The 72,089-nt window shown below is 43.8% G+C and overlaps 1 long non-coding RNA gene across 1 annotated transcript; it reads right to left on the bottom strand.

Annotated features, from left to right (window-relative positions):
• Window positions 1-17,592: 17,592 nt before the first annotated feature.
• LOC141123489 (uncharacterized) lies at window positions 17,593-19,929 on the bottom strand. The gene is made up of 2 exons (XR_012240749.1): window positions 19,762-19,929; window positions 17,593-17,958 (listed from the first exon to the last, which is right to left on the bottom strand). It is a non-coding gene; the product is annotated as an uncharacterized lncRNA (long non-coding RNA).
• Between the last annotated feature and the right edge of the window lie 52,160 nt (window positions 19,930-72,089).

Here is a 72,089-nt window from a genome sequence, read left to right as displayed (position 1 = left end):
ATGGGATTTGAATCTAGTTTTATCAGTGTTACAAAATCAGCCTTTTGAACCAATACATCATATTCCTTTGGTCCTTTTTACAAAGAAATAGTATTTTTGGTAGCTATCTCTTCAGCTAGAGGAGTATCAGAGTTGGCTGCCTTTTCTTGTAAGGAGCCATATTTGATTGTTCATAAGGACAGGGTAGTGTTGCGACCTCACCCATCCTTTCTTCCTAAGGTAGTATCAGGATTTCATCTGAATCAAGATGTTATCCTACCTTCCTTTTTTCCAGAACCTAGTTCTGCGCAGGAGAAATCTTTGCACTCACTTGATGTAGTGAGAGCAGTCAGAGTCTATCTGAAAGCAACAGCACAGATACGGAAAACTGATGTTTTGTTTGTGTTACCAGAAGGTCCCAGGAAGGGGCAAGCAGCATCGAAATCTACTATTTCTAAGTGGATTCAGCAAGTTATTATCCAGGCTTATGGCTTGAAAGGAAGGGTTCCACCCTTTCAAGTTAGAGCGCACTCTACCAGAGCCGTAAGTGCTTCTTGGGTAGTGCATCACCAAGCATTCATGACTCAGATCTGCAAGGCTGCAACTTGGTCTTCAGTCCATACATTCACCAAATTCTATCAGGTGGATGTAAAAGGGCATGAGGACGCCGCCTTCAGGCGCAGTGTTCTGCGGGCAGCAGTATAGATCCTTGTGTCTGATGGCAGCCTGTTTTTTTCTGTGTCTCCCCCCTCAGATTGCTTTGGGACATCCCATGTAGTAATTACTATGGCTCTGTGTCCCATGATGTATGATTAAGAAAATAGGATTTTTATTACAGCTTACCTGTAAAATCCTTTTCTTGAAGTACATCATGGGACACAGAGGTCCCTCCCCTCTTTTTGGGATATATGTATAATGCTTTGCTACAAAATTGAGGTACTCCCTATAATGGGAGGGGTTATATAGGAAGGGGTACTTCCTGTCTTGGGTGTGCCAGTGTCCATCACCTGAAGGTGGCCTATAACCCATGTAGTAATTACTATGACTCTGTGTTCCATGATGTACTGTACTGTTATAAAAATCCTATTTTTTTCCTAGTTCTGGGTTATTATCAGTAAAGGATTTTGTTTTTTTATACTTGTAAATCTTTCCTAAGAAAAGAGAAATGGTGCCTTACCTTTGTCACTTTTCTTGGAAAATAAAAGTCTATTATTAGTGCCTCAGTCTATGTTTGGGGTCATTAAAGTGGATGTAAACTTGATTCACGAAATTTGAGCTGAGCACATATATCTTCAGTGTTTTCTTATGTCTCTTCAAAGCACCGTGTCCCGTAGCTGTCTCCTGCTCCATTCTCCTGTTATCAGCCTGATAACTCCGGACAAGTTCTCTGTCACATATGATAAAAGCAGTTTTGTGTTGGGGAGGGTGCTATAAACGATTAGTAGAGCCCTGAACTATTCAACAAACAGATCTGAAAATCTCTACCTATGAGGAATTGGGGGTGTGTGCCTTTCCTCCAATTAGCTGTCTTGGTTGTATGCCCAGACTTTACTGCAGTTTTTAACAGGAAGAGAAAATCTTGATGTGCACTTTCTAAACAGTATATAAAGGTGAAGACAGCAGATATACAGTCAGGTCCATAAATATTGGGACATCGACACAATTCTAATATTTTTGGCTCTATACACCACCACAATGGATTTGAAATGAAACAAACACGATGTGCTTTAACTGCAGACTTTCAGCTTTAATTTGAGGCTATTTACATCCAAATCAGGTGAACGGTGTAGGAATTACAACAGTTTGTATATGTGCCTCTCACTTTTTAAGATACCAAAAGTAATGGGACAGATTAACAATCATCCATCAAACTTTCACTTTTTAATACTTGGTTGCAAAACCTTTGCAGTCAATTACAGCCTGAAGTCTGGAACGCATAGACATCACCAGACGCTGGGTTTCATCTCTGGTGATTCTCTGCCAGGCCTCTACTGCAACTGTCTTCAGTTCCTGCTTGTTCTTGGGGCATTTTCCCTTCAGTTTTGTCTTTAGCAAGTGAAATGCATGCTCAATTGGATTCAGGTCAGGTGACTGATTTGTCCATTGCATAACATTCCACTTCTTTCCCTAAAAAAACTCTTTGGTTGCTTTTGCAGTATGCTTCGGGTCATTGTCCATCTAAACTGTGAAGCACCGTCCAATGAGTTCTGAAGCATTTTGCTGAATATGAGCAGATAATATTGCCCGAAACACTTCAGAATTCATCCTGCTGCTTTTGTCAGCAGTCACATCATCAATAAATACAAGAGAACCAGGTCCATTGGCAGCCATACATGCCCACGCCATGACACTACCACCACCATGCTTCACTGATGAGGTGGTATGCTTTGGATCATGAGCAGTTCCTTTCCTTCTCCATATTCTTCTCTTCCCATCACTCTGGTACAAGTTGATATTGGTCTCATCTGTCCATAGGATGTTGTTCCAGAACTGTGAAGGCTTTTTTAGAGGTTGTTTGGCAAACTCTAATCTGGCCTTCCTGTTTTTGAGGCTCACCAATGGTTTACATCTTGTGGTGAACTCTCTGTATTCACTCTGGTGCAGTCTTCTCTTGATTGTTGACTTTGACACACATACACCTACCTCCTGGAGAGTGTTTTCTTGATCTGGCCAACTGTTGTGAAGGGTGCTTTCTTCACCAGCGAAATAATTCTTCGGTCACCCACCACAGTTGTTTTCCGTGGTCTTCCAGATCTTTTGGTGTTGCTGAACTCACCGGTGCATTCTTTCTTTTTAAGGATGTTCCAAACAGTTGATTTGGCCACACCTAATGTTTTTGCTATCTCTCTGATGGGTTTGTTTTGTTTTTTCAGCCTAATGATGGCTTGCTTCACTGATAGTGACAGCTCTTTGGATCTCATATTGAGAGTTGACAGGAACAGATTCCAAATGCAAATAGCACACTTGAAATGAACTCTGGACCTTTTATCTGCTCCTTGTAAATGGGATAATGAGGGAATAACACACACCTGGCCATGGAACAGCTGAGCAGCCAATTGTCTCATTACTTTTGGTCGCTTAAAAAAGTGGGAGGCACATATACAAACTGTTGTAATTCCTACACCGTTCACCTGATTTGGATGTAAATACCCTCAAATTAAAGTCTGCATTTAAAGCACATTTTGTTTGTTTAATTTCAAATCCATTGTGGTGGTGTATAGAGCCAAAAAGATTAGAATTGTGTCGATGTCCAAATATTTATGGACCTGATTGTACATCTAAAACTTATGTAGGGAGATTTCTGTCATGGTAACAAAAAGATAAAAACCACTGGAATCTACTTGTGTTTAAGTGTCAAAAATTATAATAATAATGATTGATCAGGAGACTTACTGATCGATTTATACATGGATACATTGTTATTGGACCATATCCCGCACTGGCCTGGCTTTCAGTGTTAGCCACATGCTTGTTATTATCACATACAATCCACGGTTCCACTGCCTATTGTGCACGCCTACTGACTCCTTCACCTTTCATTCATCAAGCCCGTGCCAGGGCATTAGTGTACAAGGTTTCATGAAGTCAGTTTTTTTGGGGGCCTGCTGATACCACTTTGTCAAACAAGGGACTCTTATCCTCATATGCTCAGGGTCTTTATCATACCCTGTTTCCCTGAAAATAAGACCTAGCGTGATTGTCGGTGATGGCTGCAATATAAGCCCTACCCCTCAAATAAGCCCTAGTTAAAGTCCTTGTAGGTCTTATTTTCAGGGTATAGGGCTTATTTTCGGGGAAACAAGGTAGGGCTTATTTGGGGGTAGGGCTTATATTGCAGCCATCACCGACAATCATGATAGGTTTTATTTTCGGGGAAACAGGGTATCATTTCAGGGAGACCACCGCTCAGAGACGATCTGCATATATGGGGGAGGGTGTGCCAGCATGCTTGTTTTTAATGTAACAATGTTGTTTATTATCACCCCTTTTTTTTTACAGTGTGCTATACATGTTAGTGTTGGTGTTTTTTGTGAGGAAACCCATCTCACTCATACGGCCTTGGTGCCACATCAGTGAGATTTATATGTTTTTATAGTACTGTGCAATAATCAATAAAGTTGTATTTTTAATTGATCAATACCGTTGTGATTCTCCCATTGATTGCAGTCCTGGGACTGCTCTGGTCCCAACCCCCCTTTTTTTCTTACTAGATTTCTTTCATGCCTGTGTATCATCTGAGGCTGTTCATTTCAGTGGGTACATGTAAAGGTTTACATCCACTTTAACTTCTTTGCGACCGTGCTATAGCCGAATGACGGCTACAGCACGGCCGCACTTTGCAAGGAGCCCTTCTAATGATATCCTCCCGTGCTTGCACTGCCTGAGCACCCCCTGCGGCTCGCATCGGCAGTGATCTGTGATCGATGCATCCTTCGGACGCAGCTGATACAGATCGGGGTAAAAAGCCGATCACTGCGGCTCTTTATCATGTGATCAGCTGTGTATAATCACAGCTGATCATGGATGTAAACAGGATTTGCTGGTTATTGGCAAAACTCCCCTCACGCTGACAGCGCATGAGGAGAGAAGAGCCAAAAACCAGCAAATCCACACAGGGACATCCTGATTAATAGTTCAGCCCCAACAGTGCCCACCAGTGCTGCCAATCAGTGCCCATCAGTGATGCCTATCCACTGATGGGCACTTTGTCACCATCTTTCCTTCACATATAATGCCATTTTAATATCTATATCCCACAAATCACCCATTCAGCTATGTAAAACAACTAACTAACTAACATCTAGGCAGGCTTCCAGACACCAACAAGGGAATCGCAGAACTAGAAAATAGAAATAGACATCTTTCACCCTCCTATCCTGCTATTGGATAATTAACATCTACACATTCCATGGTGGTTGAATTATGGTTCCCTAAGATGTGAATTGAAATGTTGGGGTGTCTTCCCAACACTCCAGGAACTGAAGAAGTTGCTTAGATAATCTACAAAATATCTTTAATGTTACAGAACAAGTCCAGTTGAATGTAGCCAGCTAGGGATGAGCTTCGAGTTCGAGTCCAACTCATGTTCGACTCGAACATTGGCTGTTCGCAAGTTCCCCGAACAGCGAACAATTTGGGGTGTTCGCAGCAAATTTGAATGCCGCGGAACACCCTTTAAAAGTCTATGGGAGAAATCAAAAGTGCTAATTTTAAAGGCTTATATGCAAGTTATTGTCATAAAAAGCGTTTGGGGACCTGGGTCCTGCCCCAGGGGACATGGATCAATGCAAAAAAAAGTTTTAAAAACGGCCATTTTTTCAGGAGCAGTGATTTTAATAATGCTTAAAGTCAAACAATAAAAGTGTAATATTCCTTTACATTTCGTAGCTGGGGGGTGTCTATAGTATGCCTGTAAAGGGGCGCATGTTTCCCGTGTTTAGAACAGTCTGACAGCAAAATGACATTTCGAAGGAAAAAACCCACTTAAAACTACTCGTGGCTATTGCATTGCCGGTCCGACAATACACATAGACGTTCATTGATAAAAACGGCATGGGAATTCCCCACAGGGGAACCCCAAACCAAAATTTAAAAAAAAAAATGACGTGGGGGTCCCCCTAAATTCCATACCAGGCCCTTCAGGTCTGGTATGGATATTAGGGGAACCCCGGCCAAAATGTAAAAAAAAATGATGTGGGGGTCCCCCTAAATTCCATACCAGACCCTTCAGGTCTGGTATGGATTTTAAGGGGAATCCCGCGCCCCCCCAAAAAAAATGGCATGGTCCCCCAAAAATCCATACCAGACCCTTATCCGAGCACGCAACCTGGCAGGCCACAGGAAAAGAGGGGGGGACGAGAGTGCGGCCCCCCCTGAACCGTACCAGGCCACATGCCCTCAACATTGGGAGGGTGCTTTGGGGTAGCCCCCCAAAACACCTTGTCCCCATGTTGATGAAGACAAGGGCCTCATCCCCACAACCCTGGCCGGTGGTTGTGGGGGTCTGCGGGCAGAGGGCTTATCGGAATCTGGAAGCTCCCTTTAACAAGGGGACCCCCAGATCCCGGCCCCCCCTGTGTGAAATGGTAAGGGGGTACTTTAACCCCTACCATTTCACTAAAAAACTGTCAAAAATGTTAAAAATGACAAGAGACAGTTTTTGACAATTCCTTTATTTAAATGCTTCTTCTTTCTGCTATCTTCCTTCATCTTCTTCTTCTTCTTCTGGTTATTCTGGCTCTTCTGGTTCTTCCTCCGGCGTTCTCGTCCAGCATCTCCCCTGCGGCGTCTTCTATCTTCTTCTCCTCGGGCCGCTCCGCACCCATGGCATGGGGGGAGGCTCCCGCTCTTCTCTTCATCTTTTTCTCTTTTTCATCTTCTTCTTCATCTTCTTCTCTTCTTCTCTTCTTCATTTTCTTCTCCGGGCCGCTCCACATCCATGCTGGCATGGAGGGAGGCTCCTGCTGTGTGACGGCATCTCCTCGTCTGACCGTTCTTAAATAACGGGGGACGGGGCCACCCGGTGACCCCGCCCCCCCTCTGACGCACGGGACATGACGGGACTTCCCTCTGGCATTCCCTGTGACATCACAGGGAAGTCCCATCAAGTCACCATGCGTCAGAGGGGGGCGAGGTCACCGGGTGGCCCCGCCCCCCATTATTTAAGAACCGTCAGACGAGGAGACGCCGTCACACAGCGGGAGCCTCCCTCCATGCCAGCATGGATGCGGAGCGGCCCGGAGAAGAAAATGAAGAAGAGAAGAAGAGAAGAAAAGAAGAAGAGAAGAAGATGAAGAAGACAAAGAGAAGAGCGGGAGCCTCCCCCCATGCCATGGGTGCGGAGCGGCCAGAGGAGAAGAAGATAGAAGACGCCGCGGAGGAGATGCTGGACGAGAAATGCCGGAGGAAGAACCAGAAGAGCCAGAAGAACCAGAAGAAGAAGATGAGGGAAGATAGAAGAAAGAAGAAGCATTTAAATAAAGGAATTGTCAAAAACTTGCTCTTGTCATTGTTAACATTTTTGACAGTTTTTTTAGTGAAATGGTAGGGGTAAGTACCCCCTTACCATTTCACACAGGAGGGAGGGCTGGGATCTGGGGGTCCCCTTGTTAAAGGGGCCTTCCAGATTCCGATAAGCCCCCCGCCCGCAGACCCCCACAACCACCGGCCAGGGTTGTGGGGATGAGGCCCTTGTCCTCATCAACATGGGGACAAGGTGTTTTGGGGGCTACCCCAAAGCACCCTCCCAATGTTGAGGGCATGTGGCCTGGTACGGTTCAGGAGGGGGGGCGCTCTCTGGTCCCCCCCTCTTTTCCTGCGGCCTGCCAGGTTGCGTGCTCGGATAAGGGTCTGGTATGGATTTTTGGGGAGACCCCACGCCATTTTTTTTTTTTTTGGCGCGGGGTTCCCCTTAAAATCTGTACCAGACCTGAAGGGCCTGGTATGGAATTTAGGGGGACCCCCACGTCATTTTTTTTTTTAATTTTGGTTCAGGGTTCCCCTGTGGGGAATTCCCATGCCGTTTTTATCAATGAACTTCTATGTGTATTGTCGGACTGGCAATGCAATAGCCGCGAATAGTTTTAAATGGGTTTTTTCCTTCGAAATGTCACTTTGCTGACAGACTGTTCTAAACACGGGAAACAGGCGCCCCTTTACAGGCATACTATAGACACCCCCCAGCTACGAAATTTAAAGGAATATTACACTTTTATTGTTTGAGTTTAAGCATTATTAAAATCACTGCTCCTGAAAAAACGGACATTTTAAAACTTTTTTTTGCATTGATCCATGTCCCCTGGGGCAGGACCCAGGTCCCCAAACACTTTTTATGACAATAACTTGCATATAAGCCTTTAAAATTAGCACTTTTGATTATTCATAAAATAAAAAATTACTGCGCTTCCCTACACCCCAAGCTGCAGTTCTCATTCATAGGTAAGAATCAAATAGTAAAACAGTCAACACTACCGCGCTAAAAATCTATAGTGAATAAATTCCCATCAACCAAATATCTCAAATATAGTGTTATAAACAAAACAACATATTATATTCTGAACCCAAATATCAACACAACATAATTGTGATTAATTATATAATTAATAAATATTGTGACTGTAGGCAGATAAATTGTAAGGAGTGATAAAAAAGATTAAGTCCGTGACTGATAGTGACTTCAAAGTAAAAACAGTCCTTATTGCAGATAATTCCACCTGTAGTGATTGAAGGTTTAATGAACAAAAACACCTCGTGAGAAGGATCCACCACCTATAAAGATGTATGCTTACCAAAGGTAAGCTTTAATAAAGCTTATGTTTGAATTCCACTCTGCGGGGACACCACCATCGGTCACAGCATAAAGGAAGGATCGCCCGGAACTCTCCGATATAAGGGCCAAAAACTCAGCAAGAGGAACCCAGGGAAATGAAAGACACATCCTCCATAGTGTGAATCCGTATAAACAATTTAATAAATAAAAATAAAAGTAGCACACTCACATAGAAGTATCGAATAACAGCATGTATTGTAAATCAGCCGGCCGGCCTGCATGCACCCGTTCACAGTGGGATAGAAACGATGACGTCAGCGCGTCTGCCTTCCGACGTACGTTTCGTCCTATTGGACGTGGTCATAGGAACGGGCGACGCACTGACTCATCGCTCCTTTAATACAAGTGTAAAGCCACACCTCGTTCTGACGCTCTGGTGGCCACATCCTATCTTTTAACCGCTTGCCGACCGGCGCACGCCGATGTACGTCGGCAGAGCGGCACGGCTGGGCAAATGGGCGTACCTGTACGTCCATTTGAATTTCCCGCCGTGCCCGTGCGTGCGCGCCGCCGGCGGCGCGCGTGCGCGCCGGCCGGGAGCTCCCTGGGTCGGGTCGCGGGTCCCGCAGACTCGATCGCCGCGGGGAGACCCGCGATCACCTCACGGAGCGGATGAACGGGGAGATGCCGTTGTAAACAGCATCTCCCCGTTCTGCCTAGTGACAAGTGTCACTCGATCTCTGCTCCCTGTCATCGGAGCAGAGATCAGTGACGTCACCCACACAGCCCATCCCCCTACAGTTAGTAATCACTCCCTAGGACACACTTAACCCCTCCCCGCCCCCTAGTGGTTAATCCATTCACTGCCAGTGTCATTTACACAGTAATCAGTGCATTTTTAATCGCACTGATCGCTGTATAAATGACAATGGTCCCAAAAATGTGTCAAAAATGTCCGACATGTCCGCCATAACGTCGCAGTCACAATAAAAATCGCTGATTGCCGCCATTACTATTAAAAAAAAAAAATTATTAATAAAAATGCCATAAAACTATTCCCTATTTAGTAAACACTATAACGTTTGCGCAAACCAATTAGTAAACGCTTATTGCGATTTTTTTTACCAAAAATATGTAGAAGAATACGATCGGCCTAAACTGAAGAAAAAAAATGTTTTTTTTATATATTTTTGGGGGATATTTATTATAGCAAAATGTAAAAAATAATGCGTTTTTTTTCAAAATTGTCGCTCTTATTTTGTTTATAGCGCAAAAAATAAAAATCGCAGAGGCGATCAAATACCACCAAAAGAAAGCTCTATTTGTGGGAAAAAAAGGACGTCAATTTTGTTTGGGAGCCACGTCGCACGACCGCGCAATTGTCAGTTAAAGCGACGCAGTGCCGAATCGCAAAAAACGCTCTGGTCAGGAAGGGGGTAAATCCTTCCGGGGCTGAAGTGGTTAAAAAACCAGGAAGTACTCTAAATAAAACCAAACCTCACTTCCATATTAGGATAGTGACGCCGATCAACCCTATCTCATAGGGAACAAGGGGATAAAACACATAGAACCAACCCTCACTGCAGCACTCAAACAATGAGATTTTACAATCGCTGGAGGGGCCGGAACCGCATGTATACATCCCTAAAAATATTAATAATGGACATACTAAATGAACCGCACAAAATAATGCTATTAAAAGAATTACCCATCCGATAAGCTAACTAATTTAGAATCATCCTTAAAAAATATATCCATGAGAAGTTGGAGAAATGCCATCTAGTGGGGAATGTTAGAATGCATGTGTCCCTAGATGGCATATATAATTTGCACAAATGTCAATGAAGGCAAATTTAATCATAACATTCCCAGGGTAATATACTACTCTGTATTGAAGTTCAATTGATGTCATATACTCCCCTATTAACGCAAAATATGTAAAAACTATAAAAAAAAAAAAAAAAAAAAAAAACAGGGGATGAAAAAGCCTCACACAAAAATATGCCTCCATGTAACTGACCAAACAACTAATATAAAATTATAAACTTATAATCGGGAGGACAGGAAGGCCTCGTACAAAAATTGAGTATACCAAATTATTAATAGACATACGTATTCACCATAATAGATAATAATTGGCGAGTAGGACCAAAAACTCAAAAATCTATCGCTGAAAAATAAGGTATAAAATATTAAATTAAAAACATAAAATTTTTTTTGCAATTATACATTGCTAAGAAAATCTTAAACAATCTAAGACTGGAAAAACATATGCCTCCATCCCAGGGGTGTACAACACCCTAATAGCCATAATGAGCAATCATGATACTAAAGGTTTACGCTAATGGAGGTTCTTAACCAAAAGGGGGGATAAAACCACTAGTGGCTACTTGACAATGGCTAATTGCCAATAAAACCAGGCCACCAGAGGTTCAAAGCGGGTTCACACCAAGGCAATAAATTCAAAATAAAACCGCTAATGGCCAATAATCACATAATATACTAAAATTCTTCTTTGTAATCATATAGCCCTCACATCCCAATGTATGTAATATGGAGAATGTAAATTCATGAATTATCCAAGAAGGCATTAAGGTCTACCTCAACGTTGAGCCCAAACGGGGTATAACACCTGAGTTTGTATATCCAGGCCATCTCAAGTCTAGAGATCCCCCTTAAAAGGGAGCCCCCTCTCCAGGGTGTGGAATATCTATCGATCCCCAAAAAGATAGTCTTTCTAGGGTCTCGATTGTGTGTCTCAAGATAATGTCTAGAGACCGGGTGCTTAGGAAAACCTGTCAGAATGTTGGTTACATGCTCATTGAGCCTTACAGAGAGAGGGCGTTTCGTCCTCCCCACGTATTGCAATCCACAAGGACATTGCAATAGATATACCACGCGCTCAGTAGAACACGTAATGAATGATTTGATTTCAAATTCGACAGAAGTACTGATAGAAGTGAACTTATGTGTTCTTCTATGCATACATCCACTTAGGGAACATACCCTACATTTCTTACACTGATAGAAACCCGTCATGTACTCAAAGAAACCCCTCTTAATCGGGGGAGGATCAAGGATGTTAGGGGCCACTCTCCCTCTAAGGGAAGGGGCACCTTTATATACCATTTGTGGTTTAACCGGAAGAATGGTACCCAATATATGGTCGTTTCTAAGCACATGCCAATATTTCTTAACCAGCCTAGCCACATTCCTATGTTGTAAGGAGTAAGTGGTAATGAATGGAATAGACGGTACCCTATCAATATTGGGAGCTTTATCCCTAAGTAAAATGCCCCTATCAAGGGTAGTAACCTCATCCAATGTGGTTTTGAGAGACGCCTCAGGGTAACCTTTCTCAAGGAAGCGTCTTATTAGGACATTAGCCTGAGCCAGAAATTCCTCATGATCTGAACAATTACGTTTCAAGCGTATGAGTTGGCTTTTCGGCACTGACTTTAGCCAGGCTCCATGATGGCAACTATCGGTGGATATATAAGAATTACGGTCGGTATTCTTAAAGAAAGTTGCCGTAATAAATTGTCCATCTCTAATTCCAAACTTGAGATTCAAGAAGTTAATCTCGGTTTGGCTTGCCTCATATGAGAGTCGTATACCCCGATTGTTGTCATTTAACTCACTCATAAAGGAGTCCAAATCGTGGCGATCTCCATCCCACAGGAGGAGGATGTCATCTATATATCTAGCCCACAAGACCACCTGGGGTCTCTGGTGGGCATAGATGACATCCTCCTCCCATAGGGCCATAAAGAGGTTTGCCAGGCTCGGGGCGTATTTAGCCCCCATGGCAACCCCTCTATCCTGTCTATAGAACTGACCCCCAAACCAATAGTAGTTCCGGGTGGCTACAAAATGAAGTAATTGCATGATGAAACAAATCTGTTCATCAAATAGTGTGGAATCGCGCCTCAAATAATATTCCACTGCAAATAGCCCCAACTTGTGCGGTATCACCGTGTATAATGAGGCGACATCAGCCGTCACCAGCCAGCACCCTGAATTAGGGGTAACATTGGAGAGTAAATTAATCACATGACGGGAGTCCTTCAAATGTGACGGCATCTTCAAGACCAACGGTTGCAAGAAAAAGTCGATATACCTGCCCACCCAGGATGAGATGGAATCAATGCCACTAACAATGGGGCGTCCCGGGGGGCAGGTAGGATTCTTATGAATTTTCGGCAAATAATAAATTACCGGGGTACGTGGAGCCCTGGGTACCAAATAGGATTTCTCCTTACCATTCAAAATACCTTGATCGAAACCATATTGGACAATTACTTCAAGCTCCCTTTTATATTGAGCCTTAGGATCCGATCTGAGGGGGGTGTATGTGTCTCGGTCCCCTAATATCTTGGACATCTCACCCAGATAGTCCTTCTTATCCAAGACAATAATACCCCAAAATTGAATTCCTTATGTGAAAATAAGACATTAGTAATTAGACCTGCTGATAAAGGGGGGGTATTATTGTCTTGGATAAGAAGGACTATCTGGCTGAGATGTCCAAGATATTAGGGGACCGAGACACATACACCCCCCTCAGATCGGATCCTAAGGCTCAATATAAAAGGGAGCTTGAAGTAATTGTCCAATATGGTTTCGATCAAGGTATTTTGAATGGTAAGGAGAAATCCTATTTGGTACCCAGGGCTCCACGTACCCCGGTAATTTATTATTTGCCAAAAATTCATAAGCATCCTACCTGCCCCCCGGGACGCCCCATTGTTAGTGGCATTGAGTCCATCTCATCCCGGGTGGGCAGGTATATCGACTTTTTCTTACAACCGTTGGTCTTGAAGACGCCATCACATTTGAAGGACTCCCGTCATGTGATTAATTTACTCTCCAATGTTACCCCTAATTCAGGGTGCTGGCTGGTGATGGCTGATGTCGCCTCATTATACACGGTGATACCGCACAAGTTGGGGCTATTTGCAGTGGAATATTATTTGAGGCGCGATTCCACACTATTTGATGAACAGATTTGTTTCATCATGCAATTACTTCATTTTGTAGCCACCCGGAACTACTTTTGGTTTGGGGGTCAGTTCTATAGACAGGATAGAGGGGTTGCCATGGGGGCTAAATACACCCCGAGCCTGGCAAACCTCTTTATGGCCCTATGGGAGGAGGATGTCATCTATGCCCACCAGAGACCCCAGGTGGTCTTGTGGGCTAGATATATAGATGACATCCTCCTCCTGTGGGATGGAGATCGCCACGATTTGGACTCCTTTATGAGTGAGTTAAATGACAACAATCGGGGTATACGACTCTCATATGAGGCAAGCCAAACCGAGATTAACTTCTTGAATCTCAAGTTTGGAATTAGAGATGGACAATTTACTACGGCAACTTTCTTTAAGAATACCGACCGTAATTCTTATATATCCACCGATAGTTGCCATCATGGAGCCTGGCTAAAGTCAGTGCCGAAAAGCCAACTCATACGCTTGAAACGTAATTGTTCAGATCATGAGGAATTTCTGGCTCAGGCTAATGTCCTATATAAGACGCTTCCTTGAGAAAGGTTACCCTGAGGCGTCTCTCAAAACCACATTGGATGAGGTTACTACCCTTGATAGGGGCATTTTACTTAGGGATAAAGCTCCCAATATTGATAGGGTACCGTCTATTCCATTCATTACCACTTACTCCTTACAACATAGGAATGTGGCTAGGCTGGTTAAGAAATATTGGCATGTGCTTAGAAACGACCATATATTGGGTACCATTCTTCCGGTTAAACCACAAATGGTATATAAAGGTGCCCCTTCCCTTAGAGGGAGAGTGGCCCCTAACATCCTTGATCCTCCCCCGATTAAGAGGGGTTTCTTTGAGTACATGACGGGTTTCTATCAGTGTAAGAAATGTAGGGTATGTTCCCTAAGTGGATGTATGCATAGAAGAACACATAAGTTCACTTCTACCAGTACTTCTGTCGAATTTGAAATCAAATCATTCGTTACGTGTTCTACTGAGCGCGTGGTATATCTATTGCAATGTCCTTGTGGATTGCAATACGTGGGGAGGACGAAACGCCCTCTCTCTGTAAGGCTCAATGAGCATGTAACCAACATTCTGACAGGTTTTCCTAAGCACCCGGTCTCTAGACATTATCTTGAGACACACAATCGAGACCCTAGAAAGACTATCTTTTTGGGGGTCGATAGATATTCCACACCCTGGAGAGGGGGCTCCCTTTTAAGGGGGATCTCTAGACTTGAGATGGCCTGGATATACAAACTCAGGTGTTATACCCCGTTTGGGCTCAACGTTGAGGTAGACCTTAATGCCTTCTTGGATAATTCATGAATTTACATTCTCCATATTACATACATTGGGATGTGAGGGCTATATGATTACAAAGAAGAATTTTAGTATATTATGTGATTATTGGCCATTAGCGGTTTTATTTTGAATTTATTGCCTTGGTGTGAACCCACTTTGAACCTCTGGTGGCCTGGTTTTATTGGCAATTAGCCATTGTCAAGTAGCCACTAGTGGTTTTATCCCCCCTTTTGGTTAAGAACCTCCATTAGCGTAAACCTTTAGTATCATGATTGCTCATTATGGCTATTAGGGTGTTGTACACCCCTGGGATGGAGGCATATGTTTTTCCAGTCTTAGATTGTTTAAGATTTTCTTAGCAATGTATAATTGCAAAAAATTTTTTATATTTTTAATTTAATATTTTATACTTTATTTTTCAGCGATAGATTTTTGAGTTTTTGGTCCTACTCGCCAATTATTATCTATTATGGTGAATACGTATGTCTATTAATAATTTGGTATACTCAATTTTTGTACGAGGCCTTCCTGTCCTCCCGATTATAAGTTTATAATTTTATATTAGTTGTTTGGTCAGTTACATGGAGGCATATTTTTGTGTGAGGCTTTTTCATCCCCTGTTTTTTTTTTTTTTTTTATAGTTTTTACATTTTTTGCGTTAATAGGGGAGTATATGACATCAATTGAACTTCAATACAGAGTAGTATATTACCCTGGGAATGTTATGATTAAATTTGCCTTCATTGACATATGTGCAAATTATATATGCCATCTAGGGACACATGCATTCTAACATTCCCCACTAGATGGCATTTCTCCAACTTCTCATGGATATATTTTTTAAGGATGATTCTAAATTAGTTAGTTTATCGGATGGGTAATTCTTTTAATAGCATTATTTTGTGCGGTTCATTTAGTATGTCCATTATTAATATTTTTAGGGATGTATACATGCGGTTCCGGCCCCTCCAGCGATTGTAAAATCTCATTGTTTGAGTGCTGCAGTGAGGGTTGGTTCTATGTGTTTTATCCCCTTGTTCCCTATGAGATAGGGTTGATCGGCGTCACTATCCTACAATGGAAGTGAGGCTTGGTTTTATTTAGAGTACTTCCTGGTTTTTTTAAAAGATAGGATGTGGCCACCAGAGCGTCAGAACGAGGTGTGGCTTTACACTTGTATTAAAGGAGCGATGAGTCAGTGCGTCGCCCGTTCCCATGACAACGTCCAATAGGACGAAACGTACGTCGGAAGGCAGACGCGCTGACATCATCGTTTCTATCCCACTGTGAACGGGTGCATGCAGGCCGGCCGGCTGATTTACAATACATGCTGTTATTTGATACTTCTATGTGAGTGTGCTACTTTTATTTTTATTTATTAAATTGTTTATACGGATTCACACTATGGAGGATGTGTCTTTCATTTCCCTGGGTTCCTCTTGCTGAGTTTTTGGCCCTTATATCGGAGAGTTCCGGGCGAACCTTCCTTTATGCTGTGACCGATAGTGGTGTCCCCGCAGAGTGGATTTCAAACATAAGCTTTATTAAAGCTTACCTTTGGTAAGTATGCATCTTTATAGGTGGTGGATCCTTCTCACGAGGTGTTTTTGTTCATTAAACCTTCAATCACTACAGGTGGAATTATCTGCAATAAGGACTGTTTTTACTTTGAAGTCACTATCAGTCACGGACTTAATCTTTTTTATCACTCCTTACAATTTATCTGCCTACAGTCACAATATTTATTAATTATATAATTAATCACAATTATGTTGTGTTGATATTTGGGTTCAGAATATAATATGTTGTTTTGTTTATAACACTATATTTGAGATATTTGGTTGATGGGAATTTATTCACTGTAGATTTTTAGCGCGGTTCTGTTGACTGTTTTACTTTTTGATTATTCATGTTCGTGTCCCATAGACTTTAACGGTGTTCGCGTGTTCGAACAAACTTTTTTCCTGTTCGCATGTTCTGGTGCGAACCGAACAGGGGGGTGTTCGGCTCATCCCTATAGCCAGCTACTACTAGATATACCATGACCTGGACAAGTGAGAACATACAGAGAAAGGTTTAATAACTTTGTATCCTTTATTTATTGTAACATTAGGAACTCTATTCAGCTACAACTAGGGTTGTTTAAACCCTTCAGATCTTCTATTGGTACATCCCAAATAGACTAGAGTAATTTTTACATTATGACCACAAGCCTGTTTATTTTGTGATACCCGTGTCATTACCTATCATATCAAAGTTACATTGTTTTGCAATAATTTATTATATTTTTTTTCCTTGTCAAAAAAGTTTATTGAACATAACAATAATATAAAGATACATGAAGTTCGTTTACAAGGATCTATAAAGTAAGCTCATTGTTATACATTAGAATTTGTATAAGTATTTAACTTGAAATTATCAGATAATAAAAATTAGGTACACAAAACCTAAAATAAAGGTGGAAAGTAATACATCAATTTCTTTTAGAGTTATTTAAGAAATCTATATTACCTATAGATATTAACTGTTGGTAATATGTGTACAGATCAGATGTATTCTAATAAAGAGCTTTGATCATGAGGTGGAGGAAAGGAAAGAAAAGGAAGAAAAAGGATAGAAAGATAAAGATATAGTCCACAAGGTCGACCCGCCCGTCATTTTATCATCCATTGGCTTCTTCCTGAAGCATTGAAATGGATGTTTCTACAAGTTACTTAATCTGCTACCATGGCAAAAGTTATTATTTTTTTTAACAAACAAAAAAGATGTAAAAAACATGCATTTTTTAATCTATTTTGACCAGCATTAGATTTTTTTTAAAAGGAGTTTAACTGTAAATAAAAGGCTTACATTTTATTCTATAATTATTTAAAATTACACAGACATTACATTATGTTAACTCTGCCACTCTTACTGGAAATATCAGTGGGGGAAGTAATTGCTTGTAATATCAGTGGGGGAAGGGGAAGCCGCAGCATGGGGAGAGGAGTCGGACATGGGAGATATGTCCTAAAAACATTCAACAAAACTTTCAGGATGTATCTCTTATGTTTAATGTCCTCAAAAGGTCATGAGGGAACAATGGAGGGTGTTATTGCTGAGCTTTTGAGAATAACTTGTGTTAGTTTGTCCTAATGGTTGTCTATAAAACTTTTTGGTCCTCATCGTATGTTATCCAAGTTGCAGACATTTTTATTCGTCCTTGCCTGTTATGTCTGAGACATTTCCCTTCTTGTTACACTTCTGAACACATTGTTGTATTATGTCTTGGATGTGCTCCAGGCTGCTCTCCACATTTTTCTTAGCGATGTCTAGCAGTTCATCCATCGAAGTTTCACTATAGGAACAAATAATTGTGGCATACTTCTGGCTCAAGTGCTCTATTATGTCGGCATCTGAAAGAAACATGTGTATCAAAATGTATAATTAAACAATAATAATGAATGAATGATCAATTGGATTAATTTTATAAAACAACTTCTTCAGTATCTTTCAAACATGTCTGTGTGTTTCCGAAAAGCTTATGGAACATTTAAAGTTTATTCACAAGAAAAAAAAAAAAAAATTTATATGCTTCAGTTCAGTTCTAGTCAAAGAGATCAAAATGGTCATGTTGCACTAGTAGTCATGACAACAACGCATCTCAGGGGCATTTCCCCCTTTATCAAGACTTGATAAAAGGGGGACATGCCCCCCCGAAACGTGTTGTCGTCATCGTTGATTATAGAAACTAAGCCTTTCTCGGTGGCGGCCAGCAGATCTGTGTTTGTTCTCGTAGTAGCCGCTTGCTTCCCCCTAGCCACCAGCAGAGCCAATCTATCTAATCCATCCCAAGGTGAGAGTTGCGCTGACACTGACAGGTGTGAGCAATGGCGGCCCGTCCATTAGGGGCTCATAGGCACCGCCCCCCTATCTATGCATTCGGCCCCCTGATCTACATGCAGGGCGCCAGACACATGGATTCCAATCGGGGTTGATATTTTTTTAAGCACATATATGCTATATGTATATAGGCTTCAAAAAAGGATGGGCTCAGGGCGCAGAGTTGTATTGTGTGATAATAGCAAATTAATATTTGCTATTGTCACACTGATTGTCCTCCTGGCCAATCAGGAAACCAAGACCCTTCACCCGATTGGCCGAAAGGAGATCCAATTGGATTGGCCACCAGGAGGAGGAGGGAGGAGATGCAGGGGAACTGCAAAAGCAGCCGCCTGCAGCCTGGAGAGAACACAAGGAGAGCTGCCCGCAAGATGGGGTAAGTGCGGGTCCCCAACTACTGACTGACCGACCAATGGGGTGCCGCCCCTGACCCCTGTGACTTGGCAGGGTGGGGGTGTTTCGACCTCAGTTATGGAAATAAACCTTGAGAATGAGAACTTTCTTTTCTTCCCATATAGGAATGTATTAAAGGTTTGCTCATGTTTTTAACCACTTGACCTCTGGAAGGTTTTACCCACCTTCATGACCAGGGCATTTTTTCCTATTCGGCACTGCGCTACTTTAGCTGCCAATTGTCATGCAACACTGTACACAATTATAGTAGCTATAGCAGTAGAGAGGCTCCCACCAACCTGCTGGATAAGTACACAAGGAGGTCACCCTGGCAGATGACGGACTCACCCAAGGTGTGGGATCTAGGCACTAAGTGGTATTCACCAAAGCTCCTGATGGCGGGGATGGGTTTTGCTGCATGTTAGTACTAGGTCACAGTCCTCAGGGTCTCTACACCAGGAGGTGAGCAAGCCTGGGTCCAGTAGCAGATATAGCAGGTAGGGATCAAGCAGAAGGGTAGTCAGTAAACAAGCCAAAGGTCAGTAACAAGTGGTTTCAGGTTGGGATCAAGTGGAAGAGGAGTCAAAGGACAAGCCAAAGGTCGGTAACATATCGTAGTGGAGATAAGGACATAAGGTACACAAATGCAGATCTGATATCACCTGGAGAGAGCACACTAATCTGGCAAACAGGAAGGTCAGAGACATGGCTTAAATAGGAAGGGCAAAGAGCTCAAGGTTCACCAGAAAAAAGACACAAGGCAAGATTGTTCTAAGGGATCAGAGAGGGAGCTGTTCAGCCTCTCAAGTGGTTCAGCAAGAAGAGCCATCACCAGGCCCAGCAGAGGTTGTGGATTCAGATCCCCGTCCTGACACTCAATGAACACACAAGCCATATTACAGGACTTTTCTCTGTAAACTCACCACCACAAGTCTGGATGTTGAAGAGAGGAAAGTGCATCACACTGGGCGTCTCATTTCCATCTCCTTCAAAGATGTAGCAACTTTTTGTTGGGGGGATCTCATAACTTTCTTCAGCGATTTTCGGAAAGGGAATCTGGTGATCCTTACAGTATTTAACTGTTTCTTTCACTGTCTAGTAAACAAAGAAAAAAAATATATTAAAATGTGCCCAATTCATGAAAAATATTACTAATTATGCTCAAAATTAAGTGAACCACACTAAATATTTTTCAGGGTGTGTGTTATGCGAGCAGGTTGGTAAGTAGGCTTGGGTTTTTTCCTGGGCATTCCCAAGGCTTTGTTGTTACCTGTTTTAGCCTTCCAATGCCGCTTACTGCAATAGCCAGCTATAGATGAGGGCGGTGGCAAGTTTTTTGTTATCACGTTGGTGTTTGTATTGCTCCAGCAATGCACCAACACCTTTACAATCATTGTGCTATTTGCTGGGTGTTTGGTGTGCTCCTGTACCTTTAAGAAGGGGTAGGCTCTCCTTCAGCCACCTGCTCTAATTCTTCCATCAGAATGCATGTGCCTCCACTGTGTGGACAGGACACTCATATGTTGGTGTTAGGACCACAGATACCAGGGTGCCATGACGAGGCTCTGTGGCTTACACATGCGTTTGCAAATGCGTGCGGACTAAACCCCTGTTTTTAACGCATTCTGTTAGATAGGTTAATTTGGTTGTCTGCGAGCTGGTTGGTAAGTAGGTTTGGGTTTTTTCCTGGGCATTCCCCAGGCTTTGTTGTTACCTGTTTTAGCCTTCCAATGCCGTTTACTGCGATAGCCAGCTATAGATGAGGGCGGTGGCAAGTTTTTTGTTATCACGTGTGTGTTATGATTGACATACAGTATATTATACTGTATATATTATAGTACAGGTCTGGTGATTTTCCAGACTTGCATATAAAATCTGTTTGTTTTAGGAGTAAACATCTTCTTGTGTGAACATTTCTCATACAAAGACCACTGGAACAATGCTTGCACATGCTGTCCTATAATACAATGGAAAAATAGACACTATTGTTGTGGATTGGGCAAATGTAAAAGATTTGACGGGCCATGTACACATTTTAGCTGCTCCCATTGTTTTAGTGGAGTTTTGGTCAAACATTGCACCCAGGCCACATCAATGAAAGTCAAAAGCTTGACCTTTTTATATATTTGAAATAATGCATGTCATGTATGATACTATAGTGCCATCTAGAGTTTGCATTAGAAAATGCTTTTCTCATAGAAACTGATGTAGAAAGGAAGAAGTAAAGGGACATGCTCATGTGGGAATGTCTACCCAAACTTTTAAAATAAAAGGTTAGCAGCATAATCTGAAGGGGGAGCTCCATAACAACAAAAAAAAAAAAAAAACTGAAGAAGGAACGTTTGTGCCAAAGAAGGAACATCACCTGGGGATGACACTAAATCTACACTAGGAGAGAGCCCAATCTCTGCAATTGCTTAACATAGCCCAGAGTCCTTGTTGACTACAGGGGTCATGAAGCTACTACTGTATAAGCCAAGCTAAGTGATTTGTTAGTGTATCCCATCACATACAGACCACTGTCAATGCTCATTTGTAGAAAGGTTAGATAGCATGTGCATGTGTGTGGTTTGCATATTTGTAGTACTCTGTATGCCTTGTATTTTTGTCTTATATATGCAGCATTCTTGTTTAGGAAAAGCATACAGTATTAATCTACTATGGTGAGTTCTACTTTCTCGAATTACTGCAAAGTAATTATTTTTTTTTTGTTTACAAAAGTTTTATTTGGAAGTTTAGGAAAATATACAAAAAGTCTAGTTATAAAAGATATATATATAACATTAACATACAGTGATATTTATATATGGGGTATGATAACAAGTCAAAAGCGTAAAGGTAACATTTGTCATACAGTTTTGCAGTTTCACCTGTAATTACACATTAATATCAGTTCAATTATATTCCAGTAAGACAATTTCTTTTTATGAATGTGTGTTGAATCATTGAGGGTGTGGTATATCCATTCAGAAATTTTAAGTGATTCCATTCTAGTGGTAACTTGTTGCCAAGGTAGATTGTTTGTATTCCGTTTGTACGCAATAATCCAATGGATAGAACTGCACAGTGAGTGGAAAAGTCTCATACATGGTGTGGGAATATTTGGTATTTTTGCATATAAGAGACACATTTGGGGGGTAGGTGTAATTTTTTGTTGGGAAGAGCATTCAATAAGGTCAATGGCTTTGAGCCAAATTTGTTTGAGATGTTTACATTCCCAGAATGTGTGCAAAAGGGTACCAGGCTCTAAACATCCCCTAAAACAATTTGGGGAAATAGAGGGGTAATATGTATGGAGTTTAGAAGGGGTTAGGTACTATCTGGAGAACAATTTAATTGGAGTCTCTCTAAATGAGATGGCTTTATTGCATTTACGGAGATTTTCAGACATGGAGGACCACTCCTCGACACTGAGTGAGGCCGCCATGTCCGACTTCCATTTGAGCATCGGTGTTGAGTTATCTGGAACTTCAAAATTATTGAGGTAATGGTAGATTCTTGAAATGAGACCTCTGTCATTAGATAATGAGATGCAGATTTGTTCAAATGTGGTGTTGGTGTGAGGTGTTGTGAGTGCAAAAAATTTTTCATAAAAGGATTTGATAAGATGGTAGTTATAGAGTTCAGAGGCAGGTAGGCCATGGGTAGATTGCAAAGATGAAAATGGGGAAAACTCCCATTTTAATTGAAGGGATCTGAGGGTGGTTAAATTCTTAGTGATCCAAAGGGAGAAGGAGAGCCTATTACTATAGGCGTTAGTGAATCTGGGGTCTCACAAAAAGGAGGCTAAGGGGGGAGTACTTGAGGAGAGTTTGAAAGTGTCTTTGTATTTGTTCCATAATTGGAAAAACTGAGCAACTATGATGTTATATTTAACAAGTCTTTTGTAGGATGTTATGTTGGACCATAATATCCCTTGTAGATGTAATGGGAGAATAGAGATGGATTAAAATTTTTTCCAAGGGGTTGCCTGGGAGGGGGTGAACCATTGAGTGAGCTGGGTTAATCTGGCTGCTGGGTAATATAGCCAGATGTTGGGGATTGAGGTCTGTGCATAAGAGCGTAGCTGCATCTGGGTTTTTTTCCCGCCCAAATAAATTTGTCTATAATTCTTTGAATGGATATTAATTTAGATTTTGGAACATTTATAGGAAGGGCTCGAAAGTAATATAGGAACTTAGGGAGGATTGTCATTTTGACAGCGCAAATTCTACCTAGAAAGGATATGTGGAAAGAGGACCAGGAAGTGAGGAGGGAGGTGATCTGAGAGAATATTTGGATGTAATTAGATTTATATAAAAGGTTATGTATAGGGGTTATGTTAACACAGAAATGATTTGGAACACCATATGAATGGAAAATTGTTTGATAATAGGTTTTGAGTGTTTTGGTTGTAGTTGATTGGTAAGGCTGAGCATTTATTGGTGTTAATTTCAAGGCCTGAGAGGGAATGAAAGGAGTTAAGTTCTTTAAGGAGAGAAGGAATTGATGTATGGGGTTCTGTGAGGAATATAAGAGCGTCATCTGCATATAAACTAATTTTGAATTCGCTATTTCCTTTAATGTATCCCTTTATATCAATGTTGTTTCTGATTTTTTGGGCTAATGGTTTGATAGCGAGGGCAAATAATAAAGGTGATAAGGGACAGCCTTGTCTGGTTCCTCTACTAAGGGGAAAGAAGTCTAAATTATGACTGGGAATTCTGATTCTAGTGTGGGGGGCATGGTATAATGCATTGAAACCCTGCAGAAATTTATCCGAAATCCCATATTTAGGCAGTAAGTAATTAAGATAGGACCAACTAACGCTGTCAAAAGCCTTATGGATATCTAAGCTGAGAAGGCATAGTTGTCGAGAGTGTAGATTTGCGTCTTGTACTATGTTCGTTACAAGTCTGATATTGTCAACAATCTGGCGATTAGGGATGAAGCCAGTTTGATCAATGTGGATTAAATTTGTGATAACTGTAGCCAGTCTATCAGCAAGAAGTCTTCCGAAAAATTTTAAAACATTATTGAGAACCGATATAGGGCGGTAATTTTGGGGAAGGGAGTGGTCTTTGAATAGTTTAGGAATAAGTGAGAGGTTGGCAAGAAGCATCTCGTCTGGGAAGTGACCGCCATTAAGAATATGGTTGAAGAGATTTGTTAGGTGAGGGGTTAAAAGAGGAGCAAATTTTTTATAATATGAAGATGAGAAGCCATCAGGGCCAGGGGCCATGGAAGTCTTGAGTGTTTTAATTATTTTTATTATTTCTGTTTCTGTACAGGGGGCATTAAAGTGTTCTATTTGTTGTGGATTAAGGTGGGGTAGGTGAATGTCATCTAGCCAAGGTTTAGAGGTATTGCAAAGTAAGTTAAAAGATACAAACAAAACAGGGGACTATTCTCAATTCTGGCCATTTGTAGGACTAATAACCACCTTATTGTCAAAGAACAACAGAGGGGGTGGAAATCTTGGTGGAAATGTGAGGGGTTACATCCTCAAAATCTTGACGCGTTTCGTCAGTAAGCCGACTCATCAGGAGCGGATATTAAATATCTGTAAATAATGGAGATGTTCTAAATCAAAAAATGGGGCCCATGATATGGAAAGTATTATATGTAAAAAGATATATATATAGAGCGAAGAGATGGTCAAATCCACAAACTTACATCCCATTGGAACACTGAACTCCGATTTAGACTCTTGATTCTTGATTCTTGATTTAGAACATCTCCATTATTTACAGATATTCAATATCCGCTCCTGATGAGTCGGCTTACCGATGAAACGCATCGAGCTTTTGAGGATGTAACCCCTCACATTTCCACCAAGTGTTTTATGAATTTTACTATGAATTTTACTGTATATTACAAGTTATACTCATGAAATATATATTATTGTCCCCCTGTTATGGTAATCATGTTTTACACTCTGTTTTTATGTATGCAATTTACTTCCTAAGATGTCTGCATATGCACTGAGCAATTTTTTGTTATATATAACGTTACGCAACTTGATACTCATGTACATTAAAAATATGTATTTTTACTCTCAAATTTGTGTTTGAACCTGCCTCATTTAAAGTCCCATACTCTTTTATTATTTTTTGAATTTATTGTCAAAGAACAGGCATGGGGAATTGACACTGACATGGGGGACATGTAATACCCTGTACACACGATAGGATTTTCCGATGGAAAATGTGTGATAGGACCTTGTTGTCAGAAATTCCAAACATGTGTAGGCTCCATCACACATTTTCCATAGGAATTTCCGACACACAAAGTTTGAGAGCTTGCTATAAAATTTTCTGACAACAAAATCCGTTGTCAGAAATTCCGATCGTGTGTACACAAATCCGACGCACAAAGTGCCACGCATGCTCAGACTAAATTAAGAGACGAAAGCTATTGGCTACTGCCCTGTTTATAGTCCCAACTTAGGTGTTTTACGTCACCGCGTTCTGAACGATCGGATTTTCCGTCAACTTTGTGTGACCGTGTGTATGCAAGACAAGTTTGAGCCAACATCCGTCGAAAAAAATCCATGGATTTTGTTCTCGGAATGTCCGATCAATGTCTGACTGTGTGTATGGGGCATAAGAGTTTCTCTATTCTGCTGAATATACCAAAATTCTTCCTGGCCCCTAAACCATATCCTCTGGGAGAATCAATGATGAAAAGTGATCTGGAGGGTGCCAATTAACACTTTTATTCCTAAGCTTATTTCTGACATTTGTTGCTTACAAGTTAAAATCCATATTTTTTGCTAGAAAATTACTTAGAACCCCCAAACATTATATATTTATTTTTAGCAGAGACACTAAAGAATAAAATGACGATTGTTGAAATTTTTTTATGTTACACAGTATTTGTGCAGCGGTCTTTCAAACGCAATTTTTTGGGAAAAAAGACACTTTCATTAATTAAAAAAAACAAAAAAACAGTACAGTTAGCCCAATTTTTTTGTTTAATGCGAAAGATGATGTTACGACAAGTAAATAGATACCTACCATGTCATGCTTTGAAATTGCACACTCATGGAATGGCGACAAACTACCGTACTTAAAAATCTCCATAGGCGACACTTTAAAAATGTCTACAGTTTACCAGTTTAGAGATACAGAGGAGAGTTTATACTATAATCATTGCTCTCACTCCAACGATCGCAGTGATACCTCACATATGTGGTTTGAGCACCATTTACATTTGGGGAGTGTGACCTACGTATGCGTTCATTTCTGTGTTTTTACACTGTTTAAAAGAATTAAAGAATTCATTTTTATTGCTGTCACAAGGAATGTAAACATCCCTTGTGACAGTAATATATGGTGACAGGTACTCTTTATGGAGGGATCGGGGGACCCCAAAGCCCTCCTTTGCACTTAAAAGTATTCAAAAATGCCCAAACCTGCATTTTGAAATACTAGGGTTTTTTTTCAATCGGCACCATTGGCAGCCGAGTAAACCGGAAGTGATGTCATGACATCGCTTCCAGCTTTCTAGATAGGAGACCCGATCGGAGCTGATTCCGGCTTCATTCGGGTCTGTGGCCAGCCAGCGGACGTGTCAGCTGGTCGCTCGGGCCTCCTGGTGGGACGGGAGAGCCGTGGAAGGTGAGACGGGAGGGGGGTGTAGGATAACAGCCGAGTGGTACAACCCTTTCAACCTGAGAATGCATATTTGTGTACGGTCGGCGTGAAGGGGTTAATGATGCAACCAATTAAGGTTCAGACTATTTTCCAGGTTTTCCCCATACAGACCTGGAATCTGGTGCCTGGTCACAAAGAGTGCGGGGGGCGGGGCCGAGTCCTGCTGTCTGTGTCAATGGACGCAGCAGCCAGACTTATGAGTGCGTCCGCACAGGTGCCCCCAAAGAAAGCGACTCTCTGAGGGCGCACTCGATGAGGAGGAAGAGCCAGGAGCTCCGCCGGGACACCCTAGAAGAGGAGGATCAGGGTTGCTCTGTGCAAAACCCTTGCACAGAGCAGGTAAGTATAACATGTTTGTTAAAAAAAAAAAAAAAACCTTTACAATCACTTTAATTAATGTAAGCTGGAATTACTGTATACTCAGAGGAGAAGTTGGCAGCTCTAGCTGTCAAAAAAGCAATCTGACAATCTTTATAAACAAAACCACAATTATACAAAGATACAAAGTAACATATTGTTTCTTTTGTATCATTCTGTTCATTCATTTTTAGATCAAAGGGATGAACTTAGATCTGCATATGATGCCAGGTAAAGCAACCTGACAAGCAAAACAAAACGATTAAATAAAATGCTCCTCTGTTTAATCCCTTATCAACCACTCAAGCTGGATACACACTAAACAATTTTCTGTAAATTTTTTCCTTTATATTTACCAAAACCATATAATATGAAGTTAAACCTAAACACTTTCAATTTGTATGCAATCAGGCAGACCTTGCACTACATAGTTGAAGGTAAATCTAAAGGAAATCCAACAACAAAAGTTGCATAGTGTGTATCCAGCTTTGGTCTCCTTCTCTCTTCAGCTATTATTTTCCTGCTGATTTTTTGTTTGTTTGTACTTTATTACCTATTAACATTTAACCATTTTATTTTTGTTTTGTTTGTTAATAATTTTACACGATTAACATATAATTTTTACATTTTCATTTAAAAAAACACAAAATTGAATAAAAAATAAAATAAAATAAAAAAACTTGACTGTGTTTGTAAATAACCAGAATCATTATTTAAATGTCATTTTAAACAGGGCAAACTATGGTATACAATGTGTACATTTTATGTGCAGTAACACTAATATTTAAATGAACACTGCTACAACAAAAAAGAAAAAGTGTGTTTTGTTTGGTTTTGCTGCGTGTTTGATTATCTGAGAATTGCAAAAAAAAAAATCATTGTTGCAAGACAATACCGTGAAAATAAAACCTTGTTGCCTTGTTTGTCCTTAAAAAACTAAAAATAATAATACATTTTATATATATATATATATATATATATATATATATATATATATATATATATATATATACATACACATTATCTCACACAAGTGAGTACACTCCTCACATTTTTGTAAATCTTTTCTTCTATCTTTTCATGTGACAAAACTGAAGAAATTACATTTTGCTACAATGTAAAGTAGTGAGTGTACAGCTTGTATAACAGTGTAAATTTGCTGTCCCCTCAAAATAACTCAACACACAGCCATTAATGTCTAAACTGCTGGCAACAAAAGAGAGTACACCCCTAAGTGAAAATGTCCAAATTGGGCCCAAAGTGTCAATATTTTGTGTGGCCACCATTATTTTCCAGCACTGCCTTAACCCTCTTGGGCGTGGAGTTCACCAGAGTTTTACAGGTTGTCACTGGAGTCCTCTTCCACTCCTCCATGATGACATCACGGAGCTGGTGGATGTTAGAGACATTGCTCTCCTCCACCTTAAATTTGAGGATGCCCCACAGATGCTCAATAGGGTTTAGGTCTGGAGACATGCTTGACCAGTCCATCACCTTTACCCTCAGCTTCTTTAGCAAGGCAGTGGTCATCAACACACAGCCATTAATGTCCAAACCACTGGCAACAAAAGTGAGTACATCCCTAAGTGAAAATGTACAAATTGGGCACAATTAGCCATTTTCCCTCCCAGATATCATGTGACTCATTAGTGCTACAAGATCTCAGGTGTGAATGGGGAGTAGGTGTGTTAAATTTGGTGTTATCGCTCTCACTCTCTCATACTGGTCACTGGAAGTTCAACATGGCACCTCATGGAAAAGAACTCTCTGAGGAGCTGAAAAAAAGAATTGTTGCTTTACATAAAGATGGCCTAGGCTATAAGAAGATTGCCAAGACCCTGAAACTGAGCTTCAGCACGGTGGCCAAGACCGTACAGCGGTTTAACAGGACAGATTCCACTCAGAACAGGTCTCACCATGGTCGACCAAAGAAATTGAGTGCACATGCTCAGCGTCATATCCAGAGGTTGTCTTTGGGAAATAGACGTATGACTCATCACTGCAGAAGTCAAAGTGGTGGGGGGTCAGCCTGTCAATGCTTAGACCATACGCCACACACTGCATCAAATTGGTCTGCATGGATGTCATCCCAGAAGGAAGCCTCTTCTAAAGATGATGCACAAGAAAGCCCGCAAACAGTTTGCTGAAGACAAGCAGACTGACATGGATTACTAAAATAATGTCTGATGAGACCAAGATAAACGTATTTGGTTAAGATGGTGTCAAGCGTGTGTGGCGGCAACCAGGTGAGGAGTAAAAAGACAAGTGAGTCTTGCCTACAGTCAAGCATGGTGGTGGAAGTGTCATGGTCTGGGGCTGCATGAGTGCTGCCGGCACTGGGGAGCTACAGTTCATTTAGGGAATCATGAATGCCAACATGTACTGTGACATACTGAAGCAGAGCATGATCCCCTCTCTTCGGAGGCTGGGCCGCAGAGCAATATTCCAACATGAGAAGGACCCCAAACAGCTGACGCGTTTCAACCTATATATCCAAGGTCTTCTTCAGCGGTCAGTCTGTTAGGGAATATACAATGAGGATACACATATAAGGGCTTAATTAGATATGATAGAAATAATATACCATATTCTATATAACATAGTTACCCAATGATGCGTGTCCTAAGAGCAAAGAGCTTCCTATAAGAGAGTCCCCTTTTAAAATCAAAATGCCTGCTCTCTTTCCCCAAGGGGTCACAAAACACCTCCACTGGCACAGCCACCGGTACCGGTAAAGATAAATCTGGTCCCAGTCAGAATCAAAGGATATCACCAAAGGGACGTGGAAAATTCAAAAGGAATCAGAACAATAGGGGTTCCCCTGAACAGGATAGGAAAACACGCACTGTTAACACATCTGTGGAGAATGTTTATAACGCTCCCACTTGTGAACAACCAATACCCCCCAGTTTTAGACTTGATACATCAACTATAGGGATGAGTGAAATGGACCTTTCATCCTCCAATACCTCAATGAACACTACTCATACAAGCCAAACAATAGGGCGTCTTAAACCTGAATCTCAGAGTCCTTTAAACCCGATACGGGGATCCCCCTCACCCCAAACAAACAGGGGAGTAGGGAATCTGGACGCTTATGTCACGAGGATTCAACATAATCCCTCAGTGTGATCAATCTGTCGTCCCATCCCCTATCCCCAGCAGAAATTGGTGTACTGTCACGTGGTCTGACCTTCTGTCCACAGGAAAACTTTGACGTCTTTGAAGTGATTACTGATTTGCAACCTTTTGCACGACGGCTACTACTCAAGAGCCTTCATGCAAAAACAGATTTGAATATTGATACAACTGACTGGGCGAGCTTTAGCATGAGAGAATTCAAAGCCCTATGGGACTTAACACTTCTTTTTCAGGAAAACAACACCTTAGACCTGATAGATCAAATTGATTTGGAGACTTTACTCTCAAATACCAACGAATCCACACAGAATCCTGTAACAAGCCTTAAGAAGCCCTCCGCTAAATTTCCTCCTCTTAACTTGAATCCAAGCATAGAAATTTTTGTTAAACAAACACTAAGAGACATTTCCAAGCTCCCATACAAAAAAAACATGTCCTCAAAATCTAACTGCAGAGGAATCTAAGGCTCTTGACTACTTATGCAACAATACCAAAATTACAATAAAACCATCAGATAAGGGAGGCAACGTAGTCCTGATGAACAATGAGGACTACGTACGCATGTGTCAAAACATTCTAGACAATGGGGAGTGGTATAAAACCATCCCCATTAGACTCATACAAGCCTCCTATACCAAATTTTATGATCTGATCCAATCGGCCTTTGAAAGAGGAATAATTACTAAGGACCAATACGAGTTCATCAGGATTAAACATCCATGGGTGGCAACGTTTTAAAGCCTACCCAAGATCCACAAATGCCAGGCAAAACCTCCCGGAAGACCAATTGTCTCCAGTAATGGAGGAATATCGGAAAACTTGAGTAAGGTCATTGATTCCTTTCTGCAGCCTTTTATTTTGAGTATGCCTTCTTTTTTGAATCACTCAATACATTTGCTGCAACTAATCGAGGGAACAACCCTCCCAGTGAATTCATTTTTGGTGGCTGTTGATGTCGAGGCCCTGTACAGCTCGATCCCCCATAACAAGGGGATCGCAGCTGTACGGGCACTCCTACATCAAAGCCAAAAATATGATGGAGCATTGAATGAGTTCATCATCGATGGACTTGATTATATTTTGCATCATAACTTTTTTGTTTCAACAACTTCCACTACCTCCAGGTACAGGGCGTGGCCATGGGCACCTGTTGTGCCCCGGCCTACGCCAATCTGTACCTGGGGGAGTGGGAGAAGGCCCTCCTAGATGATGGGGACCTCGCGGTGTACACGAGCCACATATGTTTGTGGTTGCGGTACATCGATGACGTCCTCATCATCTGGGAGGGCTCGGAGGAAATGCTACTTGAATTCCTTGAATGTATTAACCAAAATAAACATAATCTAAAGTTCACCATGACTTATGATCGCAATCAAATGACAAGCTAGGACGCACCCCGGAAAACAAAATTTCAAGCACCCTATTTCGGAAAAGTACCGCAGGGAATACGATGCTTCATGCGGACAGTTTCCATCCTACAGTACTGAAAAAGTCGATCCCGTATGGACAATACCTGTGTTTACACAGGAATTGTTCAGATGACACCCTTTTCAAACAAGAAGCTTACAATCTGCAAACCAGACTTATAGCACGGGGCTATAGCCGCTCTTGCCTTCGTAAAGCCTACAATAGAGCAGCCGCAAAATCCCGATGCGAACTACTATCCAAAAAGAGAGTGACGGATGACCCTGGTATGGATCCTACCAGGATCATTCTGCAATTCTCTAGACAGCATCAGGAAATTAGGAACATCATTCAAAAACACTGGCCTATACTCATGGATGATCCAAATGTTCGCGGCTTTATCTCAAATAACCCATCAATCACCTATAGACGCGCCACGTCGCTAAAAGACAAACTGGTTCAAAGCGAGTTTAAGGATGAACAAAAAAGACCTAAACACTGTTCAATCCTTGGATTATTTCCATGCGGACACTGTTCTATTTGTTAATATATAAGATGGGATAAAATATTCCGCCTTCCCAACGGGGTATTGTTCAAGCCTATGCACTTTACCAACTGTCAGACACGAGGGATAGTATACCTTATGTCATGTGAATGTGGCACATACTATGTTGGTAAAACAAAACAAGAATTCCATCGTTGGATGTCTAAGCACATCTACCACATGCAGATTGGTAATCACTATCTACCATTAGGATGACATGTAGTGATAGTACACAACTATAAGATGCCCAAGGTATCCTTCACCGCACTCGATCGGATACACATACCGAATCAAGGCGGTGATTGGAACAAAATTTTGTTACAACACGAACAGAGATGGATATTTAAATTGAATGCCACCTCGTTCCCGGGATTGAACGAGGCCATCTTGTTCGCCCCATTTATAAAAGGTTTTGTTTCTGGAAAACTCAGTAGAGCCCTTCTGGTCGTCTTTGAATAATAAAGAACCTCTTGTTCATTGCAGGCCCTTCTTTGTTCCCCTTCTTTTGATATTCATTCCCCTCCCCTTTCAGATATATTTATGATTTTGAGTTATTTTGATTGTATTTTGTATATATTAATTGATATATTTTTTCATCTCTCCCCTCCCCCGTTTTTAGTATTTTATCTCATTTTGATTAATAATATGAACTTACCAAGATATGTGACTTTTCCTTGCACGTATGGATGTTTCATGTGTATGCACACTAAAAACCAATAAGTATATTAGTTTGGGACAATATACCCATGTATGTTATGGATCATCAGTCCTTTACATATTGATTTTTGTAGGCTTTAAGCAAATGCGAACAATTATTATATTTCCCCTTTTCTGCCTGCCCTCTCCTCAATTGAGGTCTGGCGGCTCTGCTGCCGCTGCCTCTGGACCGGAGTTTTCTCCTTTGATGTGCCTTCCTGGCAAGGGGGGGAGAAGCCGCCTTTGTTGCTGGCTCCTCCCCCCCTTCCTCATTAGACACCCAGGCTGGCCCTGGCTGTTACATTGGGGATACTTCCTCCCTTGCCGGCGGCGTTTGGGGACATCCTCGGACGCTCCCGGTCACTGCGCGGGCGTGTCACGCAAGTACGACGAGGATGACATCAGGGCGGGGCTTCGGCTCGTTCTGAATGCCGGGGAGGCCACATGAGGCTGCCTCAATGGCGGCCAAGCCCTCCATGATGGTCCCATGGATCGGTTTAGTGGGGGGAGGAGTTCACACCTGCGGTGAATCCGCTTTTGATAAACACACACCTACAAGTAAGGATATATATATTTCAGAAGCACTGACACTGGTAATCTTTCTATTTGGTTGGTTTGACTTCCCTGCAGCTCCCAAAATGTAAGTACACTTTCCTGCAATGTGTTTCTGCACTGCTTTAGCCCTATACAACTACGATCGGTTTACCATACTGATCATATATATACAATATATGTCTTACATTTTATACAATATTATCTTTTTTACATATATATTTTCAGACTTGTCGACTCTGTTTGGATAAGTGTCCACTGAGCCTGACAAATCCCGTGGCCAAACCCGGGTCAGGTCACAATTGAGTCTGAGCACATAGGGCGACACAGTGCAGTCTCACACTTGCTTTCACATTGGCAAAGGTAAACACTCAAGATTAATTGTTACGTTTCTATTGCGGGCACTTTCCATTTTTTCCTTCCTTTTTTATCACAGTGACACCCTTTATATATATATCCAATATTACAAGGCCACAATCTGCATATAAGGTATGCATACAGATTGATGCCTTTTACTTGATTATTTAACTAAGTAAATATTCCTTGATACAATCCTTGGATATAAATCATGAGTGTGATCTCTAAATGTGTTTTCTTTGGGTCTCTGCTGCAGGTGTTGCCTTCTCCCTGACCGATCGCGCGGCCGGGTGGGGGGGGGGGCGATTTTTAGTGTGACCTCTCATAAGCCACATCGTTGGATTTTGCCCTGGTACCGGTGGCTGTGCCAGTGGAGGTGTTTTGTAACCCCTTAGCGAAAGAGAGCAGGCATTTTGATTTTAAAAGGGGACTCTCTTATAGGAAGCTCTTTGCTCTTAGGACACGCATCATTGGGTAACTATGTTATATAGAATATGGTATATTATTTCTATCATATCTAATTAAGCCCTTATATGTGTATCCTCGTTGTATATTCCCTAACAGACTGACCTCTGAAGAAGACCTTGGATATATAGGTTGAAACGCGTCAGGTCCTTTTTTTGATATTGACAATATCTGTACAATGTTGTTATGAAAATATGTCTGTATAATGCGTGTCTGATCTTACTAGACTTGTAAACACTATATCAGAGCTCATTTTTTAACCTTTGTGTTAAATAAATTTTTGTACAATAAATCATAATTCTTTTTATACAACATTGGTTTCATATCTCAACCCCGCTGCCTAAAAACTCCACCTGGGGAAATCCTTTTCCTTTTTTTTGTTTCTATTACCAGGGGTGAGCAGCACTCCTTCCATCCTCCCTCTTTTGTGTCCCTTCTTTGCTTTCACGTAGGGGTGTACTCACTTTTGTTGCCAGCGGTTTAGACATTAATGGCTGTGTGTTGAGTTATTTTGAGGGGACAGCAAATTTAATTTACACTGTTATACAAGCTGTACACTCACTACTTTACATTATAGCAAAGTGTCCTTTCTTCAGAGTTGTTCCTGCACTACTTTTGGTGACTTTGGGACCGATTTCAATAGACATCTGTGCATGAACCCGCACAGATGTCTTTCAAATCGCCCCCAAACTCACACGATTCCAAACCCGCCTTCAGTGTGAATGTAGCCTAATTGTTTTTTGATGGCTTTTTTTAACACTTTTTTCCTTTGTAAATGTCAGCATTGCTGCAGCACTTTCTGTGCACCACAGAGATGCCCCTTCACAGGCAGGATTAGGATACCCCGAGGGGTGTACTGACTTTTGTTGCCAGCGGTTTAGACATTAATGGCTGTGTGTTGAGTTATTTTGAGGGGACAGCAAATTTAATTTACACTGTTATACAAGCTGTACACTCACTACTTTACATTATAGCAAAGTGTCCTTTCTTCAGTGTTGTCACATGAAAATATAGAAGAAAATATTCACAAAAATGTGAGGGGTTTACTCACTTTTGTGAGATACTGTATATATATATAGATATATATATATATATATATATATAGATATATATCTATATAAATATAGATATATATCTATATATATACATATAGATATATATCTATATATATAGATCTATACATCTATAGATATATATATATATAGATATATATATATATATATATATCTATATATATATAGATATATATATAGATATATATCTATATATATATCTATATATATATAGATAGACCTATATATATATAGATATATATATCTATATATCTATATATCTATATATCTATATATATCTAGATATATATCTAGATATATATATATATATATATATATATATATATATATATATATATATATATATATATATATATATATATTATATACAATGTATTCCAGCAGAAGTGACATGTTGAAAAAAAACAAATGCAGCTAAATGACATTTGCCAGCCGGCAAAAAGTGACTATTAGACCCCCCTTAACATCTATAACAGACCCTTATTCAAGCTGAAAGTCTGGCATTTATTTGAGGGGCACCACATGTCAGGAACATGGTTCTAGCTAGGGATGAGCCGAACACCCTCCGGTTCGGTTTGCACCAGAACTTGCGAACAGGCAAACAATGTAACCCCGTTAAAGTCTATGGGACACGAACATGAAAAATCAAAGGTGCTAATTTTAAAGGCTTATATGCAATTTATTGTCATAAAAAGTGTTTGGGGACCTGGGTCCTGCCACAGGGGACATGGATTAATGCAAAAAAAAGTTTTAAAAACTGCAGTTTTTCGGGAGCAGTGATTTTAATAATGCTTAAAGTGAAACAATAAAAATGAAATATTCCTTTAAATATTGTGCCTGGAAGATGTCTATGGTATGCCTGTAAAGTGGCACAGTTTTCCTGTGTTTAGAACAATACAGCAGCAAAATTACAAAAAACTGATCGTAGCTATAATGTATTGTTGGGTCTCGGCAAAATAGCTAACAATCATTGAAAAAAATGGCATGGATTCCCCCCCAGACCATTACCAGGCCCTTTGGGTCTGGTATGAATATTAAGGGAAACTCTGCACCAAACTGTAAAAAAAATTATGTGGGGGCCCCCCAAAATTAATACCAGACCCTACAAGTCTGGTATCGACTTTAAGGGGAACCCTGTGCCAAAATTTTAAAAAAAATGGCGTGGTGGTCCCCCCAAAATCCACACCAGACCGTTATCCAAGCACGCAACCTGGCAGGCCACAGGAAAAGGGTGGGTGAGAGAGCGCCCCCCAAGACCGTTCCAGGCCTCATGCCCTCAACATGGAGAAGGTGCTTTTGGCCCCCCAAAGCACCTTGTCCCCATGTTGATGGGGACAAGGGCCTCATCCCCACAACCCTTGCCCAGTGGTTGTGGGGGTTTGCGGGCAGGGGGCTTATTGGAATCTGGAAGCCCCCTTTAACAAGGAGACTCCCAGATCCCGCCCCCCTATGTGAAATGGTAACGGGTACATTGTACCCCTACCATTTCACAAAAAAAGTTTCAAAAAATAGTAAATATGACAAGAGACAGTTTGGGACAAATCCTTTATTAAAAAATAAAAAAATAAAAATGTCCCGCGATGTAACTCCATCCTCAATCACGCCGCCCGATGGAGCGAAAAAAAACTCCGCCTCTACGGGAGGCTCCCGCTGAATGCAGGCTTTTCGCTTTGACAGCTGTTATATAGCTAAGGGGGGCCACCCGGTGAGGTAAACGGGTGACCCCGCCCCACTCAGACGCCCATCTGAAATTTGAATCTTTTTTTCACCCATCTGAATTTTTTATCTTTTTTTTTTTTTAGACAAAAAGAGCTTTTTTTTTACTGGTACTTAATCAATACTTAGTTTTTTATTTTTTTGATAAAAAAGGCCGAACATTTTGAAAATTAAAAGGTTTTTTGTTTCAGTTTTACTATTTTGCAGATAAGTAATTTTTCTTCTTTACTTAGGAGTGCTGATGAGAATGCACTGATTGGCACTGATGAGGCTCCATTGATGGGCACTGATGAGGCTCCATTGATGGACACTGAAGAGGCTCCATTGATGGGCACTGAAGAGGCTCCATTGATGGGCACTGATGAGGCTCCATTGATGGGCACTGATGAGGCTCCATTGATGGACACTGAAGAGGCTCCATTGATGGGCACTGAAGAGGCTTCATTGATGGGCACTGATGAGGCTCCATTGATGGGCACTGATGAGGCTGCACTAATGGGCACTGATAGCCTGCACTGATGGACACTGATGAGGCTCCATTGATGGGCACTGATGAGGCTTCATTGATGGGCGTGGATGAGGCTGCACTGATGTGTGCTGATGAGGCTCCATTGATGGCATTGATGAGGCTCCATTGATGGGCACTGATGAGGCTCCATTGATGGGTGTTGATGAGGCTGCATTGATGTGCAATGATGTGGCTCCACTGATGGGCCTTGACAGACTGCACTGATGGGCACTAATGAGGCGGCACTAATGTGCGCTGATGAGGCTCCATTGAAGGGGCACTAATGCACTGACGGGGCATCAGCAGACTGCAATGACGGGGCATCAGCAGCCCTGATGGCCACTGATAAGCACTTATAAGCTGCACTGATGGACATTGATGATGAGGCACTAATGAGGCTGCACTGATAGGGCGGCACTGAAATGCTTCACTGATGGGCACTAAACTGCTGCACTGACAGACGCTGATTGGCACTGATGGGGCTGCACTGATGATCAGTGCAAATGTCCCCTGTCACAAGAAAGCTGGTTATCAGCTTTCCTTTCCTCGCACAGTGACAGCACTGAGGAAAGGATATGCCGATAACCAGCATTTGTTTACATGTGATCAGCTGTGATTGGACACAGCTGATCACATGGTAAAGAGCCAATATCATTGGTTCTTTACCCTGATCAGTGATGTGTTGTGTCCGAGGGAGATGGGTGAGGGTGGTGTGAGCGGGAAGACTTTGTATGATGTCCAACCAGAAGGAGGAGAGCCCTGCCCTGTTTACATTGTATACAAATTAACTACCCCGCAAGATCCCCTCTAAATTTGGCAATTTTCCCCAGAGCTATACTGTAGTAGTCCATTTACCCCACATGCTACTCAATAATATAATATTCCAAATAAAAAAACCTGTTACTATTCTATTAAAAAAGTCACAGGTCAGATTTCCATAAAGTGATATTAAAGGTAAAAAACAAATGTGTCATACTTACCTGCTTTGTACAGCAGTTTTGTCGAGTGCCCACAGAGCAAGCAGCTTGCAGTGGGGGCACCCAAGCAGGTGTCCTCCCGAGCCACTGCTCTGCATGTCCATTTAGATATTTAGGCTTGGCCCCTCTCTCTCTCCTCATTGGCTCACTGGCTGTGATTGTCTCAGCCAATGAGCAGGGAAAGTCCCCAGATGCTCTTGTACACATCCCTGGATCAGGATGGGGCTCAGGTAAGTATTGGGGGGTGCACATTTGCCCACACCTCTTTCCGGGCCAGCCAAGTAGCATGCCCAGATTAAGGGTCTGGTATAGAATTCTTGGGGACCTCATGTTTTTTTTTTAAGGTATGCCCTTTGGGGGAGGCTATGCAATTTTTTTTATCCTTGCTGTAGGATATGCTACAGAAAAAATGACCTTCCCAAAAAAAATGTCAAATCGTTTGCCAAATCTCAGTCTATTGCCAGCAACAGCACTTTCGCAATCGGTGCGATGCCAACTTTGCGGCGCCGCACTGATTTCCAAAAGTAGTTCCTGCACTACTTTTGGTGACTTTGGGACCGATTTAAATAGACATCTGTGCATGAACCTGCACAGATGTCTTTCAAATCGCCCCCGAACTCACACGATCCATGGCCAGGTGTGTGTTATTCCCTCATTATCCCATTTACAAGGAGCAGATAAAAGGTCCAGAGTTCATTTCAAGTGTGCTATTTGCATTTGGAATCTGTTCCTGTCAACTCTCAATATGAGATCCAAAGAGCTGTCACTATCAGTGAAGCAAGCCATCATTAGGCTGAAAAAACAAAACAAACCCATCAGAGAGATAGCAAAAACATTAGGTGTGGCCAAAATCAACTGTTTGGAACATCCTTAAAAAGAAAGAATGCACCAGTGAGCTCAGCAACACCGAAAGACCCGAAAGACCACGGAAAACAACTGTGGTGGATGACCGAAGAATTCTTTCCCTGTGAAGAAAACACCCTTCACAACAGTGTGTCAAAGTCAACAATCAAGAGAAGACGTCACCAGAGTGAATACAGAGGGTTCACCACAAGATGTAAACCATTGGTGAGCCTCAAAAACAGGAAGGCCAGATTAGAGATCTAAAAAGCCTTCACAGTTCTGGAACAACATCCTATGGAGAGATGAGACCAAAATCAACTTGTACCAGAGTGATGGGAAGAGAAGAGTATGGAGAAGGAAAGGAACTGCTCATGATCCAAAGCATACCACCTCATCAGTGAAGCATGGTGGTGGTAGTGTCATGGTATGGGCATGTATGGCTGCCAATGGAACTGGTTCTCTTGTATTTATTGATGATGTGACTGCTGACAAAAGCAGCAGGATGAATTCTGAAGTGTTTTGGGCAAAATTATCTGCTCATATTCAGCAAAATGCTTCAGAACTCATTGGACGGCGCTTCACAGTGCAGATGGACAATGACCCGAAGCATACTGCGAAAGCAACCAAAGAGGTTTTTTAAGAGAAAGAAGTGGAATGTTATGCAATGACCAAGTGAATCACCTGACCTGAATCCGATTGAGCATGCATTTCACTTGCTGAAGACAAAACTGAAGGGAAAATGCCCCAAGAACAAGCAGGAACTGAAGACAGTTGCAATAGAGGTCTGGCAGAGCATCACCAGGAATGAAACCCAGCGTCTGGTGATGTCTATGTGTTCCAGACTTCAGGCTGTAATTGACTGCAAAGGATTTGCAACTAAGTATTAAAAAGTGAAAGTTTAATGGATGATTGTTAATCTGTCCCATTACTTTTGGTCCCTTAAAAAGTGGGAGGCACATGTATAAACTGTTGTAATTCCTACACCGTTCACCTGATTTGGATGTAAATACCCTACATAAATATGTAAATAAAGCTGAAAGTCTGCAGTTAAAGCACATCTTCTTTGTTTCATTTCAAATCCGTTGTGGTGGTGCCACAAGAAAAATAGAAAAAAAATAGAATTGTGTCGATGTCCCAATGTTTATGGACCTGACTGTATGTATATATAAATATATATATTTATATTTGTTTATTTTTGCATTGATACATGTTCCCCAAGACAGTACCCCCCTCCCCTATGCTAGTTTTTAATCCCCCCATCAATGGGCATTTTTAGTATGACAGATTTGGCTTCCACTGATTTTAGTGGGGTTAGGGTTTGGCCTCTGAACTTATTTGAAGCACAATGCTTGAACTGAACCCAGGGCATCTCAGCTCCTTTCCCATAATTATTTAATGACTTGTGTTTTTCAATCCGTTTTATATCTGCTGTTGGCAAGTTAAATTGAATGACCATAAAATGTGCTTACCGCAAATGGATCTCCTTGACTGAAGTCAAAAGACAAAATCAGATCTACTTTGTGATGAGGAGGTAACATTAAGGGGTACGGAGTATTAATTTCCAACCCGGCATCGATCAGATGGATTTGCTCTTTATCAAAGAGGTTGCAGTCTTCCGGGATTTTATCTACAAAATAAATCAATAAAAATAATTATAATATCCTCTGAAATGCTCAAACCATTAACAGTTGCACTACCAAAGCCAGGGAAGGATCCTGTTACTAGTTTTCGTACTATTTCTTTGTTGAATAAAGACCTGAAAATGTATGCTAAACTGCTAGCTACTAGACTGGTGGACATACTACCTTCCATCATTCATTTAGACCAATTGGGATTTATGAAAGGTCATCAGTCACCAGACGCAACTAGGCGGCTGATTAATGTCATACATCTAGCCCAGGGGTCTCCAAACTTTCTAAACAAAGGGTCGGTTTACTGTTCCTCAGACTTTAAGGGGGCTGGACCGCGGCCATCAGGGGTACAAAATCCCCCATCATTGGTGTCATTGGGAGGAATTGTGCCCCATCATTGGGAGGAATTGTGCCCCATCATTGGGAGGAATTCTGCCCCATCATTGGTATCATTGGGCTCCATCATTGGTGTCATTGGGAGGAACTGTGTCCTTCACTTGTGCCAATGAATAAAATACCACCCCAAGGGCCAGATAAAAGTAAGCAAAGGGCTGCATCTGGCCCCCGGGCCATAGTTTGGAGACCACTGATCTAGGCAACAAGGAAAGAAAGCCTTCTCTGCTCCTCACTTTGGATACAGAGAAGGCGTTTGACAGAATACACTGGAAGTACCTAACTCAGGTGCTTGCTAGGTTTGGGTTTACAGGCCCAACCCACTCAGCAAAGCAATTATGGAACTGTACACAAAGCCCTCTGCTCCGGTGTATATATACGGTATGCCATCAACCCCACTCAATATATCCAATGGCACCCGCCAGGGGAGATCTCTCTCCCCACTTATTTTTAACTTACTAATGGAACCTAAGGCTACATTTATCACATCCTCAGATAAAGGGGTTCAAGCCGGAAAATAGAACGCATACCATTAGCCTTTTTACAGACGATATCATTCTGATGATTACAGAGGTGGAGACTTCCCTAGCTTTGGTGCACCAGGCTTTGCAACTTTTTTAACAGAGTGTCTTATTATAAAGTGAATGAGAAAAAAATCATATGTTCTAGACTTAGGTTTACTAATAACAAGTAAATGGTCCTCCAACAACAATGTCCCTATGTATGGAAGGATAGTGGAATTTCTTACTTAGGTATCATACTCACTCCTAAGGCAGCAGACCTTGCCAAAGAAAACTATACACCCTTCCTTCATACCTTCCACTCTATATTAGATACAGTGCCTTGAAAAAGTATTCATACCCCTTGAAATTGTCCACATTTTGTCATGTTACAACCAAAAACGTAAATGTATTTTATTGGGATTTTATGTGATAGACCAACACAAAGTTGCACATAATTGTGAATTGGAAGGAAAGTAATAAATGGTTTTCAATTTTTTTTTTACAAATAAATATGTGAAAAGTGTGGGGGGCATTTGTATTCAGCCCCCTGCGTCAATACTTTGTAGAGCCACATTTTGCTGCAATTACAGCTGCAAGTCTTTTTGGGGATGTCTATACCAGCTTTGTACATCTAGAGAGTGACAATTTTCCCCGTTCTTCTTTGCAAATATCTCAAGCTCTATCAAATTGGATGGAGAGTAGGGATGAGCCGAACACCCCCCAGTTCGGTTCGCACCAGAACCCGCGAACGGACCGAAAGTTCGCACGAACGTTAGAACCCCATTGACGTCTATGGGACTCGAACGTTCGAAATCAAAAGTGCTCATTTTAAAGGCTAATTTGCATGGTATTGTCCTAAAAAGGGTTTGGGGACCCGGGTCCTACCCCAGGGGACATGTATCAATGCAAAAAAAACTTTTAAAAACGGCCGTTTTTTCGGGAGCAGTGATTTTAATGATGCTTAAAGTAAAAAAAAAAAAAGTGAAATATTCCTTTAAATATCGTACCTGGGGGGTGTCTATAGTATGCCTGTAAAGTGACGCGTGTTTCCCGTGTTTAGAACAGTCCCTGCACCAAATGTCATTTTTAAAGGAAACAATCTCATTTAAAACTGCTTGCGGGTTTAATGTAATGTCGGGTCATGGCAATATGGATGAAAATCAGTGAGACAAACAGCATGGGTACCCCCCAGTACATTACCAGGCCCTTTGGGTCTTGTATGGATATTAAGGGGAACCCCGCACCCAAATTAAAATAAGGAAAGGTGTGGGGCCACCAGGTCCTATATACTCTGAACAGCAGTATACAGGCGGTGCAAACAAGACAGGGACTGTAGGTTTGTTGTTAAGTAGAATCTCTTTGTAATTTTGAACGGGTACATTTTTAACGTGTTTAGCTCCAGCCAAAAAATCTTTTCTAAGCTTTTTGGAAAACATAGGGAAGGGTTATCACCCCTGTGACATTTGTTTTGCTGTCTTTCCTCCTCTTCAGAAGATTTCACCTCACTTTTTTGTCCCAATGAAAAATGTTTTTTGAAAATTTGGGTTTTTTTGTGGAACAAGGATTGGAAAGCATCAGTGGAAAGGAGAAATTGTTTTCCCATATTAACTATTACAGGAGAGAATTTCCCTTCCTAGGGGTAGATTTCATCTCACTTCCTGTTGTCTCCTTCCGTTTGCAAGTAGGAGTCGTTTGTAAGTTAGATGTTTGAAAGTAGGGTTCTGCCCTCTATACTCAGCAGAAATTTGGGCCTTAGGTGTTGCTGTGGCCACAACACTGTAAGCCCTCACAGGGCCCTGCTGTGAAATATTAGATCAAGAATTGTAATTACATGCCCCTGTTGAACAGGAGCTGAAAAATTAGGCCTTAGGCACTGGTGCTGGTGCCACAACACTGCAACCCCTCACAGACACTCTAGTTGGAACGCAGGAACGAGCCCTGCTGCAAAGTATTGCTTCAAAAATTGTAATTACACGCCCCTGTTAGACAGGGGCAGAAAAATTGGGCCTTAGGCACTGGTGCTGGTGCCACAACACTGCAACCCCTCACAGACACTCTAGTTGGAATGCAGGAACGAGCCCTGCTGCAAAGTATTGCATCAAAAATTGTAATTACACGCCCCTGTTAGACAGGGGCAGAAAAATTGGGCCTTAGGCACTGGTGCTGGTGCCACAACACTGCAACCCCTCACAGACACTCTAGTTGGAATGCAGGAACGAGCCCTGCTGCAAAGTATTGCATCAAAAATTGTAATTACACACCCCTGTTAGACAGGGGCAGAAAAATTGGGCCTTAGGCACTGGTGCTGGTGCCACAACACTGCAACCCCTCACAGACACTCTAGTTGGAATGCAGGAACGAGCCCTGCTGCAAAGTATTACATCAAAAATTGTAATTACACGCCCCTGTTAAACAGGGGCTGAAAAATTGTGCCTTAGGCACTGGTGGTGGCGCCCAGAACCAAAAATGTTCTTACAAGCTATCAGCGTGATGATTGAGGAGGAAGAGGATAATTACTCAGGGATAGTCACTCAGCATCAGCATAGGCAGTCTTTGAAGGGATCTGAGATTTCAAAAAAAATTATTCGGTTACATCAGCATCAGGTGCTTGGTAGCTGGTGGTGATCCAAGACTGATTCATTTTTATGAAGGTCAGCCGATCGACCGAGTCGGTGGACAGACGCACCCTGTGATCGGTTACCACGCCTCCAGCAGCACTGAATGTGCGTTCCGAAAGAACGCTGGATGCAGGACAGGCCAGTAGCTCAATTGCATACTGTGCAAGCTCTGGCCAGTGATCCATCCTCAAGACCCAGTAACCCAGAAGATTTTCGGTGGGAAAGGTGTCCAAGTCTGATCTTGCCCCTAGGTATTCCTGCACCATGTAAAACAGACGCTGGCGATGGTTGCTGGAACCGATCATACCTTGGGGCTGCGGACCAAAAAATTGTCTGAACGCATCGGTCAGACGGCCACCTTCTCCACCGCTCCTTCTTTGACTGACCGAAGCCTCAGCAACACGTTGTCCAGAAACAGGAGTTTGTAACCTCCCAGTCTCTGGGAACGCGTTGCACAGACCTTTCTGCAAGGCCTCCCGAAGATGTTTCATCCTCTGCTCCCTCTGCGATGGCAAGATAAGGTCCGCAACCTTACCCTTGTAACGTGAATCAAGGAGGGTTGCCAGCCAGTATTGGTCCTTCTCCTTGATACCACGAATACGAGGATCCTTACGCAGGCTTTGCAGGATCAGGGAGGCCATGCAGCGTAGGTTTGCTGAGGCATTCGGTCCGGAGTCCTCTGGGTCACTAAGGATGACAACGTCCGCAGCCACCTCCTCCCAGCCACGTACAAGTCCATGTGTTCCTTGGGACTGATCCCTTAAAGACTGCTGCTGATGCTGAGTGCCAGGCTCCACCTCCATACTGACACAATCTTCCTCCTCCTCCTCCTCGTCCTCTTCCTGTGTGATCGGCGGGCACGCAGGAACACTGTCTGGATAAAGGGGGCCTTGAGAGCTAAGGAAGTCCTCCTCTTCCTGCCTCTGTTCTGCCTCAAGTGCCCTGTCCATTATTCCACGCAGCGTGTGCTCCAACAGGTGGACAAGGGGGACAGTGTCACTGATGCATGCACTGTCAGTGCTCACCATCCTCGTGGCCTCCTCGAATGGTGACAGGACAGTGCATGCATCCCTGATCATGGCCCACTGGCGTGGGGAAAAAAAACCAAGCTCCCCTGACCCTGTCCTGGTGCCATAGTCGCACAGGTACTCATTGATGGCCCTCTGCTGCGTGTGCAGCCGCTGCAGCATGGCCAACGTTGAGTTCCACATGGTGGGCATGTCACAGATTAGGCGGTTCTTGGGCAGGTTAAACTCCTTTTGGAGGTCCGTCAGCCGAGCACTGGCATTATATGACCGGCGGAAATGCACACAGACTTTCCTGGCCCCTTGAACGCCTACGGAGCACTGCTGGTTCCGAGGAAGAGGCCATGGAGGAAGAAGAAGAGGAGGGGGTGGAGGAGAGAGGTGTGTCACAATCAGCATTTTGGAGGCGTGGTGGCGGAACAACCTCCAACACTACTGCACCTTGTCCTGCATCCTTCCCAGCTGCCAGCAGAGTCACCCAATGCGCCGTGAAACTTAGGTAACGTCCCTGTCCATGCCTGCTGGACCATGAGTCAGCGGTAATATGCACCTTACCGCTGACCGCCCTGTCCAGCGAGGCATGGACATTGCCTTCCACATGCCGGTAGAGAGCCGGAATCGCCTTCCGTGAGAAAAAGTGGCGTTTGGGTACCTGCCACTGAGGAACCGCACATTCCACAAACTCACAGAAGGGGGCAGAGTCTACCAACTGAAAAGGCAGCAGTTGAAGTGCTAGCAATTTTGCCAAGCTAGCATTCAACCGCTGGGCATGTGGATGGCTGGGAGCAAACTTCTTTCAGCGGTGCAGCAGCTGGGGCAGGGAAATTTGCCTGGTACAATCTGACGTCGGTGTACCAAAAGCAGATTGCCCACAAGTACTTGGCTGTGACACACCTAATTCTACACCTTCATTCCTCTCACTGCAGGTCTCAGAGAGGACTGGAGGTCTAGTGGGGTTGGAAATCTCAGCTGATGAGGAGCAAGGAGAGATCCTCTTTGTTCTTTGGTGTGGGTCTTTTAGATACGCTTGCCAACGAACTGCATGGCAGGTCAACATATGTCTGGTCAAGCATGTGGTACCCAAGCGGGAGATGTTTTGGCCACGCGAGATACGCTTGAGACATATGTTGCAAATAGCAGCGGTGCGATCTGATGCACTCATCTCAAAAAAGGCCCACACCAAAGAACTTTTTGAATAACGTGCAGAGACTGCAGCGCCCTGCACATGTGGAGCTTTGGGGTGTGATGCAGTCAATGTGCTGCCCTTAGGCTGGCCCCTGGAGGGCATCCTGCCTCATTGGTGATGTGCCGCCTCCTCCTCCTCCTCCTCCTCCTCCTCTCTCCTATCAGGCACCCACGTTGAGTCAGTGACCTCATCATCCCCTCCCTCCTCATCACTGGAGCAAACCTGGAAGTATGCTGCAGCAGGGGGAGCATGACTGCCAGATTGCTGTCCTTCTTGGGCACCCCCTCTGTCCGTGCTCATGTTACTGCCTTCATCAAGCTCAGTATCATCATCAGAGCCTTCCAAACGCTGGGCATCCTCCTGGAGCATGTACCCAACACTGTGGTCAAACAGTTCGAGGGAATCCTCAGGAGGACATGGTGGAGATAGGGAAGGAGTCACTGATGACATTGAGCTGAGGGAAGAGGCCGCTGCTTTGCCAGACAAAGCACCCTGGGCATGGGTGAGAGAGGATGAGGAGGATGAGGACGGCTTGGTCATCCACTCGACCAAGTCTTCCGCATGTTGCGGCTCAATACGGCCAGCTGCCGAAAAAAAGGCCAAGCGTGTCCCATGGCCACGTGCTGATGAGGATGCACCGTCTCCACGACCAGCACTAGACACAGAGCCTGCTTGCCCTCTCTTATTGGCTTGTGACTGTCTGCCTCTCCTTCTTGGCCTTCCAGACATACTAATGGCCTGTAGCTGCACTAAGCTGGGATAGAACACCAGTAATTTTCTTCAGGTAGCTTTATATACTGTAACCAGACAAGCCTGCCTGTCAGTAGGAAGATAACAGGAACGGATCTAGCTGAACACTGTGAGCAGGACGCACTGTACTAAATGTAAATAGTCTAGCTGCCTGGCCGTGGTACTAATAGGATCAAATAGAACACCTGTAATTTTCTTCAGGTAGCTTTATATACTGTAACCAGACAAGCCTGCCTGTCAGTAGGAAGATAACAGGAACGGATCTAGCTGAACACTGTGAGCAGGACGCACTGTACTAAATGTAAATAGTCTAGCTGCCTGACCGTGGTACTAATAGGATCAAATAGAACACCTGTAATTTTCTTCAGGTAGCTTTATATACTGTAACCAGACAAGCCTGCCTGTCAGTAGGAAGATAACAGGAACGGATCTAGCTGAACACTGTGAGCAGGACGCACTGTACTAAATGTAAATAGTCTAGCTGCCTGACCGTGGTACTAATAGGATCAAATAGAACACCTGTAATTTTCTTCAGGTAGCTTTATATACTGTAACCAGACAAGCCTGCCTGTCAGTAGGAAGATAACAGGAACGGATCTAGCTGAACACTGTGAGCAGGACGCACTGCACTAAATGTAAATAGTCTAGAAGATAACAGGAACGGATCTAGCTGAACACTGTGAGCAGGACGCACTGCACTAAATGTAAATAGTCTAGAAGATAACAGGAACGGATCTAGCTGAACACTGTGAGCAGGACGCACTGCACTAAATGTAAATAGTCTAGAAGATAACAGGAACGGATCTAGCTGAACACTGTGAGCAGGACGCACTGCACTAAATGTAAATAGTCTAGAAGATAACAGGAACGGATCTAGCTGAACACTGTGAGCAGGACGCACTGCACTAAATGTAAATAGTCTAGAAGATAACAGGAACGGATCTAGCTGAACACTGTGAGCAGGACGCACTGCACTAAATGTAAATAGTCTAGAAGATAACAGGAATGGATCTAGCTGAACACTGTGAGCAGGACGCACTGCACTAAATGTAAAATAGTCTAGAAGATCTAGCTGAACACTGTGAGCAGGACGCACTGCACTAAATGTAAATAGTCTAGAAGATAACAGGAACGGATCTAGCTGAACACTGTGAGCAGGACGCACTGCACTAAATGTAAATAGTCTAGAAGATAACAGGAACGGATCTAGCTGAACACTGTGAGCAGGACGCACTGCACTAAATGTAAATAGTCTAGAAGATAACAGGAACGGATCTAGCTAAACTGAATACAGTGTATATATATATATGCAACACCTGGGATGCATATATATACACAATACACTGTAAGTGCAGCTAACTGACTGACTGTTCTGCCTAATCTATCTAACTCAAATCAAATGACACTGTCTCTCTCTCTCTCTATCTCTCAGCACACCGGAACACACACTACACAGGGCCGCCGTGCAGGCGGCCTTATATAGTGTGGGGCGTGTACTAAATCCCCTGAGCCATAATTGGCCAAAGCCACCCTGGCTTTGGCCAATTACAGCTCTCTCTACTGACGGCGCTGTGATTGGCCAAGCATGCGGGTCATAGTGCATGCTTGGCCAATCATCAGCCAGCAATGCACTGCGATGCCGCAGTGAATTATGGGCCGTGACGCGCCACACGAATTTGGCGCGAACGGCCCATATTGTTCGCAATTCGGCGAACGGGCGAACAGCCGATGTTCGAGTCGAACATGGGTTCGACTCGAACACGAAGCTCATCCCTAATGGAGAGCATCTGTGAACAGCAATTTTCAAGTCTGGCCACAGATTCTCAATTGGATTTAGGTCTAGAGTTTGACTGGGCCATTATAACACATGAATATGCTTTGATCTAAACCATTCCATTGTAGCTCTGGCTGTATGTTGAAGGTCGTTGTCCTACTGGAAAGTGAACCTCCACCACAGTCTCAAGTCTTTTGTAGACTTTAACAGGTTTTCTTCTAAAATCGCCCTTTATTTGGCTCCATCCATCTTCCCACTCTGACGAGGTTCCCTGTCCCTGCTGAAGAAAAGCATCCCCACAACATGATGCTGCCACCACCATGTTTCACAGTGGGGATGGTGTGTTCAGGGTGATGTGCAGTGTTGGTTTTCCGCCACACATAGCGTTTTGCTTTTAGGCCAAAAAGTTCAGTTTTGGTCTCATCTGACCAGAGCACCTTCTTCCACATGTTTGCTGTGTCCCCCATATGGCTTCGCGCAAACTGCAAATGGAACTTCTTATGGCTTTCTTTCACCAATGTCTTTCTTCTTGTCACTCTTCCATAAAGGGCAGATTTGTGGAGAACACGACTAATAGTTGTCCTGTAGACAGATTCTCCCACCTGAGCTGTGGATCTCTGCAGCTCCTCCAGAGTTACCATGGGCCTCTTGGCTGTTTCTCTGATGAATGCTCTCCTTTCCTGGCTTGTCAGTTTAGGTGGACGGCCATGTCTTGGTAGGTTTGCAGTTGTGCCATACTCTTTCTATTTTCGGATGAAGGATTGAACAGAGCTCCGTGAGATGTTTAAAGCTTGAGATACTATTTTATAACCTAACCCTGCTTTAAACATCTTCACAACATTATCCCTGACCTGTCTGGTGTGTTCCTTGGCCTTCATGATGCTCTTTGTTCACTAAGATTCTCTAACAAACCTCTGAGGGTTAACCGAACAGTTGTGTTTATACTGAGATTAAATTACACACAGGTGGACTCTATTTACTAATTAGGTGACTTCTGAAGGCAATTGGTTCCGCTAGATTTTAGTTAGGGGTATCAGAGTAAAGGGGGCTGAATACAAATGCTCCCCCACACTTTTCACAAATTTTGGAAACCATTTATCATTTTCCTTCCACTTCACAATTATGTGCAGCTTTGCGTTGGTCTATCACATAAAATCCCAATAAAATACATTTCCATTTTTGGTTGTAACATGACAAAATGTAGAAAATTTTAAGGGGTATGAATGCTTTTTCAAGGCACTGTAAATTGGCCCAAAATGAACTATCATGGTCTGGATGCTTAGCAGCCTCAAAAATGCAATTACTTCCACAATTGTTATATTTGTTCAGAACGTTACCCATTCCTGTACCGACTTCTTTTCATCCTCACAATCTACTTTAAACAAATATCTCTGGCAGGGAAAGAAGGCATGTTGTGCATTTAGTAGGCTTATTAAATTTAGACAGGCAGGAGGAGTAGGCCATATTCATATTCAGGACTACTACTTATCTTCAATCCTGGCACAATTGAAAGGTTGGTTTGCTCCTTGCCCTATCACCTTATGGGTATAACTGGAGCAGTATTAAGTACAGGGAGAGAACCTTTATAGTTATTTGGTATCAAGTCCTTATCCACCATTAGGGATGAGCTTCGTGTTCGAGTCGAACCCATGTTCGACTCGAACATCGGCTGTTCGCCCGTTCGCCGAATTGCGAACGATATGGGCCGTTCGCGCCAAATTCGTGTAGCGCGTCACGGCCCATAATTCACAGCGGCATCGCAGTGCATTGCTGGCTGATGATTGGCCAAGCATGCACTATGACCCGCATGCTTGGCCAATCACAGCGCCCTCTGAACAAAGAGCCGTAATTGGCCAAAGCCAAGGAGGCTTTGGCCAATTATGGCTCAGGGGATTTAGTACACGCCCCACACTATATAAGGCCGCCTGCACGGCGGCCCTGTGTAGTGTGTGTTCCGGCGTTGAAAGAGATAGATAGACAGAGAGACAGTGTCATTTCATTTGAGTTAGCTAGATTAGGCAGGACAATCAGTGAGTTAGCTGCACTTACAGTGTATTGTGTATATATATGCATCCCTGGTGTTGCATATATATATATATATATATACACTGTATTCAGTTTAGCTAGATCCGTTCCTGTTATCTTCCTACTGACAGGCAGGCTTGTCTTGTTACAGTATTTACAGCTACCTGAAGAAAATTGCTGGTGTTCTTGGATACTATTAGTACCACAGTCAGGCAGCTAGACTATTTAAAGTTAGTGCAGTGTGTCTTGCTCACAGTGTTCAGCTAAACCTACAAGTTGGTGTAGTGAGACCTCTGCACAGTGTTCATCTCAAGCTACAAGTTAGTGCAGTGCGTCCTGCTCACAGTGTTCAGCTAAAACTACAAGTTAGTTCAGTGCGTCCTGCTCACAGTGTTCAGCTAAAACTACAAGTTGGTGTAGTGAGACCTCTGCACCGTGTTCATCTCAAGCTACAAGTTAGTGCAGTGCGTTTTGCTCACAGTGTTCAGCTAAAACTACAAGTTAGTGCTGTGCGTCCTGCTCACAGTGTTCAGCTAAAACTACAAGTTGATGTAGTGAGACCTCTGCACAGTGTTCATCTCAAGCTACAAGTTAGTGCAGTGCATCCTGCTCACAGTGTTCAGCTAAAACTACAAGTTAGTGCTGTGCGTCCTGCTCACAGTGTTCAGCTAAAACTACAAGTTGGTGTAGTGAGACCTCTGCACAGTGTTCATCTTAAGCTACAAGTTAGTGCAGTGCGTCCTGCTCACAGTGTTCAGCTAAAACTACAAGTTAGTGCTGTGCGTCCTGCTCACAGTGTTCAGCTAAAACTACAAGTTAGTGCTGTGCATCCTGCTCACAGTGTTCAGCTAAACCTACAAGTTGGTGTAGTGAGACCTCTGCACAGTGTTCATCTCAAGCTACAAGTTAGTGTAGTGCGTCCTGCTCACAGTGTTCAGCTAAAACTACAAGTTGGTGTAGTGAGACCTCTGCACCGTGTTCATCTCAAGCTACAAGTTAGTGCAGTGCGTTTTGCTCACAGTGTTCATCTAAAACTACAAGTTAGTGCTGTGCGTCCTGCTCACAGTGTTGAGCTAAAACTACAAGTTGGTGTAGTGAGACCTCTGCACCGTGTTCATCTCAAGCTACAAGTTAGTGCAGTGCATTTTGCTCACAGTGTTCAGCTAAAACTACAAGTTAGTTCAGTGCGTCCTGCTCACAGTGTTCAGCTAAAACTACAAGTTAGTGCAGTGCGTTTTGCTCACAGTGTTCAGCTAAAACTACAAGTTAGTGCTGTGCGTCCTGCTCACAGTGTTCAGCTAAAACTACAAGTTGGTGTAGTGAGACCTCTGCACCGTGTTCATCTCAAGCTACAAGTTAGTGCAGTGCGTTTTGCTCACAGTGTTCAGCTAAAACTACAAGTTAGTGCTGTGCGTCCTGCTCACAGTGTTCAGCTAAAACTACAAGTTGGTGTAGTGAGACCTCTGCACCGTGTTCATCTCAAGCTACAAGTTAGTGCAGTGCATTTTGCTCACAGTGTTCAGCTAAAACTACAAGTTAGTGCTGTGCGTCCTGCTCACAGTGTTCAGCTAAAACTACAAGTTGGTGTAGTGAGACCTCTGCACAGTGTTCATCTCAAGCTACAAGTTAGTGCAGTGCGTCCTGCTCACAGTGTTCAGCTAAAACTACAAGTTAGTGCAGTGTGTCCTGCTCACAGTGTTCAGCTAAAACTACAAGTTAGTGCTGTGCGTCCTGCTCACAGTGTTCAGCTAAAACTACAAGTTGGTGTAGTGAGACCTCTGCACCGTGTTCATCTCAAGCTACAAGTTAGTGCAGTGCGTCCTGCTCACAGTGTTCAGCTAAAACTACAAGTTAGTGCTGTGCGTCCTGCTCACAGTGTTCAGCTAAAACTACAAGTTGGTGTAGTGAGACCTCTGCACAGTGTTCATCTCAAGCTACAAGTTAGTGCAGTGCGTCCTGCTCACAGTGTTCAGCTAAAACTACAAGTTAGTGCAGTGCGTTCTGCTCACAGTGTTCAGCTAAAACTACAAGTTAGTGCTGTGCATCCTGCTCACAGTGTTCAGCTAAACCTACAAGTTGGTGTAGTGAGACCTCTGCACAGTGTTCATCTCAAGCTACAAGTTAGTGCAGTGCGTCCTGCTCACAGTGTTCAGCTAAAACTACAAGTTAGTGCTGTGCGTCCTGCTCACAGTGTTCAGCTAAAACTACAAGTTAGTGCTGTGCGTCCTGCTCACAGTGTTCAGCTAAAACTACAAGTTGGTGTAGTGAGACCTCTGCACCGTGTTCATCTCAAGCTACAAGTTAGTGCAGTGCGTTTTGCTCACAGTGTTCAGCTAAAACTACAAGTTAGTGCTGTGCGTCCTGCTCACAGTGTTCAGCTAAAACTACAAGTTGGTGTAGTGAGACCTCTGCACCGTGTTCATCTCAAGCTACAAGTTAGTGCAGTGCGTCCTGCTCACAGTGTTCAGCTAAAACTACAAGTTATTTTTTGCGAGCTCTGCACAGTGTTCACCTAAAGCTACCTGTAGAAGGTTGGTGGTGTTTTCCTGATCCTATCACTACCGCAGGCAGCTAAAAAAGCTACAAGTTAGTTTTTTGCGAGCTCTGCACAGTGTTCAGCTAAAGCTACCTGTAGAAGGTTGGTGGTGTTCTACATATATCCCAGCTTAGTACAGCTACAGGCCATTAGTATGTCTGGAAGGCCAAGAAGGAGAGGCAGACAGTCACGAGCCAATAAGAGAGGGCAAGCAGGCTCTGTGTCTAGTGCTGGTCGTGGAGACGGTGCATCCTCATCAGCACGTGGCCGTGGGACACGCTTGGCCTTTTTTTCGGCAGCTGGCCGTGTTGAACCGCAACATGCGGAAGACTTGGTCGAGTGGATGACCAAGCCGTCCTCATCCTCTTCATCCTCTCTCACCCATGCCCAGGGTACTTTATCTGGCAAAGCAGCGGCCTCTTCCCTCGGCTCAATGTCATCTGTGACTCCTTCCCTAGCCCCACCATGTCCTCCTGAGGAGTCCCTCGAACTGTTTGACCACAGTGTTGGGTACATGCTCCAGGAGGATGCCCAGCGTTTGGAAGGCTCTGATGATGATACTGAGCTCAATGAAGGCAGTAACATGAGCACGGACAGAGGGGGTGCCCAAGAAGGACAGCAATCTGGCAGTCATGCTCCCCCTGCTGCAGCATACTTCCAGGTTTGCTCCAGTGATGAGGAGGGAGGGGATGATGAGGTCACTGACTCAACGTGGGTGCCTGATAGGAGAGAGGAGGAGGAGGAGGAGGAGGAGGAGGAGGCGGCACATCACCAACGAGGCAGGATGCCCTCCAGGGGCCAGCCTAAGGGCAGCACATTGACTGCATCACACCCCAAAGCTCCACATGTGCAGGGCGCTGCAGTCTCTGCGCGTTATTCAAAAAGTTCTTTGGTGTGGGCCTTTTTTGAGACGAGTGCATCAGATCGCACCGCTGCTATTTGCAACATATGTCTCAAGCGTATCTCGCGTGGCCAAAACATCTCCCGCTTGGGTACCACATGCTTGACCAGACATATGTTGACCTGCCATGCAGTTCGTTGGCAAGCGTATCTAAAAGACCCACACCAAAGAACAAAGAGGACCTCTCCTTGCTCCTCATCAGCTGAGATTTCCAACCCCACTAGACCTTCAGTCCTCTCTGAGACCTGCACTGAGAGGAATGAAGGTGTAGAATTAGGTGTGTCACAGCCAAGTACTTGTGGGCAATCTGCTTTTGGTACACCGACGTCAGATTGTACCAGGCAAATTTCCCTGCCCCAGCTGCTGCACCGCCGAAAGAAGTTTGCTCCCAGCCATCCACATGCCCAGCGGTTGAATGCTAGCTTGGCAAAATTGCTAGCACTTCAACTGCTGCCTTTTCATTTGGTAGACTCTGCTCCCTTCCGTGAGTTTATGGAATGTGCGGTTCCTCAGTGGCAGGTACCCAAACGCCACTTTTTCTCACGGAAGGCGATTCCGGCTCTCTACCGGCATGTGGAAGGCAATGTCCATGCCTCGCTGGACAGGGCGGTCAGCGGTAAGGTGCATATTACCGCTGACTCATGGTCCAGCAGGCATGGACAGGGACGTTACCTAAGTTTCACGGCGCATTGGGTGACTCTGCTGGCAGCTGGGAAGGATGCAGGACAAGGTGCAGTAGTGTTGGAGGTTGTTCCGCCACCACGCCTCCAAAATGCTAATGATTGTGACACACCTCTCTCCTCCACCCCCTCCTCTTCTTCTTCCTCCATGGCCTCTTCCTGTGCTTTGTCCTCGGAACCAGCGGTGCTTCGTAGTCGTTCAAGGGGCTACGCAAGTACGCAGGCCAAAAGATGCCATGCGGTGCTTGAGCTGGTGTGCTTGGGGGACAGGAGCCACACTGGGGCAGAGGTTCTGTCAGCTCTGCAGGGGCAGGTTCAGAGGTGGCTGACGCCACGCCAACTTAAGGCAGGAATGGTGGTTTGCGACAATGGCACCAACCTCCTCTCTGCCCTCCGACAGGGAAAAATGACCCATGTGCCCTTGGTGGTGCAGCGGTTCTTGGGCAGGTACCCGGGCTTACAGGATATCCTGAGGCAGGCCAGGAAAGTCTGTGTGCATTTCCGCCGGTCATATAATGTCAGTGCTCGGCTGACGGACCTCCAAAAGGAGTTTAACCTGCCCAAGAACCGCTTAATCTGTGACATGCCCACCAGGTGGAACTCAACGTTGGCTATGCTGCAGCGGCTGCACACGCAGCAGAGGGCCATCAATGAGTACCTGTGCGACTATGGCACCAGGACAGGGTCAGGGGAGCTTGTTTTTTTTTCCCCACGCCAGTGGGCCATGATCAGGGATGCATGCACTGTCCTGTCACCATTTGAGGAGGCCACGAGGATGGTGAGCAGTGACAGTGCATGCATCAGTGACACTGTCCCCCTTGTCCACCTGTTGGAGCACACGCTGCGTGGAATAATGGACAGGGCACTTGAGGCAGAACAGAGGCAGGAAGAGGAGGACTTCCTTAGCTCTCAAGGCCCCCTTTATTCAGACAGTGTTCCTGCGTGCCCGCCGATCACACAGGAAGAGGACGAGGACGAGGAGGAGGAGGAGGAGGAAGATTGTGTCAGTATGGAGGTGGAGCCTGGCACTCAGCATCAGCAGCAGTCTTTAAGGGATCAGTCCCAAGAAACACATGGACTTGTACGTGGCTGGGAGGAGGTGGCTGCGGACCATGTCGTCCTTAGTGACCCAGAGGACTCCGGACCGAATGCCTCAGCAAACCTACGCTGCATGGCCTCCCTGATCCTGCAAAGCCTGCGTAAGGATCCTCGTATTCGTGGTATCAAGGAGAAGGACCAATACTGGCTGGCAACCCTCCTTGATCCACGTTACAAGGGTAAGGTTGCAGACCTTATCTTGCCATCGCAGAGGGAGCAGAGGATGAAACATCTTCGGGAGGCCTTGCAGAAAGGTCTGTGCAACGCGTTCCCAGAGATTGGGAGGTTACAAACTCCTGTTTCTGGACAACATGTTGATGAGGCTTCGGTCAGTCAAAGAAGGAGCGGTGGAGAAGGTGGCCGTCTGACCGATGCGTTCAGACAATTTTTTGGTCCGCAGCCCCAAGGTATGATCGGTTCCAGCAACCATCGCCAGCGTCTGTTTTACATGGTGCAGGAATACCTAGGGGCAAGATCAGATTTGGACACCTTTCCCACCGAAAATCCTCTGGGTTACTGGGTCTTGAGGATGGATCACTGGCCAGAGCTTGCACAGTATGCAATTGAGCTACTGGCCTGTCCTGCATCCAGCGTTCTTTCGGAACGCACATTCAGTGCTGCTGGAGGCGTGGTAACCGATCACAGGGTGCGTCTGTCCACCGACTCGGTCGATCGACTGACCTTCATAAAAATGAATCAGTCTTGGATCACCACCAGCTACCAAGTACCTGATGCTGATGTAACCGAATAATTTTTTTTGAAATCTCAGATCCCTTCAAAGACTGCCTATGCTGATGCTGAGTGACTATCCCTGAGTAATTATCCTCTTCCTCCTCAATGATCACGCTGATAGCTTGTAAGAACATTTTTGGTTCTGGGCGCCACCACCAGTGCCTAAGGCACAATTTTTCAGCCCCTGTTTAACAGGGGCGTGTAATTACAATTTTTGATGCAATACTTTGCAGCAGGGCTCGTTCCTGCGTTCCAACTAGAGTGTCTGTGAGGGGTTGCAGTGTTGTGGCACCAGCACCAGTGCCTAAGGCCCAATTTTTCTGCCCCTGTTTAACAGGGGCGTGTAATTACAATTTTTGATGCAATACTTTGCAGCAGGGCTCGTTCCTGCGCTCCAACTAGAGTGTCTGTGAGGGGTTGCAGTGTTGTGGCACCAGCACCAGTGCCTAAGGCCCAATTTTTCTGCCCCTGTTTAACAGGGGCGTGTAATTACAATTTTTGATGCAATACTTTGCAGCAGGGCTCGTTCCTGCGTACCAACTAGAGTGTCTGTGAGGGGTTGCAGTGTTGTGGCACCAGCACCAGTGCCTAAGGCCCAATTTTTCTGCCCCTGTTTAACAGGGGCGTGTAATTACAATTTTTGATGCAATACTTTGCAGCAGGGCTCGTTCCTGCGCTCCAACTAGAGTGTCTGTGAGGGGTTGCAGTGTTGTGGCACCAGCACCAGTGCCTAAGGCCCAATTTTTCTGCCCCTGTTTAACAGGGACGTGTAATTACAATTTTTGATGCAATACTTTGCAGCAGGGCTCGTTCCTGCGCTCCAACTAGAGTGTCTGTGAGGGGTTGCAGTGTTGTGGCACCAGCACCAGTGCCTAAGGCCCAATTTTTCTGCCCCTGTTTAACAGGGGCGTGTAATTACAATTTTTGATGCAATACTTTGCAGCAGCGCTCGTTCCTGCGTACCAACTAGAGTGTCTGTGAGGGGTTGCAGTGTTGTGGCACCAGCACCAGTGCCTAAGGCCCAATTTTTCTGCCCCTGTTTAACAGGGGCGTGTAATTACAATTTTTGATGCAATACTTTGCAGCAGGGCTCGTTCCTGCGTACCAACTAGAGTGTCTGTGAGGGGTTGCAGTGTTGTGGCACCAGCACCAGTGCCTAAGGCCTAATTTTTCAGCTCCTGTTCAACAGGGGCATGTAATTACAATTCTTGATCTAATATTTCACAGCAGGGCCCTGTGAGGGCTTACAGTGTTGTGGCCACAACAACACCTAAGGCCCAAATTTCTGCTGAGTATATAGGGCAGGCCCCTACTTTCAAACATCTAACTTACAAACGACTCCTACTTGCAAACGGAAGGAGACAACAGGAAGTGAGATGAAATCTACCCCTAGGAAGGGAAATTCTCTCCTGTAAGAGTTAATATGGGAAAAACATTTCTCCTTTCCACTGATGCTTTCCAATCCTTGTTCCACAAAAAAACCCAAATTTTCAAAAAACATTTATCATTGGGACAAAAGTGAGGTGAAATCTTCTGAAGAGGAGGAAAGACAGCAAAACAAATGTCACAGGGGTGTGAACCCTTCCCTATGTTTTCCAAAAAGCTCAAAAAAGATTTTTTGGCTGGAGCTAAACACGTTAAAAATGTACCCGTTCAAAATTACAAACAGATTCTACCTAACAACAAACCTACAGTCCCTGTCTTGTTTGCACCGCCTATATACTGCTGTTCAGAGTATATAGGGCCTGGTGGCCCCACACCTTTCCTTATTTTAATTTGGGTGCGGGGTTCCCCTTAATATCCATACAAGACCCAAAGGGCCTGGTAATGGACTGGGGGGTACCCATGCCGTTTGTCTCACTGATTTTCATCCATATTGCCAGGACCCGACATTACATTAAACCCGCAAGCAGTTTTAAATGAGATTTTTTCCTTTAAAAATGACATTTGGTGCAGGGATTGTTCTAAGCACGGGAAACGTGCGCCCCTTTACAGGCATACTATAGACACCCCCCAGGTACGATATTTAAAGGAATATTTCACTTTTTTTTTTTTTACTTTAAGCATCATTAAAATCACTGCTCCCGAAAAAACTGCCGTTTTTAAAAGTTTTTTTTGCATTGATACATGTCCCCTGGGGTAGGACCCGGGTCCCCAAACCCTTTTTAGGACAATACCATGCAAATTAGCCTTTAAAATGAGCACTTTTGATTTTGAACGTTCGAGTCCCATAGACGTCAATGGGGTTCTAACGTTCGTGCGAACTTTCGGTCCGTTCGCAGGTTCTGGTGCGAACCGAACCGGGGTGTGTTCGGCTCATCCCTATCCACCATGTTTGGAATCCATGGTTGCTCCTAGTATTCAAGCATTAGCGGAGGCCTGGAACAGCTTCTGTCTTACACTACCCGCTAATTGTAAAGTATCTCCTTTAAAATCCTCTGATTTATCTCTTACAAACTGGTATGTTGATGGCATTCTTACTTTAGATAATTTATTGGTTGGTCCTTAAGACTTTCAGGACCCTACAGATAGAATTCTTGATTCCTTCCACTGATAACTATCAATACCTGCAAATCGCCCACTTAGTGAAAAACACTGAAAGTCCGGCTATATCTTTTCCCTGGCAAATAGCCCAATATTATCAAACTATTCACACAAAAACCAAGGGTATTCAATTATTCTATACACAAAATCCAAGATAAAAAAGAATTTGTCAAATCCTCTCCAATCCTAGCTTAGGAGCAAGACTTTGGTAAAGAAAACTCTGTTGAGCGGTTGAAGAGGGCCTTGAGTGCTACATACACCCTTAAAAAAAACACCAACCTATGAGTATTGACCCACAAAATTTTGATGAGCTGATACCTAACACCACATGGAATATCTATATACTCCCCAGACACATCTCCCAACTGCTGGAGAGATTGTGGAGGCCCCGTGACCCTAATATATATTATATTGTTTTGCCCAAGACTGTCTAAATATTGGCCCCAAGTCTTTAATCTCATTACTCGGGTTCTAGGACTGAATATTCCAGCAACTCCAGTTATGGCAATACAATCCCTGGGAATAGAGTCTATTCTTCCTGCATCTCGAACCTTGGAATCACATATTCTGTTGGCAGCATGCCTTACCATAGTTCGACACTAGAAGGAATCTAAGGTCCCGGTTATAGAAGTGGTTATCCAAACGACAAATGAAGTACTCTGCGTGCAGTATTGGTAAATACTCAGCTATTGTTGAACAATGGCATCCTTGGCTGGTGGGGTATTTGAAGCTCTCAGACCATTGACACCACTCTTTATATGATTGCAGTGTGACACGATAGTATCTGACTGCGTTGTTAAATTGTCAAATTGTTTTTTACGTTACTATCTTTATCTTCTCTCCACTACCTATTCCATATTATTAGCTTGAGCAAGCTCTTTGTTGAAAAATTGTTTACTGGGATTTGTGCTCATGTACCAGGTTGTGCACAGTGTAATAAGTGCCTTAACTCTACTGTTTTCTCATATCTATTGTGAAACTATAAAATCCAATAAAAACTTATTGAAAGGAAAAATAATAACAATATCACACAAAAGAAAGTCAAAACATGTTCAGGTGCACTTGTGAACATTCTATTGTCTCATCAGTTTTTTAAGTTAAAAAAATAGAGACACATAGAAAATACTAATATTTTTAGAATTTCCAGATGAGAGAATATGTAAAACCATACACAAAAATCTCACACAAACTTTAGGATGTTAAAGTCATTTATAAGATTTTTAAATCTACAGGTTTTATTAAAGTGGACACTGCAGGCTTTTTAATGCAGAAGATAAAGTAAGGGGTCAATGTATAAAACGTTTGTTGTGTGAATAGGACGAACATTGGTACAAACAGGATGAAAATTCCCACACTTCCTCTATTATGTGTGGTTCCTATATCATCAGCGCCATCTAGTGTCACAAATATGGCCACACCACAAATTCTGGTTCCTGTGACACACTTCTGTTGCCTGTGATGACATCACTTTCTCGACACGTTTCATTCCATTAGACTTTAACAAGAGCAGGGACCGGAATTTGCAGTGTGGCCATCTTTTAATGGATGTGTGATCTTTCCCTTGTACATGTAAGCATACTGGAAAAAAAAATGTTTTTACTTAAAAATACTACACTATTGGAAGCTCTTTTTTATGAGGTGGAATGGTGACTCTGGAGAAGGTAGCAGAGAAGAGGAGAATGAAGATTGGGTGCATTCTAGACCGATTATGCTTGCAAGGCTCTGGTAAGGCTGCATTGCATGAGAGGACACCTGATGGTGGAAGAGTGTTGGTGGCATAGTGTTGAGGTCACTACATATTTATGTGCACACAATAAACAAAGTGTGAGGAAGCTCAGTTTTGGTTTGATAGTATCACTCTATGATGGTTTTTGTTTTTCCATGAGGAATTATTGAACAGAAGGTGTGACAAGCAATGGAGGGAAGAGGAGAGAGGGACACTGGATTGTAGTTGAGCACAAGTGTGATTTGACCCATTATACAAGAGGGGGTCTTACTATCTCGTGAGCATTTAAGATATTGGTGAGAAGATTACTTGAAGAGGATTGTTGATTAGGGAACTTTGCACATGGGGATATTCTAACACTGTGAATAAGGACTATAAACGACCAAATACGACCATATTTGGTCAACGTCAGTGGCCATATATGGGCAATGATATCACTGCTATCCCCACTCTGTAGCTTATGAGATCAGGGATTCCTGGCCATGTAAGTCAATGGTGCTGGCGGTGACAACAGCTGTTTACTATAAATGCCTTCTTAGTAACTATTGACAGTGGGAAACTGTCATATATCAAATTTGGCTCCTGCTTAACAGTTGACTGGACAGAAGAAGGTTTAGATGTTCATCTGAATGCCTGAGCAGCCAAACTTTGGACTGAACTGAACCATTGGCTCATCCCTGGTCTCTTTTTCATCAGGAGCAAAGATAAAAGGATACTGATCATGTGACCACTAACAGCCAATCACAGTGATGACATGATCAAGAAGTCCATCCCACCCCCCTCCTTAAAGCGTTGTCCGCCCTCCAAAAATTAAAAGTCAGCAGCTACACATACTGTAGCTGCTGATTTTTAATAATAGGACAGTTACCTGTCCTGGAATCCAGCGATGTCGGCACCCCAGCCAATGTTTGCATCAGCTGTTGGCTTTGCATCAGCTGACGCCATTGCCAGTAAAGAAACCCGGCAGTGAAGCCTTGCGGCTTCACAGCCAGGTCCCTACTGTGCATGTGCGTGCTTTTTCTGCCCCGGCAGCAGGGGAAGAAGGAGGAGGCCCAACTTTTTACTTACCTCACCGCGGCGAGGTCGGACAGAAATGGGGACTGGGTACCTGTCAAAACACTCTCCCCTCCCCCCCGAAAGGTGCCAAATGTGGCACCGGAGGGGGGAGGAATCAGATAAGCAGAAGTTCCACTTCTGGGTGGAACTCCGCTTTAAGACCCGGTTAAAGGGCAGCGCTGGGTGAGTGGAAGAGGTTAAGAACAATGTAATTTTTTGGAGATGCAATAATAGGATTTTGACTTACCGTAAAATCTGTTTCTCTGAGTTCATTGACAGACACAGCCTTCTTTATTCAGAACCATAGGGTTATATCAATCCCTACAGGAGTAGAACACTAGGCAGACAAAAATACTTGGCTACACCCATGGGCAGTCCTAGGTGATATACACCCCCCTCTCTGCTACAGGCCTTCAGTTATGTAACAAGCAGTATCAGAAGTATAAAAAACTACATAGTGGGGTGGGTGCTGTGTCTGTCAATGAACTCAGAGAAACAGATTTTACGGTAAGTCAAAAATCCTATTTTCTCTTTCGCTCATTGACACAGCCTTCTTTATTCAGAACCATAGGGATGTCCCAAAGCAGAGCAGGTGGGGCAGCCAACAAAACAAAAAACCCCAGGCCAACCACACAACCTGGAGCTCAGTGAAAACAACCTGGAGCCCACCTGACTAGCAAAAAAACCCCTTCACAAGGGAAAAACCCTCTAGACCACAGCCTGCAGAACCTTGCGGTCAAAAGAAGCATCCGCAGATGCCAGCACATTTACTTTGTAAAATTTTGTGAAAGTGCGCACCGACGACCAGGTGGCCACCTTGCAAAATTGCGTTATTGACGCCTGATGACGGAAGGCCCTGGAGGCACTCAGTGACTGAGTCGAGTGCTCCTTCACTGGGAAGGGAGGAACCTGACCCTTGATAGAATAGGCCTGAGTCACCATCTGCCTGATCCATCTATAGATGGTTGCTGAGGAAGCAGATAGCCCCTTTTTTGGCCCGCCTGTGATCACAAACAGAGTCTGACCTTCGAAAAGACTCCGTGGCCGCCAAATACACCCTGGCTGCCCAAACTACATTTAAAGTGTGCAAGGCCAATTCCCTCAGATGTTGCGGCCAGGGACATAGAGAAGGCAGCACGATGTCTTTATTTAAATGGAAATCAGAGACAACCATTGGAAGGAAAGAAGGACAAAGCACCACCTTGTACTCGTGAATCACCAGGTAGGGCGTGTGACAGGATAGCACCGCCAACTCTGAGACCCTGCGAGCAGAAGTAATAGCCACCAAGAAGGCCACCTCCTGTGATAGCGTGAGCAGGGTAATTTCTTGAATATCCTCAAACGAAGGCTTCTGTAGAACCTAAAGTACAAGATTCAAGTCCCACGGTGGCAAGGGAGATCACACCGGTGGAACCACATGCTGCACTCCCTAAATGAAGGTATGCACCAGGGAATGCGAAGCCAGGGATCATTGAAAGAAAACCACCAAGGCCGACACCTGGCCCTTGACAGTACTCAAGGCCAAATTCTTTTCAACGCCCCTCTGAAGAAAAGCCAAAATCCACCGAGCCACTGAAAAGGAACGTGGGTGAAACTCACTTACTCACACCATGAAATATACGCTTTCCACGTCCTATAATATACCTTCCTGGCAGAAGACTTTCTAGCTCTGAGCAGCGCCAGAATCACAGATGCAGATAAGCCCCTATGATTCAAAACCTTGCTTTCAATAGCCAGGCCTTTAAAGCCAGCGATGGTAAGGCAGGGAGGAAGATCGGCCCTTGGGATAGCAGATGCTCCCTGAGAGGCAGCCGCCAGGGGGCATCTGTGACCAGACGCACCAGGTCAGCGTACCAGGACTGACGAGGCCTGTCCGGGGCCACTAGAATGACCGGAATTCCTTCGGCCTTGATCCTGAGCAACAGCCATGGCAGAAACTTGAGAGGAGGAAAGGCGCAGATCAGATGATACTGGCCCCATGGAGCCACCAGAGCGTCTGAGGCATCTGCCAGCGGGTCCCGAGACCTGGCCACAAACCTCTGCACCTTCCTGTTGTTTCAGGATGCCATCAGATCTACCTCTGGAGATCCCCAGCATAGGCAGATCTGTTGAAATACCTCCTGATGGAGAGACCACTCCCCTTGGTCCAATACATGACGACTGAGGTAATCCACCTGCCAGTTGTCCACCCCTGGAATGTGAACGGCGGAGATGGCCGGGACGAAACATTCTGCCCACCGTAGAATGCTGGCTACTTCCAGGCCAGCTAACACACTCCTCGTTCCTGCCTGGTGGTTGACATAGGCTACCGCCGTGGCATTGACTGACTGGACTAGTATCGGGAGCCCCTGAAGCCGATCTGTCCAATGATCCAGACAGACAGAGCCTGATCGCCCGGAGTTTCAAGATATTGACAGGTAGCCTGGATTCCTCCAGCGTCCAGTGACCCTGAGCCGAGCTCAGGCCCAGGACTCCTCCCCACCAGGACAGATTGGCTTTGGTGGTGACCACCGTCCAGTACAGCAAAAGAAAAGATTTCCCCTGCTGAAGAGCCAGGGAATGAAGCCACCAGATCAGGGACCCTTTGGCTCCTTGACTCAGCCAAATCTGACTGTCTAGAGACTCAGCACATTTATCCTATTTTAACAATATTTCCATTTGCAGGGGTCTCGTATGAAACTGAGTGAACGGACTAATAACAAAAAAAAATAAATAAATAAAAAATGAGTAAGAACTCTCCGTTGGATATAGCTTTCATCACAGGCTTCACTAACCAATATCATGTCATTGAACATATAGTGAGGAAGTATTGGCCCATTTTAAAATCCGATAGGACCTTAGGGAAAATCCTCACAAAAAAAACCCTGTTTTATTTATAGGAGAGCACCAACCCTCAGAAACCATTTAGTTCATAATGTTATCGACCCCCCTAAGACTATCAAACTGTTGTCTAATATGAAGGGCTTTTATAGATGCCAGAAATGTCTGGCCTGCCGGGTCAGCAAGAAACAACCTAAGAAAAGAACTTCCTTTAAATCAAGGAATGGAAACAAGTATGAGATTAGAGAACTGGTCACCTGCAACACTACCCATGTGACGTCATCGAATTTCCGTGCTGATTGCAATATGTGGGCAGGATCACCAGACCCCTTTGTGTACGTATTAGGGAACACATTAATAATATTAATCCCTAAACACAACCTTTCCAGACATTTCGATGAATTTCACCATAGGGATCCATCTAGCTTGGTCTTTTATGGCATTGACACCATTAAGGACCACTGGAGGGGGGGTAGCAAGAAAAATCTGATATCCCAGAACGAAACCAGATGGATATACCGTTTAGATTGTCTGGTACCCAGAGGGCTAAATGTGGAGATTGACTTAAACTGTTTTTTATCTAATTTTTAATACGGACTACCTCCCTAGTCCCCACACATCTTCCATTCATCTTCCCTTTTTTAATATATTGTTTTTTATTAATATATTTTTATAGATATTTTTATACATATTTTTTATATATATTTTTTAATATGTATATTTGCACATAATAAGCTTATATACACACTTGCTTATAACATTCACGGTTATAGGCTATAGGAGACATTTTGTTTATGATAATATGGCCTTGTATCTACTCATTTTTCTATAACATAAACGATGAGGCATCTAGCTGCATTTTTTATTTTAATTGTATTTTTATTCCTATTTTAGTTTTTAATTTATTATTTTTATTTTTGGCCTACTGTAGGAGATTTACCTTTTCACATATTGTCATTTTTTGTTGTTTTCTATAATGTATATATATATTTTTTTCACATATCTTTATATATATATGTATATACCTATTTTTGTCCATTTGCTGATTTAATTGTATACATGGAGGCGCCAACTATGACATTAATTTAATATTCCACTAGATGGCGCTTGGTGTATACCTCTTTATTCCACCATTAGGGATTTTTCACATCCGCCTTGTGGGTGTGATTGCATGCTAAGGTTTTGATTGGAGATCATGGCGCCTCTATGTACCATATATAGACGTATGGTGTACCAATATGGGCGCGCCTCAGATGACGTCCGTGTGACGAAACGCGTAAGGCGTAGTTACGTGTTACGCATACGTCTGTTTTGTGTGTTTTTCCTCTGGACTTCCGGTTTCTGGTAGGCAGGCTGTGGAACGCACGCCGCTACCACGCTGTTGCAGCGGCTATCGGCTTTGAGCCAGCCGGCGGAGCATTGTCAGCTCCCGTTTTAAACTTTTAAACTGTTTTTTACAATAAAAGTTCGCTTTTTGGATTTACACTTAGAGGCTCCTTTTTTTCTATAATATATGGATGCCTATCGTTGGGGATTACTAAGAGGACATCACTGGCACATTGGAAAGGGGGAAGAAAATGGCACCCGTGCTGAGGATCATCTATCGCCAAGGAACATCACTGCTGGATCCTAGCCTGCAGGGGTTAGGCGCTCTGGTGAGTGAGGGCATGATTGGGGGGTGCAGTTGAAGACGGGGAACACTTGTTACATCATTACATCAAGAATCTTCTTTTTGGACTGACACATTACAGTTTTTTTTTATTTTTTTTCTCAGACTCTATTGATCTTTTTTCGGGACACTGAATTTTATTATTACTTTTTACACCCAGTATTTTTTATATCACCATTTTTGTTTTTTTTGCTACTTCTTCACAGTGGTTTTATGTGGTTTTAATCGACAGATCTTTCACAATATTTAATTTGGTGTTTAACATCACCGTCAGTTAATTCTTTATTATTTTTTATGTACTGTATTCAACTGATACATTCAGATCACATGTTTTTTAGCACTTTGCACTTTACAGTATAATATTTTGGTACATTTTCACCTGGAGTATTTATCGCTTCACACATATTTTTTATTCATTTATTTAAAGCACTAATTGATATTTACTTATTATTTAATATTTATTGAACACCTTTTTGAACAGCGCCAATTCCCCCATTATAGGATCTTGAGTGAACGGACTGCGCGAACGTAGACACCATTAGGCCCAGTACCCGCATGCAAGTCCGCAGGGAGACCCACCTGCTGGACAGCAGCGAGCGGGCTGCCGCCTGTAATTTCTGGAGTTTGTTCTGTGGAAGGACCACTCTGGCCCAAGCGGAATCCAGAGTCAGACCCAGATAAACCAATTTCTGAACTGGGGTCAACGCAGACTTTTGGTAATTTATCAGTCACCCAAAATCTGCCAGAGTCTGAACAGTGATCTCCACGTCGCCCCTCAGGGCCACTGAGGACTCTGCTCGCAGCAGAAGGTCGTCCAGATAGCCCAGAACAGAAATTCCCAAAGACCCAAAGAGCGGAGGCGAGACCAAAGGGTAACGCTGCAAACTGATAATGCTCCTCTCCCACAGCAAAGCAGAGGAACTGCTGGTGCTGTGCACAAATTGGAATGTGCAGGTAGGCATCCTTGATGTCGATGGAGGCAAGAAAATCTCCCTGATGAAGAGATGCCACCACAGAGCGAATGGACTCCATTCGGAACTTCTGCACCCTCACATAGTGGTTCAGGGCCTTGAGGTCCAGAATCGGACATACCATACCCTCCTTTTTTGGGGATCATAAATAGGTTTGAATAAAAGCCCTGGAAATGTTCTGACACAGGAACCGGGACAATCACCCCCTGGAGCGACAGGCCTTGTACTGCACCCCGGAGACAAATGCAGATTGGACGGAAGAAATCTGCTTGGGGGACAAGTCTGGAACTCGATCTTGTAACCAGACAAAATCACTTTGTTGACCCACTTATCATTTATCAAAGAGGTCCACGGGTGCCCGGAAACCAGCGAAGACATCCCCCCACCCGGACTGCAGGTGAGGGCGCCTCTTCATGCCGAAGGAGCCTTATTTGGGGGTCTGGAGAAACCCGCTCTCGGTTTACCCAACCAGGGCTGCTTAGAACTTCCCAAGGGGGGATTGAAAGACTTTGAGCCTTTGTTAGTGGACCCTGAGGGACAAAAAAACTTTCTGTGTGCCGAGAAGGAAGGGCCACGCTTGCGACTTGGCTCCTTCCCTTTCTTTGACTGTGGAAGAAAAGTACTCTTCCCCCCTGTGACATTCTTAATGATATCATCCAGAGTGGCCCTGAATAAACGATCGTCTTGAAAAGGCAGATCAGCTAGGGCCTTCTTTGAGGCCTGGTCCACAGTCCAACACTTCAGCCACAATACCCGTCGAAGCACTACCGTTGAAACAGACAGCTTAGAAAGCAAGGGAGCTGCGTCCAAAGAGGCACCGCAGACAAACTGCAGCCCCTGGACCAGTTGGTCCACTAATTCCTTGAAGGCAGGTGGAAACTGGTCCCCTTCCAGGTCATTGTGCAACGGCTTTGTCCACTCTGTCAGTGTTTGCGACACCAGAGCAATAGCCAAAATCGTCCGAAGCGCCGAACCCACAATAGAGAACATAGTGCAGCTCAGAGACTCTGCCTTCCTGTCAGCCGGGTCTTTAAAGGCCGGAAAGTCCTCAACAGGAATCATAGTGGTTTTGTTCAACCGGGAAATCGGGGAATCCACCACAGGTGGAGTTGTCCCTTTTTTGAGCAGACTTTCCTCAAAGGGACAACGCACAGCGAAACACTTTGGGATCACAAAGGGGCGTTTTGGACGCTCCCAATCTTTATAGACAAACTTGTCAAAAAAGTAGGGATAAGGGAACACTTTTGCCGCTCGAGGTGACTGGCACCTCCACTGCAGCTGTGGCTGCATCTTCCATCTTTAAAGTTTCCCAAACAGAAGCAATCAGTGCATCCACCAGCGCCTTCTCGTGCACAGCCACTGGGGCCGAGGAATCATCCTCACTGTCTGAGAGGTTTAGGAGCGTGGCCGCAAACCTCGCAGGGTGGGCCCCGTCCATGGCAGCCAAACCAGTTTCAGGATCTGACCAGACAGATGAAGCAGGGGAAGGCAGGGGCGCTTCCTGCTAGTCCGCCGCCCAAGAGCCACATCCACCCGGGACACAAAGGACTTCAGGGCTGCCGTCAGTGCGTCAACGGATGACTGGGACCCAGAGGGACCTGCAGCCTCTGACAGGAGGCCAGGCAGGGAAACATGCTCCTGAGACTCTATAAGAGAAAAAGGAGAGCCCCACATTAAGAGTGACCACTACAATGGGACAACGCCCATACCGGTAGTGATACCGAACCACCAAGACACCTCACAGCCTGCAGCAGAGAGAGGAGGGATCCCCCAGACTAACCACCCGACTAACGTAGAGCTTGCTGCCTCAGATGTCGACCTGCACACATGTGGTGTCCAAGGAAGAAGAAAGCAAAGGAGTCAGTGTCGGGTTAAAAAGAGGGGCTTCCGTCTGCAAAAAATGGCGTCCTGGGCTACACAGTAATGCCCGCCGTTGCCTGAGCCAAAAATCCACCATATCATGGCTGCCGAGCTACACAAATATGAAGGAAGGAATAGGAAGTCATCAGGCACTAGAGAAAAGGACGCTGGCTACGACAAAATGGCCGCCGGCCATAGGAAGTCCTCAGGCACTAGGGAAAAGGATGTCGGCTACGGCAAAATGGCCACTGGCCATGCTAAACGAGTCTACCACAGATGCGGGAGAACCCTGTAGCCTCCTAGGATGAGAGCGAGAGAGAGAGAGAGGATCCAGGAACCGGACCCAGTGCCTCCCCCCGGTAAGCACAGCACCTAGGCGGTGTACACCCCCAGCCCACCAGTATTCAACCCCGTCCCCCTGGACCCACCACAGGCACACTACCTCATATGGAGGGGGGAGGGGAAGAGGGGGGTTCCAAGGGACCTCCAGGGCTAGGAAAAGAGGGTGCAGGGATAGAGGGAACCCGCAGGACCGACTAACCCGGGGAGGGGCCCGCGTCCACCACAAAAAACCCCTAAGGGGAGAAGGGGACCTTTACTCAACATACCAGGACCAAGCGGGCATCACTCCAGACAGAACCTCCTCGCCACCGAAGTGGGGGGCTGTCGACCATGAGGGATGCTGCGACTCGAGCCGAGACCTGGTCATATGCAACCTCACGAGACGTTTAACTCGCAGAGCCAGCCCCCATCCAGTGGGGCTATGTCGCAGCCGACCTAGCGCGTAGGGGCAGTCTGCACGCACTCGCTGGCCAGACTGGGGTGACCACTGGATCGAATGTCCAGCCCATCACCCAGCCTGGCAGTTAATTGTAGATCTCACCGGAAAAATCCAGGGGAAAAAAATAATAATTGAATAAATAAATAAAATTGCCAGGACAAGAGATCCCAACAGGGAACTAGATCCTTACTCCTGACTAGGCAGAAAAAACTGAAGGCCTGTAGCAGAGAGGGGGGGTGTATATCACCTAGGACTGCCCATGGGCGTAGCCAAGTCTTTTTGTCTGCCTACTGTGTCCTACTCCTGCAGGGGGCGATATAACCCTATGGTTCTGAATAAAGAAGGCTGTGTCTGTCAATGAACGAAAGAGAAAACTCCCTTTATATCCAGTTTCCTGGAAAAACAAAAACAAAACATGTTTTTCTTGCTAAAACTTTTTTTTTAAATAGAGATTTTTTTTTTGCAGTTTGTGTTAAATTTAACTTCCAGGATTGACAACAGGATTGTCAAGAAAAATCCCCTCATAGGCAGTTGCTCATATTCAAAAGGTGCTCTTAGTGACAACCTTAACCACTTCAGCCCTGGAAGAATTTGCCTCCTTAATGACCAGGCCATTTTTTCCAATACAGCACTGCGTTGATTTACTGACAATTGTGCGGTCGTGCAACGCTGTACCCAAACAAAATTTACGTCCTTTATTTCCCACAAATAGAGCTTTCTTTTGATGGTATTTGATCATCTCTGCTGTTTTTATTTTTTGCGCTATAAACAAAAAAAGAGCGACAATTTTAAAAAAAAAAGCAATTTTTTTTACTTTTTGGTATAATAAATATCCCCCAAAACATATAAAAAAACAAATTTCTTCCTCAGTTTGGGCCAATATGTATTCTTCTACATATTTTTGGTAACAAAAAAATCGCAATAAGCGTATATTGATTGGTTTGCGCAAAGGTTATAGCGTCTACAAAATAGGGGATATATTTATGGCATTTTTATTATTCATTTTTTTTTACTAGTAATCTGCGATTTTTATTGGGACTGCGACATTGCGGCCGACACTTTTGAAACTTTTTTGGGACCACTGACATATCTACAGTGAGCAGTGCTATAAATAGCCACTGATTACTGTATAAATGTCACTGGCAGGGAAGGGGTTAACACTAGGGGACAATCAAGGGGTTAAATTTGTGTCCTAGGGAGTGATTATAACTGTGGGGGATGGGACTGCCAGGAGGAGGAGACCGATCACTGCTCATACTTAGTATGAACAACAGATCAGTCTCCTCTCCCCTGACAGAACAGAGATCTGTCTGTTTACATTGACAGATCTCCATTCTGTCTCTCTCAGGAGCAATCGCGGGTTCCCTGGCAGACATCGAGGCCACCGGGCACGCGCATTGGCTCTGTCGTCGTGCTACGAGCGTATGCGCGCTCCCTAGTGGTCTGAAAGCGGCCGACGTATAGCTACGGCGATTTGCCCAGGAGAGCCAACCTGTGGCGGCTGGTCCTCTAGTAATAAAATGTTGGAATTCTAATCACGTTTTTCTTCTAGTGACAATGGTCATCAGTGCAAATAGAGAGAGTGAATCTCCCCAATGGGAACATAGACAGGAAAAAAAACAACAAAAAGGTAGAAATTCTCCCCTACTCTATCCACAACCAGAGAAAAGGTTTGGATGGAAAGCATGAAAGTATTCGAAGT

Source organism: Aquarana catesbeiana, linkage group LG01, assembly GCF_042186555.1.
Source record: "Aquarana catesbeiana isolate 2022-GZ linkage group LG01, ASM4218655v1, whole genome shotgun sequence".
Classification (NCBI taxonomy): Eukaryota; Metazoa; Chordata; class Amphibia; order Anura; family Ranidae; genus Aquarana; species Aquarana catesbeiana.
The sequence above is the reverse complement of the archived record's forward strand: the minus strand, read 5'-3'. Positions and strand labels throughout refer to the sequence as shown.